Consider the following 72,089-nt stretch of genomic DNA (forward strand, 5'->3'; position numbering starts at 1 on the left):
TTTAATAGATGTATAAAATATTCGGGGGAGTCGGGGATTTCTTCAAACAAAAATAAAACAGCGTCCAGGCTAGCGCGTCGCGCTGCCTGGCGCATAGAAAATAGTCGAAAATTGCCCAGCCAACACTGAGCTAGTGCGACGGGCTGGGCTGGGTACCAGGTAATTTTTTATTTTTTTATTTTTTATTTTTTTCATTTTTACTACTTAATTGATTCTTTTACCCCCGACCCGGATACTCATTTTCACTCTTCTAATAAACCATACTCATTACCCAAAAAATTAAAATAACCCTAACCACTAATTCCCTCTCACCCGTTATTCTATTCCTCTCTCTCTCCCCGTGCATCTCTCTCCCTCTCTCAACTTTTCAAGTTTCTTTCTTGTTCTCCTCTCACTTACCGGGTATGTTCCCTCCTTTCTCCTCTTATTTTTCACTTTCTTTCTACTTATTTTGTATTATTACCCACATTCCCCCATTATTAGAACCACATCCCCACTTTCACCTTAGTTAGTTTGTTAGAACTTGAAGTATATGGTGGCTAGCTGGTTGTGCAAAAATACAAATTGGTTACTGAAAATTGGTTGTGAATGTGATACATGGAGTAGTAAACTATAATTCCCTCTACTTCATTCAAATTTTGGAGGGTAAACATGCTATACCATTGTTGAATTAAGTTTCACAAAATTGATGCCCACCACATGTTCGATAAAATGCTTGAATAAATATTTTATGCATCGGTGATGTCTGAGTAAATGAGTGTTCTTGTATTCTAATTTGGGCTAAGTGTGGGATGTCTTGGGGTGGGTTGACAATGGCCAAAGCTTGTATTCCATGATTGCCATGCCATAACCACCATACCCACGACCTTTTGTATGAATTATGTATGATGTATCATCTTGTTAGGATTGGTTAGTGTCGTGTATTAGTTGTAGTAATTGGGGGTCGTGTTTCTTGCTTGCCATACTACTAAGTCTAATTGTTATAGTCGCCCACTTGCTTTGTTATGGTATGACACTTGGAATATAATTGTGTGGCATGGGGAAGTCTTAAGTACCTATTGTCTTTGTGGTGTAATACTTGTGTGTTTGTTAGACAACTATTGTGAGTATATTGCATAGAGCCTTCGGTTCTAAGTGTGGAGTCATCTTAGACTTCCACTTTAACCTTAGGCGGATTTCTTGATTAGTTCTCATATTCAAGTTGATTGTTTTGTAAGTTGCAATGGCTCGTAATGGTGCTAGTAAAGGAAAAGGTGCAAGCAAGGTGAGGGGTCGTCTCGGCAAGCCAAAGAAAAGCAAGTTGCTGAAGGGTCTGGAACTGTACCCCCGGGACCATGACCCAAGTTCAAATTAGTTCGTGAGGATGCAATCCAATGGTATCACAACTTCGAGTTGTATAGGAGATATGTCTCTAAAGTGGGGATCAATGTGACCGCTTTGGACAGGAACTTCCCTGAGGTGCTGGCAAGATTGAAGAGTTTGAAGATGGATAAATTGCTCGAGTGTCCCGGACATGCTAATTTGAGCATGGTAAATGAGTTGTATGCAAATTGGAATGAGCACAAATGCATGTCATGGGTCAGAGGAAAGGAGGTGAAACAGAACAGGGAATCTTTGTGCAAGTTCTTAGGGGTTGACAGTCCAAACCCGAAGATTTTGTTGAAGTTTGTGAGGTGCCCGAGCTACACTTTTATTCGTCACACTCTTTGTGGCATAGATTCCAATTCCAAGTACACACGCCAAGGTTAATACCCACAATGAGCTTCTCCGAGTTGATTTCAACAAGACTGCCCAGTGGAATATAACACTGGATGCACTCGTGCTCGGGTGTGCTTAATTTATTTTCTGATGACTGGGTGGTCAGTCAATGTTGGTGAGATCATGTTGGGAGAGATGGCCTGCACACAGTTCGGGTGGAAGATCAAAAGGTATTTCTATGGTAATATTCTAATCCAGTATATGTTATTTCGGGATTTACCTGAGTACCCTGGGTATGATGAGGTGGTGGAAGCTCCTAGAGGATTAATGGACATCATGACATTGCTATATACCACTTCCAAGCTAACCCCGGTGGCTCGGAATGGCCATGAGGAAAATTTTAGCAGGTATATCTTCAGTTCCATGAATTTGATGATGAGCCGGATTGGAGTGATTGATGGGGAGCGGGCGCAACTGTGCACTGAGTTGTCTGGTGCTTCGAACGAGATGTTGGGGATCACATTTGGCAGTCCCATTCACCCATAAGAAGATGAGAACACAAACAAAGGATCAGATAATGAGGGTGATATTGAGGTCACGGGGACGATGCTTTAGTGTCGCTTGGTGCAGATGATGATGAGCTCGGAGCTTCGGCCGGTGGGCGTTCTGATGATAAAATATTTGAGTATTACCCGGATGGGTCAGAGTAGCAGAGAGTTTTTCTTCCCACATTACCTTTGCTTTGATATTTTATATGCATCGAGGACTATGCATGAAATAAATGTGGGGGTGGGGGAATTACTTTCTGTGTAGTATAATTGTATAAACTTTGTCAGTATTTTTCTTTTTATAACTCGTAGTTAGTAGTAGTCTAGAGTAGAGTAGTAGATAAATATTGAAAAAGAAAAGAAAAAAATGAAAAAATAAATCAGAAAAGCTCGATCTTTTCCCGACGATGGATCTCTTGGACAACTTTCTTGAGGGATTAAGGTCCGATTAAAAATACCAAAAATATTTTTTTTTATTTTTATTAGTATAGTTAGGTAGTAATTCCCTTGGTTTTTCTTTGGGTGTCGGTTCTTTTCCAAGGGTATAGCTTGTACCGGGTATTTTGGTTTTATCTTTTAGGAGTATGATAGGAAGAAAACTGAGTTGCTCTAGATACGCATTGACATATTTGGTGCTGGTACATTCAGGCTATGGCATGCGCTCTGTCTTCCTGTTGTATTTGATTTGAATTGTGATGCCTAAGTGAAATGAATAACCAATTTTGTGATGCATTTTCTCAATTTCTTGACTTGTATGTCATCTATTGCATTATTGCTTAAAATTCTCAACTGTATGTGCTTGCTTGACTTGAGAGTTAAACAGAACCGTCTTGATTGAGTCATGTACAACATGTGTGTAAGGATTCATTATATTTTGTGCTATATTGTGTAGTCTAGAACATTCCATGTGTGTTAATCAAAGCGAAATCATTAAGTTGTGCTAGTCTAGGAGATGACGTAGGCAGTTCTTTGCTTGATCATAAATGTTCTTGTCACTTACAAATAAAGTTTTTCCGTTGTTAGCCCCTTTGAGCCTGTAGAGCTTTTCTTTGGCACCCACATTATAAGTCGTGTCCCTATTTTTGTTCTTAACTTAAGCTTGTTGAACCCTTACCTCCGAAGGCACTTAGTCGCTAACGAAGTAAGGTGAGATATTGGGAAGTAATTTTTGAGTAAAACCATGGAAGGGCCCACAATGTGCCCTAAAGTTATAAAAAGGCCACTAGATGATGAACCTTAATATAAGGAGTGTGTGTAGAAAGAAAGAAAAAGAGAAGAAAAAGAAGAAAAAAAATAAGGAAAGAATTACAAATAATGTTGATATTCAAAAAGAGAAAAATAAATACACCTCCTAATCTTCCTAATTCGTGCTAGTGGGGATATATAGGTACTTACTTGAAAAAGGGGCTATATTGTGTATGGTTTGTGGCAAAGTGAATTGGTTGAGAAGAATATGTGCTCGATTGTCGAGTGTAGTGTATTAAAGTACTTAAGAGGGTTAGTCAATATTACTAAATTATCCTACCCGTTCCTTAGCCTACATTACAACCCGAAAAGCCTTAATTGATCCCAGACTTGGCTAGCTTAGATTAGTAAAGATATACACTACGGGCAAACCTATGGTACGACCACGGGATGCACATGAACTTCTTTGCGAGAGTGAGTGACTTTTGTTCAATTGTGTGATGTCTTTAAATTATGTTCAAATTTATACTTGAATGCGTGAACTACTTTTATATTCACTCTCTTGTTTGTTGGTGAGGGAACATGGTCTCATGATGGATCGGTAATGTTGTTAACTTCTCTTGTTGGGTGAGTGCGGGAGTTGAGGGTGCTTAGTAGTAACGAGTCGACTCTTGAGGCAAAGTGGTTATGGGTAGGCTGTTTGAATTGATTGAATTAAAACGCTTATACTTTGGCATGTTTAAAATGGTAACTGGTAACTGAGGTAAACCGATAACCATAAAACATGATAACTACTTTTGTACTTTCTGATAAGGTTATGCTCTAATCTGTACTACTGTCTATTAAATCCCACTTTCAACATCCTCTCAAGTCTCATTTGTACCAAACTGTACTCCATAATTATACCCAATGGGTAATCATCCTCTCTAGGACCTTGGATTTTTTTTCTACCCGTCACTTGAAATATCTTGCTATTGAATTTGGTGTTGAGTTGCAAAGGCCGTGGTTTTTATTGAGGCAAAGTGTAAGTTATAAAATATTATTTTATTGAGTTGTTATATTTTGGCATGTGTGTTATTGTTGAGAGGATTGTTTGATTGTTTGCACGAGGTTTCTATCGTGCTGTTGTTACTATTTGCACGAGGTTTCTGCCGTACCATTGTTACCATAGATACACATGCGGTGGTATAAGGTTTGAGGGTTGAAACGCATGCGGTAAGATAAGGTGGGATTGATACGCGTGGCTAGTAGGGGAACTACTAGAAGCTATGCAGTGTGATAAGGTGGGCTAAAACGCGGGGTGCTATTTCGGAAAAATGATTTACAAAACTAAATGTAAAGGCTCCTGCGGTGATATAAGAAAAGACTGTGAGTTGCTTTTATGATTTGGGACTACGAGGCGGTACCTCGGTAGGGCCCCCTGTTGATCTTTCTCTATTTGTTGTATTTGTTTTGGTTGTTGTTTCCTTAACATGTAAAATCCTTGTTCTCCTTTCATGTTGTATTAACTGCATTGCTTCCGTATTGTTAACTTTTCGTAGGATCTTTATTGTTTCATTTCCTTTGTCATTATCATTATATTGTTATGTCTTCTGTCTTGTTTTTCTTATTATCTCTAGTAGGGCCTTGACCTGACCTCGCCACTACTCTACCGAGGTTAGGCTTAGCACTTACTGGATACTGTTGTGGTGTACTCATACTACGCTTCTGCACATGTTTTGTGCAGATCCAGGTACATCTTATCAGTCTCAGTACTAGCGCGCTGAGCTTGCTTTTGGAGACTTCAAGATACACTTGCCCTCGCCCGCTGGCCTCGGAGTCCCCTTCTATCTTGTTCTTCCTTATTTCTTTATACTTTTATAGACAGTGATGTATAGGATTGCCCAACACTGTATCTAGAGCTTGTGACTTACATTTCACTAGGTTTTGGAGAGTTGTACGCATTGTGTTTATAGATTCTATTTATGAAATTATTGGAGTTTTGAGGTTCTAAGTTTTATTTTAATGTTTTCGCATATTGTTAGGCTTACCTAGTTTTAGAGACTAGGTGTCGTCACGACATTCTACGGGAAAAAATTGGGGTCGTGACACATACAATTTTAATATAATTATGACATATTTCTAAAATAATTGTGATACATTTATCATACAACTAGTTTTAGGATACGCTTTTGCGTGTGTACCTTATGTTTGAGTACATGATTTAAAGAAAATTACATGAATATTAATATTAAATAATATGATTGTGTGATGAAATAAAAATATTTTTTTTTAATAAATTCTTGAAAATGATAAATTATAATACGATTTAGAGGAAGAAACACTAAAAGGCCAAACAACGAATAAAATAAATAATGAAGTCCTAAAAATTAATTGTAATTATAGTTTTGTCGAACATCAAATTTACTTACAAAGAGTAAGAAAGTCAATTTATATTTTGTGTTGAAGTTTCTTGTTTGTGTAATTGTATAAATATTGATAGATAAATAAAGTATGAAAATAGAATTTTCTTTATTATACCAGAGAGTATTTATTACTTTTCTCATACCAATTTAGTTGTCCAATTTTAATTTTTTTGATTATTATGAGAAAATAAAAGAATACGAATTATTTATATTTTTCTTTGAAATAATTCTTTTTTATGACAATAAGGAATTCTAAAGAAGTCATGGACATCCGATTATAATTCCTTCTTCTATTGTATATTAAGAATATTATAGTTATGGAAAGATTTAAACTCCTAAATATTAATAGTTTTTACATAATTCAAATAAGAAAAGATTTAATAGTCAAAATTTTAGTTAATTTAAAACCTAAATATTAGGAAAGTAATAAGATGATAATGACTATTTTGTTTATGGGGAACTCTATTTTAAAATGATAAAAAAGATGAATAATATTTCGCTAAGGGACTTTGTACGCGCGTTGTGCGTGTATTCCGTGTCATGAGTAAAACCTTTTTAAATTTGCATAAATATTATTAAAAAAGTATCGTGAATTATAAATGCAAAGATTAAAAAGAAATAGTGTAAATTCCTTAAATTAAAGAATAGTGATTGTGTTTAGCTAATTTTATAGTAAAAAAAAACGTGTTAACATTGCTCACAACGGTATTTCAATCTGTCTATAACCTTTAAACCTTTTTTAGGAAACAAATGAAAAGGTTTACATGATTTTTAAATACCCTTTTTAACTTAACTTCAAATACTACTTTTTTTATATATCACAAATCTATGTCCAACTTCAATTTTCATACAAAGAATATGCTTTAATTTGACCTATTATTCATTATAAAATAGTTTTATTATTTTAGATGTATATTGTTTTGAAGAAATAGTACGTAATCGAAGAGTAGGAGGAAATGTCAATGTTACAATAATATGTTTGTTCATAAATAATTATTTGAGTTATAATATTCTTTGTTTTGAAAATAAATTCGCATTAAAACTAATTTTATAGAGATCTAAGGATAGTTCTTTTCTTACTTAAATTAGACAAACTTGGCACTTCCAAAAAATAAATTAAATTGTGTTAAAGTGGAAACATACATTTCTACAATCTAAAATGTAAATAAAAAGGGTAAAATTAAATGTTCCTAATTTTTTGTTTGACAAATAAGCAAAATTGCGGAAAAGTTTTCTCATAACAAAAGTTATAATTTCCTTTTTAATAAGGTATAATTTGAAAGTATTTGATTCTTATTGGAAAGATTTTTTTCTTTTATTTTACTTAGACTTAGATAATTAAATGATTATTCTTAAATAGTAGGGAATTAATTAATGACAATTATTTGTTTCTTGGAAAATTAGTTGAATGATTATTTCTAATATTAGTAGAATAATCAAATGACTATTTTGTCATGTGTGAATTCAATTTTAAAGGGATAAAAAAGGCGAACGACATTTCGCTAAGGGCATTCGTACTTTTAATATAGTATAGATATAGATATAGATATAGATAGATATAGATTATCATCCAATTCCTGCAACTTCATTTTCTTTGAGTTTCAATATAAAATTTTACCTAAAACCAACTCTAAACTTACAGCTTATTTAGATGGTTGTATTGTATTGTATTGTATTGTATTGTATTGTCTCTTTTCGTCTTCTTGAGCCGATGGCCTTTCGGAAACAGCCTCTCTACTTCCTCGAGGTAGGGGTAAGGTCTGCGTACACACTACCCTCCCCAGACCCCATTAGTGAGATTTCACTGGGTCGTTGTTGTTGTTGTTGTATTGTATTGTATTGTATTTTATTGTATTGTATTGTATCATATCGTATCGTATCGTATTGTATTGTATTGTATTGTATCGTATCGTATCGTTTTGACGTATACAATATTTGGATAGATTATATTGTTTGTTGTCATTTCATGATGTCATACACACAACAATATGAAGAATAAACTTGTAATATTATAAATAAAATTAAGGTACTAGGTAATATTATTATATAAAAAGATAGGGTAAAGGATAAAATAAAATACTTTAATAATAAAAAAGGGCAAGATGAGAGAAAAATAAGATAATAACGTGACCACACCAAATATGTCGTTCCATAAGGTGACACTTTTTGTGGTTATGTAACGACGAATTTAACAATATGATACAATAAAATTTAAGTAACAATCAAAACAAACATTATATTTAAAGTAACAATACGATACAATACAACCGGTAACAACCATCCAAACAAATTGTTAATCAATTTCACTCAAAATTGAGATATAAACTACAAGATATATTCTCTATCAGTTGCAAGAACACTCAATCTAAACAAATCACAAATTTATAAATTTCGAATATTAAATTCAAAGTTTTAAAACTTTTTAATGGATGTCAATAGAAAACCCGTTGCTCAATTTTAGAGGCAAATTTTTTGCCATTTTCATCTGCATTGTGAGAGAAGTACCAATTTTAGGTGATAAGTACGAGGGAGAGAATGGGACGTGAAATCTTTTGAAAAATAGATGAAATTCAAATTTTTAGGAGAGTTGCTGAAAGAGAGAGAATGTGATGCAAAATTAAATAAAAGTGATAAATAAATTTCTATTATAGTATAGCTAGGAATATTTCCCAAAGATAATGGTGAGGTTTCCGGAATAAGCTTTTTGGATTTTTGCGTCAAATCAAGTTGCACTTGCTTTACCGTTTCAAATTATGTTATTTAGTTAAAATTTTTGGTGCTATTTCACTAATGTTTGAATTTCACTAAAGATGATCTTAGTTTGGGCTTTATTTAAGTTCCTTAACATTTACAATAATGGGCTAAAATTGCAAGTTCAGACATGGTATTAAAATGTTAAAAAATAAAAAATATAATAAAGTGAAAGAAATACTTACATATTATATTATAATAAATATTTTTATATACAATATAACTTTAAAAATTATATACATATAGTGTCGGGTTTGGGTTTAATTGTTTAGTTAATATCAAACTAAATCAATAATTGTGGGGGTTCTCTTTTTCAATACTAAACCAAATCTAACCAAATCACTAATTGATTTTTTTAATTTGACTGGATTTAATCGGTGCGATACAGTTTGTCGGTTTTTTGTGTGCAGTTTGTTAATTTATCGGTTTTCTTTGTACACCATGGGTTAATACTACGATTAGGGCCGATTCAACCCCTTCCCTTTCTGGATCCGGCCCATATAGTCTAATTAAGAAATGGGCCCAAATGTGCAAAATCCAGTATATAAACTCCCTCCATCCTATTCTAACACGTTTCTTTGGTTGTTAGGGTTTTCCAGTCCTTGTTCGTAAAAAAGGTAATGTCCTCTCTTTACCCTGTGCTATACTTTAAATTATTGTATTATTGTATTTTAAGGCTTTTACTTACATAAAACTTCGGTAATTTATTTGATTTTCTGGTAAAAGATTATCGTAATGTAGGGTCTTTTGATTGTTAAAAACGTAGGATAAAATAACCGATTTTCTGCTTTATTTGCCCATTTCGTTGCAATAACTTGTCATTTGAAATTAGGGTTTAAGATAGGAAGAATATAAGCATATGAAGAACTAGGGTTTACTGTAAAAAAAAATCGCAAAATGGTGTTAGTATGTGTTGGTATTAACTGTTTGATCAGATTCTTGAAAAATTATTTGTTGAGTTCTTTTAGGTTGTACGGGTGGTGAAGATGAGGCCTATTTTCGTTGGGAACTTCGAGTATGATACCCGCCAATCAGAACTGGAACGGTTTTTCTCCAAGTATGGAAGAATAGAGCGCGTTGACATGAAATCTGGTATAGCTTATTTCCTCTCTTTTTTAATGTTCAGCCTTTAAGATATTTATACGTTTTAGAAAATATCTTAACTTCTAGTAGTACTTTTTTGTAATTGCATAGTATTGGTATGAGATTTGTTTAAATGGAATTTGTGGTCAGTGTACAACTTGTTTGGGACCGAGGCATATTAGTACTAGTTATTGTAGAGGGTTTGCTTACTTATTGTCCTTGTGTTATTTTTGGGATTGAGACTAAGATCGGTTGACTACTCAGTGGGCACTTGCTGAACCTCTCTTAGATTTTCTTTTGATCATTTTCTTAAAAGGCAAAGTTGTGACTCGCCTGAACTGGTCTTGAGGTGACCAGTTGGGGCTTAATTCTCATGGAGATAATGCTGTGTGTTTTCCCCTTGCATGCTTTATGTGTTGGGTAGGGGTCTTCTACGCGTGCCTTGGATTGCATATTCTAGACAGAATATAACTTCTTCATTTTATTTTATTTTAAGTATATGGCTGCAACTTGTGTGAAATGTTTTCTATGATTAGTAGGAGTATATTTTTATATGTTAGTTATTTTTGAAAATTTTGTAAGTTAGAAATTAATGGGGCTCAAGAGACCTAGGCTTATCCGATGATAGTTAAAACACCCTGCCATGTGCCTCCGCCTTTTTAAGCATTGCTTTTGAGATCATGATCCTCGCAATTCTTGGCACAGAAAGAATAGTAGAAATTTTTTAATGACTTCATTCTATGAAATTGTTAACGTGAGTTACATTTTCAACAATATGAACTTTAGTTTTTTTTTTATTTGTTGGAAAGTTTTTGTATACTAGTCTGATAGTGTTATCGTGTTATCTTTTTGGGATCTTATCTAATCCATATCTTGTTTAATCATTCCGCTTTGGAAAGTATTTTCTTATTTGAGGTGCATTATAAGTTATAGTCTTTTCCCTCTCGGGATAGTTGACTATAAGTATTTTTGGTTAAACAAAATTACCTAGCTATTTGACTATATTTGTGTAGCATGTACGCATGATACATGTGACTTGTCAAGACATAATGTGGAACCGAATATTTTATTTGGAGAAGATCTCCGCATTCAAGTGTTTATTTTGCCGCAGGCACATCTACTAAGGAAAAAGAGCTTCTATCATGGCTCAACACTCCTGTGCCAAAAAAACTTCTAATGCAAGGAAACCTATCTGCCTGCCTGCTCTCCCCCTTCTCACTGATGGAATTGTTCTGCATTTCTTGCATCGATCTTCTGTCATTCACTTACTCGATGCTCATGTTGGCTTATCACAAGAATGATCATGATGGGATCAGTCGGTTCATCATTCCATGCCTACCACTACTAATAAGAGGATCAATGAATTATATCATGCCATGTCTACCAATTTTCAAATCGTGCTGTGAAATTGGTGATGCATGCTTAGCAATGTCTACTCAGACTTGACTTTAAACCTTTAATAAGCCTTCATCTTGACCATCATCATCATCATCATCATCATCATGATCTAGTTCATGCAAGGCCTCTACCACCTTAATTTCCTCAAGTCCTCACATACTTGCAGGTGTTGTACGTTATTTAATTTCTGAAGGAGATGAGAACTTTGATTTAGCTGATGTATACTCTACCGAAAAGTCTTCAGAGAGACCATATCTTACTGTTCTTTCGGCCTTATAATGAACTCTGTTTACAACTACAGGGTTTGCTTTTGTCTACTTTGAGGATGAGAGAGATGCAGCAGATGCCATCCGTGGGACTGACAACATGCCATTTGGGTATGAAAGGCGCCGTCTATCAGTGGAATGGGCAAAAGTAATGTTTCTGTCTTCATCTTTCCCAAAATTTGAGAAATGCAATCCGTTAGACATTTCCTCCCCCGAAAGGAAGTACGATCTCTTGATAATTGGCATCTTATTAATTATGACGACTTTGATTGACAGGGTGAACGTGGTAGACACCGTGATGGCCCTAAGTCTGGTGGAAACCAGAGACCAACCAAAACATTGTTTGTCATAAACTTTGACCCTACTTGTACTAGAACCCGAGATATAGAAAGACACTTTGAACCGTACGGCAATGTCCTTCATGTTCGCATACGTCGCAATTTTGCCTTTGTGCAGTTTGACAATCAGGAGGATGCCACAAGAGCTTTGGAGTGTACACACATGAGGTTAGTAGGATATTTCATTCTATTTCTAATGGTTGCAATATCTTATCTGTTTGTTTCCTTATAAGAAGTGAGTTGTTAATACATTTTACAGTAAGATCTTGGACAGAGTGGTTTCTGTAGAGTATGCTTTGAAGGATGACGATGAGAGAGGGGACAGATATAACAGCCCTAGAAGAGATTATGGCAGGCAAAGGGATAGCCCTTATCGGAGGTCACCAAGCCCGATGTATCGCAGGGGCCGACCTAGTCCAGATTATGGCCGACCTCATAGTCCTGTTCGTAATGGTCCATCGTATGACAGATACAATAATAGTCCAGATTATGGAAGGTATCGCAGGTAAAAAAAAACTTTCCTTTTTTTTATTTGGTTTTTAACTGTCATTTCTTTCTTGATGCAAGTAGGAGACATTTGTTCACATTTTATCTTTTGTATTTTTCAGCAGGTCTCCTGTTCGAAGGTCGAGAACTTGAGTCAGTACTTTATCTGGGAGAGCTTCTGCTGTCATAATGTAAATGCTTGGGTGGCTGGTGCAGTCTGTTGTGTAGGGGAAGATCAGTCTTTCACCAATGTAGTGGATTGCATTTTGTTGCTTTTAACTTGGTGGATTGTGGCTTGTAATTTTAGCTGTCAGAAAACATTGCGTAGTAGAATCAATTGCATGTGCATGTTGAATCCATTAGCTCATGTTTTGCAGAATTGTGTGAAGTTTAGCGAATGAGTTTTAGCACACTTTTTACATTTCTAACAGGCTTCACATGATAATAGACAAATAAAATGAAAAGGTGCAGGGTCTGTGTTCTGTACTGGTATCTTTGTATTCCTGAAGAAAGTGTTCTAAGATTCAAGTCACTTCCATCTGTTTCTCAACACCTCAGACCGCTTTCTCTTCTATTTCTGTTCTCGTGCCAATGTTTTACCTATGCCTGTTAATCGGGCTGGGCTGACCTGTTTACGGCCCCGGTCCAGCCTGGTACTGTAGCGTGGGCGGGCTGGGACGGGTTGGGCGGGGAGCGGGTTTCAAACGAATAGTTTTTTGATACCGTTGCACTTGAACTCGCTAAGCCCGTTAAACCCTTTAACGGGTTGTAAACAGGCTACAACCCGGTTTAGCCCGTTAACCCGTTAGCGGGTTGTTAACGGTTCAGCCCGTTTATTAACGTTTTTTTTTTTAAAATTTTTTTTTTTAATGGACCAACTGCTTGTATTTCTGATCTACACAAACATTTAGAAATATTATATAATTATTATGCTAATATTTGTTGATGCTTTTGCTGTTGTAGATTTAAATATTCCTTCAAGTTCAGTTTCAACATCTAGGACCAGTGCTTTGGATGATAATGATGGGGTTGAAGATTATTTGATTTGGTCTACACTAGGGGAGCATCAACAAACCAGTAGCAGGAATATTGATGAACTTCAATTCTACTTGCAAAAGTCAGCACAGCCCCGCACAAAGGAATTTCTACCACTAGGTTCGTGGAGGAGCAACTCAAATAAATTTCCTGTTCTTTCGGCCATGGCTCGAGACGTGCTAAATGTGCCGATTTCAACAGTCGCATCAGAGCGCGCATTTAGCCAAGAAAGACAACAACTAGGAGATACCCATCATTCATTGGGTAACAACGCTTTGAAAATTCTAGTGTGCTTCATAGATTGGATAAGATCATAACGACGAAATCAAGGGCGTGACGAGGTAGATGAAGCGGAGGACCAAGAAATTGGAGATATAATGGTTTATGGTGCTGATTCAACCAATGTCGGAAACCAAGAACCTCATGTTGACATGTATGAATTTACAAAAATGATGCAAAACATGTAATGTACAATTTTTTTATTTTTTTATAATTGTTGTAAACTTTTAATTTGCAAGTTCAAAAATAACAAAATCAAAAAAGAACTTGCAACTTAATTTGAAGTATTATATATTATTCAATAAAAATATAAAATGAAAGTTTTCGGAGCTTGATCCTTACATATTGCCTATTGTTCTTATTAAATAATTTTTTGTAGCCGCTTACTTTCAAATTTTAATTTTAAAATTATAAAATTCAAATTTCAAATTTAAAACTTTAAACTTTAAAGTTTAATTCTAAGCCTTAAAAGTTTTCAAACACTTAAGTATCAATAACATTGAATAAGAAAAATAAAATTTACTTTTAAAAAAAAAAAAATTTCCACGGCCCGCTAACAGCCCACTAAGCTCGAACCCGTACGGAAAAAAAAAATCCAAAAAAGTATAGCCCGCTAACTCAGCCCACTAACATCCCGCAACGTTAAACGGACGGGCTGTTTTTTTTGTGTCCAGCCTGCCCGTTAAACACCCATAGTTTTACCTCAATAAAGATTCTACGTGTAGTCACAAAAGAAAATTCTTGCAGTTTAGGAAAATTTGGTATAGTTAGATAATAGTCTCAAATTGTGTTTTTCTTTTATCAAACTGTCATATTTTATCCATTCCTCTCTTGAAAATCAAGCTAGAATTAAAGAGATTAAAATTATATATTAAGGGGGTTGGGATGGGGGAGGGCAGGCCGGCAGGAGACAAGGAGAATACGAAATAGAAAGAGCATATAAGAATTTAAAACACCGAAAAAAGTACATATATTTTACGAAAGAAACGATCAATGAAGCAGACGGGAATCATAAGACTTATGTACATCTAAGTTACAACATTTGAAACTTGTAACTTCCAAATCTGAACCTGTATTAATTTTGGCGATTCACTCCTATTATCTGATCTCTCCTTGATATTGCATAATTGAATCAACTAGGACACAAATCTATGAACAAATTGACTTAAGATACAGTCCATCATATATACTAATAATGAAGGCTAGCTCTTCAGCATATTTTTTCATTTCATATTTTTGGATTGACAAATTAAGTGAGAATGAATGAGACAATAACAAACTCAACAAGAGGGTTGTGCCAACTCTCTTTGGAGTGCCTTATCAAGCCAGGCTTCAGCATCTTGCATCATTTCTGGACTAAGTCTAACCATGAGTATACAAAACTCAGTTTCATTCAATGCTCCATCTCCATCTAAGTCTCCTTCTCTTACCATAGCCTCTGCATCTTCTCTGCTCATGCCTTCCATTCCAAGAAGCCCCGAATTCTTCTGTAAACTCGCCGATGTGATCAAGCCATTTTTCGGGTCAGCTAGTAGCCTGAATCCTCCACATAGCTCCGCGACAAACGTCTCCACGTCCAATTTTTCTGCCATCACAGGTAACAGGTCTTGATATTCTGTTGCTGCTTCACCAACTTTACTTGCCATTGTTTTTTGGAAGAAAAGCAATGGTATGAATAAAAGGTATTGTTTGGCACAAGGAAAGTTGGAAACTCTATTTATAGTGCTATCTAACAGTAAGTATTTTCGTGAATATTGTGGAAGTATGAGTATTGTTACATTGTCAACTGGCAAGGATTTGATCATTGATTTTGGAAGTTAGGAAAGGGAAAAGAGAGTGGGGATGGACTATGTAGCCTATGGTCCATATTAAATCAAATGGTACCTTCTGAATGGATGGTTTGGGTATGGCCTCGAATTTGTAATCTACTGATGCTATTTTTATTTAATACTCCATCTGCTTTAATTTACGTGAACATATTTGATTGAGCACAAAATTTAAGAAAAAAGAAAAGATATTTGAACTTGTGGCATAAAATAAGACACATATATTTTGTGTAACTATAAATTATTGCATAAAAGTAAATTATTTTCAAATATGAAAAGTGATCATTCTTTTTAGCACAGACTAAAAAGAAAATAAAGGGATGAAATACTATTTAGGACTATTCTTTTTGGTTTTCGGTTGAGTTGAGAAGTACTCCATCACTTTGGGGTAAAATATTCCTTGTTAAAGGCGACTTCATTTTTAAGACGAGAAACCCAAATCTTTAGTTAAGGATTGAAAAGATATTTACAATCCCACACACCCTTTGGTGGTATACTATACTATCTTTCTTCTATATTTCAAATTCAAAGAGCGGTTTACACTACTCCTGTATGAAATTTTCCTGTTTCTGAAATTACATAAATGTACTTGCAAAAAGCAGCTTCTAGTCTTCTACCAAGCAAGAATAATGTTCATCCCGCAAAAAGAAAAGAAAAAAAAATCTCCAAATGCTTTTTAACAAAAATATATTCTTTGTACCGATTTTCCTATATAAGTAGCTAATTTAACAGAGATATTGGACTTTCTATAGATTATTGTAACTCAACAAAATGTAGACAAATTATCTTAATGATGATAACCTTTAGATTTTTTTTTAGTTTTCCATTACGGTCCACATTAAGTTTGCGACTAACTCAGATTCGCACGGCATAAGGTTCGATAAATGAAAAATGCTTCCCTACAAGAATTCTTTTCTTTTTCAGGACTCAATATGAAACATTTAGTTATTCATCTCACCCGAATTCTTGGGGTGACAAACTTTAAAATTAAAAGAACTTATTCTTCGGTTAGTTATTGAATGTAGTGGCCGGGCACATGTAACAGGTAGATATCGATCATACCTCTTTGTCGAAAAATTATATTATATAAATAGGTAAATTTTTTCTTTTTATGTATATATACTATATGTTGAATCTCTTTAACTTTTGCTTGTATTTAAATATTTATATTTTAACACTCATCATAAAAATTCTAGCTCCGTAACCGAATGAATAGGAAAGGATGAGGTACTTGAAGTTGTTTTGAAGTTGTCAACAGCATCATATACGTTTCTGATAAATAATTTATATCCACTGATTTATTGGAGAAGATCATTTTTAATTTATTCTAAAAAGAGGGTTTCGAGGAAAGTTCATAGGAATTGTGAATGGTGGAGGTGACTTGTGACTTTAGCACATCAACTGTCACGACGAAACTTTTGCTAATACTTCTCCTTCTTGGAAGCTTCCTCACATTTGTTCTCTTTCTATATCTATTATGTCTTGTTTTTCCTATGTATGGACTATACCCTATTTATTTATTAAGTTTAGCTTCTGTATATTCAAAACCAGCTACTGCTCCGTCTAGCCTATCTTCCTGTCCAGCTGTTTTTTATGTTGGGTTGCACAATTAATCTCATATTGACGGAGGCGGATCCAGGATTTCAAAAGGATGAGTGCACTATTGTGAAGATGTGGATCTAAAATTTATATTTGACGGCTTTAACTTTAGTCTCTTACCATGAACCCACTACACTTTTGAAATTATAGGTTGAAAATTATATTCTTTTTGAAATTCTTGTAATTTTTACATACATATCTATACTCTGTGCCAAAAATAAGACCGTTCAGAGTGGAATTTGAACTGCCAATTTCACTTGTAGAGGTGCACCCAATAATAATTGCACCATAAGAGTCTTTGAGCATGGGTTCACGCTAGGGGTGGATTTCGGTTGGTTCGGTTCGGTTGCGAATATTACCGGTTATCGGGTATCGGTTAGTCGTTTATCAATCTTTATTGGTTCGGTTATCGGTTTACCCAATAAGAATAAAAAATATCGAAAATTTTATATTTTTGTTATAGAAATCGTGATCATACCGTTAAGAGAAAGGAACTAAATTTTTGTTCTTGACAAAAAAAAAAAGGGATTAAATTCTAACTATAGAAAAGAAAACTTTCTTTGCATGTGAAAATCCCAACAAATGATCTCAATTTTCAAAGTTATAAGTTAGGAGTAAGTATTAAGACATTTAACAATTTAATCTTACAAACTCTTTCAGTACATGCGAGCATAATCCACAGGGAAAAAATAAAATTCTAATTTTGTAAATGCTAAAGAATCAGTGCAACAAAAGAAACAAATAGAAAAACAAAAAAAACTGAATAATTAATTTTTTAAAGTTTAAAACTTAAAATAAAGAATGAAGAAGAGAAAGTCAGAAAAGTTTAAAACTTATCTAAGGATTAACTGCATAGAGAATTAAGAGAATGAGAGAATGAAGTCATAAGGTAGCTTTATATACTTAGTGGGTAAAATTATAATTTTGATAAAGCTTGTTGGGTTACCGGTTAAACCGTTAATAAAATTAGCAAACCGAGACCCGAACCAATAACCCAATTATCAAATAATATTAAACCATTACCGAACCATTTATCCAATAACCTAATATTAATAACCCAATAGCATTTTATCAGTTCGGGCTATCGGTTATACCCGATATATGCCCATCCCTAGTTTACGCACATATATTTAAGTAATTTTAAAAAAATATAACATTGTTATACATAGTTTAGGGAGATAAGTATGGATTCACGTGAACCCATATCCCTCAACTTGGATACGTCTCTACATATTGGTGACCCGATGACACGGGAGCCGATGATCAAAGCCCCGATGAATGATAGATGTAATTATAATGGTCTTAAAGTAGCGAAATTCCTTGTGGGATAAGTTCAGACTATTTGAGGGATGACAAATTTTGTGCTCTTAACAATGTCAAAATTCTACACTGTCAAATTAAGATGACTTATAATAATAAATAATTGTCTATATATATTTTTTGTCTACGTTACCTGAATATAATACTCCATCCAATCCGTTTTTATTTATGAGTTTTATTTTCCTTTTTAGTCTTGTTCATAAAAGAATATATATATATATATATATATATATATATATATATATATATATATATATATATATATATATATATATATTTATATTTGGTATGCTTTTAATTTCAATAATATTTCTATTTTTACCCTTAATAATACTCCTTCATATAAAATCATAAAATTCATAGAATTTCTTGATGTGTTATGCGCACCATTAATTTAACATCATAGATTCACAAGTGTTTCTTTACATTTTTGAATATCATGTCTAGTCAAACATATATAAATACAAATTACAATGAGAACTTTCAAGTAAATACATGTGTGAAAATGATATCTTCGAATATATATATTCCTGCCAAAGTGGTGCTGTGTTATTCTCCCATTATTATTTGCTTTATGTCTGAGCATACGTTAGAAACTAAAATGAATAAATAAAACCCGTTGGTTTTATCATGTTGTATGGTATATTCTCTATGCATAGTTATCACATCACCTTGAGAAATAGTTAGCAGTTTGGACTCTTCTTCCTGGCTGCAATAAGAGAAAAATAATAGGAATTTCATGTAAATGGAACTTCTTCTCTCTTGTATCTTTTTGTAATTTTTAATCCTTTATTTAGGGTAGGTAGTATTAATTATGGAGGACTGAGGAATATTACGTCGAACTCCTTTACACAGTAAATATGAAATACTATTAGGGGGTTTGGTAAAGTATAGGAATAATACTGAATTGAATAGGATGTATTAGTAGTGTTGAAATTAGTATATTGAGATTATTTTTTATAGACTGTTTGATTTGGTGTAATAAATACTTTAAAAAAATAGTTCTTTCTTTATACATACTTATCCATGTATTATTGTTGAACTTATGCAGTCCCAACGAACTTCATTTCGACTAATGCTTTGTTCGCTTGTCACAAGAAAGAAAAAAGAAACATTTTGACTTTGTCCAAAAGTATAAGCTCCCGGTACCTTCATCCCGCACATTTTTGGGACATACATTCTAATATGTATTAAAGTGGCTCTGCATTTGAATTTCAAAGGAAAATATTACTGAACAAGCTAAGGTATTACCTATATTATTAGTCTCTAGATACACGTGTATTACATATAGAATAACCCATATTTTAAGTGTTACGTGTAAAATGTAAAGGATACGGTCATACGGATCCAAGAAGTTGCACTCTTTTTAGCTTTGTCAATAAAACTAATATCGATTACTGTAAATAAATTATTAAATACATCATTATCATTGAAGAAATATGTAAATATTAATACAAAATAAAAAAACTAATTTGCAGGTGTACTCATGACTAAATGTTGATCATGAAATAATGATATTAATTTAGGTTACAAACTGTTATTAAAGTGTTATATAATACAAAGCAAAGAGCAATTCAACATTTGGCAGAGATTACCTTCTTCCTTTAAAAGAAACACCTAAAAAAAAAAAAAAGTAAATACATGTCTCTCCTTTTGCATAAATGGTGTACTACCACAATATGCATTTTGACAAGTAAAAAATGATCATTCAAAAAGCAGGAATAATATAGATATTCATATTATCAATATTTTAAAAGCTTGATCAAACACTAATTGTTGCTCGAAAGTATTTTTCAAACTAATTAGCCAAACACAAACTGCTTATTACCAAAAATACTTTTAAAAAAATATTTTTCAAAATAAGTTAGATTTTTGAAGCTTGACCAAACAGTCTCTAAGACTATCGGGGGATACAATTTAAATAGTAGCCTCAAAATACGCCATTTGCACAAAGGCCCCAGAAACCAATAAGTGTGGATCCAACCAAAACCATATACAACCATTAGCAACGTACAGGTAAGCCTAATGAACCACGCTTACTTCTTTTACAACCAGCAACAGACTGCAGATTAGAAATTAAGGACCAATCATATATATTTACAAGTTAAATTGTCATGACATTTGCATCCTTGCAAAGAACGGGGGAAGCTGTGGCTAATTTATAAAAAGAAAAGAAAAGAAAAAGAGAAAACAAAGCCAAGATTGGAACAAACAAAACTATACAACTATCTAAAGTTATATAGGTTTATATGATCTTCACATACTCAAATATCCGCCTATAAAATGATTTCCATTATGTCTAAAACGTGACCAAGATCCTCCACGGATTCAAGTTATAAAGTTACGCATAGCAAGAAGGGCAGTCCGGTGCACTAAACTCCCGCTAAGCGCAAAGGGTTTAATATATGCAGCCGTACCCTGCATTTCTGCAATAGACTGTTTCCGCGGCTTGAACCCGTGACCTTCTGATTACGCGTAGTAAAAGAAGAAACGCTAATCGTTAATCTATGAGAAAAACTTGGATATATGAAGAAAGTTGTCAGCCACTCTCATTCAGTTACCTGCCAACTTTTTCTTAGTCGTCCATCGCTTCGTGCAAGTTTCTAGTTCCTCTTCCTTCATTCTTGAGAGTTCTTGAAACCACTCCTGATACTGCAATTCAATTGCTTTGAGCTCCAATTTTAGCTCTGTATCCTCATCTTTGTCAACCAAGGAGGAAAAAGAACTACTCGACAAGCTCATGCCTCTAGAAATTCTGTCGATATCTATATAAGTCAGCTCTGAATCCTTCCCATATTCATTTAATGTATCATCATCGTTTTCCTGCATTGTGCATTCGTCGTGGAACAAGTACCTGAAATCCATCTCCGAGATGCTTGTACTACAACTTTTAGAAACTCCATCATTAACATGATCGTCGAAGCATCCAAACGAATTCTCATTCCTAATATCAGCATTTGCAGTCGTAATCTTAGAAACAACTGATCCTTGAGACTTTTCATCATCAACGGGCACCAAATGCGTTGGCGAATCAAATGTAACATGATGAGAAGTGCCATCTGAATTCACATACATATCACCTTCATTAGTTCGAGCAATTACATGAGTTTCCACATTGAAGTCAGAAATAACATCTTGGTGACCTATGGACTTGTTCGAGCAACCGGTCAAGTCTGTTAGGCAACTTTCTCGCAGTTGTTTGCTTGGACTTCTCCCTCCGCTAGAATGGTCTCCAGAGGAAGGATTCCAAGCTGGAAATATCTTCATTATTAGGTAATCAATAAAGTCAGCAATAAAAGCTACGTCATGATCAGCTAGCTGCAGTTGTTCAACCATCTCTGCCGCAACTAAAGGTGCAGTGTCTGTATCAAGATAGAAAATGAAGTGTATATTTCTTATACTACCTGCAATAACCAAATGTTTGGAATAAGAAAGATGATATCTGATTCCACAATGCTGAAAAGTAAAATAAATGACTTCCTCCATCCTATGTGACGGTGTTTAACTGGTTACGAAGCTTATAACAACAACAACAACCACAGAAAATCATTATAATCCTACACAGATCTTACCCGTATCTTATAAAGGTAGAGCAACTGAGTACAAAGCTTAAGAAAGAATAAAGGCATTTGAAAATTGTGGTTTAAAACAAGCTATAGTCATTTCTGTGACATAAATCATCTCATTAAAAATAAAATGAAAAGTTTAAAGTTAGCTTGTTTCTAAATGTTAAAAGATGTAATTCTTTTTGGAACGGACTAAAAAGAAAAATTTGTCGTAGAAAACGGGATAGAGGGACAAATTGATAGTCATTTACTTACCAGCAGGATCTCTGATTCGAAAGGTCAATGAAATTGAGTTATCGTCATTCTTCTTCCCCATTAATTTAAATTCATTGTTCTGATGACATCTCTGGAATTCCAAAACCGGAACACGAGGACTTCCACAATTAGAGTCTGTACACATAGATTGGTTATACTCTGAATCCACATCCATGGAATGTGGCAAAGGTTTCGACAAACTCAAAGATTTAGGACATTGTTTAGGTAACTGAAATGGATTATGGACCGACTCCTTCAAGTTTTCACATTGAAGAAACGGGTCTTTCAGGAGTTCCTTGGCTGACAACCTCTCGGATGCTACAACCAAACATTTTTCGATGAATCCTTTGACTTCAGAATCAGTAACCTTGCCGAGGGAAGCAGGTTTAATGCCCTGATAATGCAAAGTTCTTTAGTTTGAAGAATGACACAATTTCAAGTAGAGAACACAATTTAAGAATCAAATTATTGAACTTACTGAGCTAACTTTCTTGTAAATTTGAGCAGGATTCTTGCACTCGCTGTAAGGGTACTCAAAAGTTACCATTTCCAGCATACACATTCCGAAGGAATATATATCCACTAGTTCATTATACTCTTCTTCGTAGAGCTCTGGGGCCATAAATTCGGGGGTCCCTTTATATAGCAATAGATAAAGTCAGTACTCCAGAAGAAATCTTGTCCAAAAACAAGAACAACAACAAACTCAGTGTAATTCCACAAATGGACGAAATCTTGTCTAAAATTAAACTACGGGAAATAACCATACCAATAACACTCTTGGCAGTACGCTGCTCCATAATCGTCGCCAGTCCAAGGTCCCCAATCTTGATTTCCCCATGATTTCCATTGACAAAAATATTGTCACATTTCAAGTCCCTGTGAATTATAGGCGGGTTCTGACTATGGAGATAGTCCAAACCTTGGAGAACCTGCCTTCCCCAATTCTTTATAGCCTTCATATCGACACTTTGATACTTCTTACGGTATCTATAGCCATGAAATAAATTAGTACTTTAAGAGAATATATAATAAGCAAATGAAGAAAATGAGAAATTAAACTATCAAGAAAACTCACCGTCTCAAGTTCCCGGATGTGAAGAGCTCGGTGATCATGTTAACTGTCCTCTTCTTGTCATCAATCCATGAATCATATAACTTCATTATATTTTCATGTTTCAACTGTCTCAGAAGATGAACCTCTGAATATAATTTTCCCAAACTTTCTGGTGACAGCAACACATCATCGATTTTCACTCGGCTCCATGCAACTTCAGTTCCCTCAAGTAAGTCAAATGCCTTATAGCTAAAACACAATTCCCTCACATATCAAAATCAACAACAACAACAAGACATCAACAGACCTTACCCCTATAATAGAGAGGCTGTTTCCGATAGACAATTTCAGAATCAAAATGAAAATAAAAAAATAAAACGAGACAAAGTTGAGGAACATACACAGTCTTGAATGCTCCCTTGCCCAATACTTCATTATACTGTAGGAGAAAACAAATGCATGTGCTATAAAGGATTGTCAATGAAATGATACTTTTAAAGCTTTGTCTGCTAAACAAAGGAAACAACAACAACAAATGCAGGTGCTTCTATAAAGAGACTCCCATATCCCCTTTCTTCTTTTCTTATAATTAATATCCATCCAACAACAACAACAACAAACCCAGTATAATTTCACAAATATGGGTCTGGGGAGGGTAGTGTGTACTCAACCTTACCCTTACCTTGTGCAGGTAGAGACACTGTTTTCGTTAGACCTTCGGCTCCAAGAAAACATGTAAATCACAACAGTATAGAGAAGAAATAAAGTAGTTTAAAAGTCAGGAAACAGTAAGTAGAACAACCAAATCACGAGCAATATCAGGTACTAATAGAATTTTAAGCATATGAAAATACTAAAAAACGCCATTCCTTAATAACAAGACAAATACCAGCTATGCCTTGTTTATTATTATATAGTATAACAATATAGGAATAGAAAATGCAGTTTGAACTTGATAAGAGCAGGATATTATTTCGAGCAATGGTCGTCCTGCCATATAGTATTGCAACAAAAATGAAAGATAAGTAGATCAGCATATATTTAACCATGCTCGTCAGATGATCATGGCTGTCAAATTCTATACATCATTACTACCAAAAATTTAATCAAATTTCTTTCCCTCCTTCTGGTGAGCAATGCCTCCTTTTCTTGAGTAATTTGAATTTTCTCTTAAGCTGCTCGGTTAGTTTCTATTGACCTACCACCATATATATCTTGAATTTTATTTTTCAAATACCTTGGGATCTTCAAGATGACCTTTCTTAACTCCCTTATCTTTTACATCCTTTTTTAAGTTTCCCATTTTTCAAACTCTTACCATTTGACAGTTAATGAAAAACATGTTTAACCAAACCATCTTAAAAATTTAGCAAAACTCACTGCAAATGTGTATAACTCATCAATGCCAATAATTTTTCCAATAAAGCAACATTGACATTGTTTTCTAATAAAATTGCCATGGCACTTGGTTTTGAACTACTAATCAAAACCAGCCAAGGAATTATTGAATTGCAGGTTCTTGATTTGCTCTGACCATTCGCTGTTTTGGAAAAATCTTTATTTGCATCTCAGCTAAGACCACCTCAAATTCTGCCTACATGGTGATAACCTTCTAATAAAATTTAAACTTTTGCATTTGACACAAGCCATCAAACTTAAATAACAGGAAATAACATCTAAACGGGAAAATTGCAATTTTGTTCCTCATGGAATTCAACTTAGAAAATTGAACCTTCAACAACTCAAATCATGTGCTTTTCAGTCAAGCACTATCAAATTTCCAAACTTAACTAAGTTTTAACTGTTAAACAACAACATCGCCTCAGCCTGAACAAGTTTGGGATCATGTTTTTTTATTTAAGATCAACTTATGTCATCATCAATACTAAATAAATATATATAAAAATAGTAATAATAACAATATTAGAAATTCTCTATAATTTTACTGACATATAAATCTATGATAAGGTCAAAATATTCCTAGAAAAACAATAGATTCAAAAACAGCGTGCTAACAAGCCAAAACCTATTTTCAACTAGTAGATATGAATCTTTTTCTTCCATTGTGCCCTATTATTAGCTAAGTCTGCACTAATTCCAAAAAATTATAGATCTTTCGAGACAACTTCATTTCCATGTGATTTAAATGTTAAACCATGTGACTTATTTTGTTGGTAACATCTTATTTTAAATCAACACTTAAATCACTAGAATAATACATGATCACACTACTAAAAGTCCCCCTTTAGTGAAGCGGATTATAACTTAGGGACGTCCCTCAATAGCAAGGCTTTACTGACAGGAAACCGTCGGTACATGGTCGGTCGGTAAATCGCTCCTTAGTAAAAAAAGCAACCAACAGAGTCCCTCAGTAACTATGGCATAACGACAGAAATAAATCTCTCGGTATATTATTAAATAATATAATATTAATAACAAATAACCAATAGGAATTAGAGATCAATTACCCGAACATATCGACCATTGGGGTCTTTCTCAACGTAGTCATTTTGCAAGTAGTGTGCTTCATTAGTCCATCCATTAGATCCGCCTTTGTTATTTGTACAACATCCTAAAGGGTCCCCATTCCCAATTCCAATTCCAGCCCCGGAAATCATTCTGTTCAACAACCAAAAAGCAACAAGAGAAGACAACGAAGAAGAAGAAGGAAAGGAAAAGGGAGAAAAAAAGACAAGAACAAAGACAAGCCAAACAGACAACCTAATAATATTCAAAGGCAGACAAGGATTTTTTCAAGAAAAGGTGACGTTTTTGCATGTCCCAAAAGGCCACGTAGGAAGAAACACACAAGGAAGATAATGTCGAACGTGTGTTGGTGGAACATTTTTTGTCGTCGGAATCGGCCTTGGGAATTGAGAATAGAAGCAATAAGGGCATTATTATGATCGACAAAATTATTAGAAGTCGATGACATGCAGATTGTATTAGATGTCGACATTAACGAGGACAACAATCTTGTATTCACGACCATAACACCACTCTCCATTATACCACGAATTTCTTGATGTGTTCTTCATTCAACACACACCTCTTTTCTCTTTCTCAAGTTCTTCTAACAAAAAACAATTAAAGGATTTTAAGCCAACACTAGTCTTTTTATGTTAAAGAATAAATATAGATGAGAAAAGATTAATGGGATAAAGGATGGAAAGGGCAAAACGAAAAAGTTGGAGAGAAGGAAGGAAAGGGTAGGTTATTAACAAGGGCAAGTGGAATTGATGAAGATATAATAAGAGACCAAACACTTGTGCGATCGGTCTCTGTGTTTAAATAGAAAAAAAATAAAAAAAGAGTTGGAAAAAATTAAAAGAATAATAATGCGGTGAACGTGGATCGAACACGTGACCTTCAGATCTTCAGTCTGACGCTCTCCCAACTGAGCTATCCCCGCTGACTGTTCTATTCTCAAATCATTAGTTTAATATTTGTTAGTTTCAAATTATCTAAATTTTGCAATTCTATGTGAATTTTTTGCAATATATAGAGCTTTCGTTTTGTTTATTAGATATTTTAATTTTAATGTAAAATAAAATTATTCTTGTTGCTTTGGGTTCTATATTTAATAAACTGATCATCAATATAAAGAATATGATTTCGATTTTAATGTAAAATAAAATTATTCTTGTTGCTTTGGGTTCTATATTTAATAAACTGATCATCAATATAAAGAATATGATTTCGATTAGAACGAGTGGAATAACTACTATAACAACCCAACGTACTTACTTTATACATGCCTCATTGTTAACTCTATAAAAATCATTCACTACCCAAAAAAAAAAATAATAATCTGGAATTAGCCTATCCAAATTGGTTCATATTTTTTAAAAATAAAATTTGGAGAATAATATCTTGTGTATAGAGGAAAAATGTGTAAATTGTTTTATTTGGAAGATTTGTGGGTGGAAGAAGATTTTTTCATAAATTAACACCCTATAGTACCTTTATCCAGAAAACTACTCATTGAACAAAACTTAAAGAATCGTTTTTTTAAAAGAGTTTATAAGAAATTCAGAAATTGTTTCACAGAGTCTAATGCCGCCTAACTGTTTGGATACAATAGAAAATGACCAGAATAGTAACTGAAAGAAAAAAGAAAGGAGAAAGATTAGGTATTAGTTGAAGCAGGTAGATTCATTTTCGTTTTAAAAACTACAATTTGCGTAGTGACTTTGTTAAATATTGTTGTTTTCAAGTTAAATTAAAACGCCTTACTTTATTGTATTATGAGATTTAGCCGCCTTCCAATAATATCTAAACAGACTAGTAAATATTATTGGTTAAAGTTCAACTGATATCCACCAATAGTGTAAAGTTTTTTTTTCTTCTTACTATGAGATGGACAGATGGAAAGCAAAATTCAAAAGAAAAAGAATATCTCTTTACAGTGAATGATCTTACAAAGACGTAGAAACCTCAAATCTTTATACGGTATTATCACTTTTATCCTGCGTCATAAACTATTTACATTTAATAGCCGAAAAAATTTATAAAATTTTATAATTTTTGTATATAACATTCAGAATGTATATACATACAAAAATATATATTTTTCGGCTATTATTTTGAGAGCGGCTATTATAGAATAATGAAAACTTCAAAGCCCATAATTCGTAAGCAAGAAAATATAGGGAATAATTATGTTGGAGCCCTTATGTTGGTAGAGACTATGTATACCGAAAAAAGTAATTACTCCCTATGGATATTGGCACAAAGCAAATGAATACAAGATATATTACTTTGCTTATAAAATTCTACTAACTAATAGATACTGGCGAAATATCGTCCAGGGCATTCCAACCAAAATTGGTCGGAAGCGAAAACTAACCGAAATCGGTCGAAAACAAAATTACTTGGTCACAAATGTCAAATAACAAATTTCAAATAAATATAGCGACCACCATTGGTCGGTAAATATGGTCCCACAATATCGAAACACTATTTTTGTAACGATCCAACCGGTCCTTTTGAGCATTTGCATTCCGTTTAGCTGTTTGAAGTTTTGAGTAGCTTCATACGATGTATTATGACTTGTGTGAATTATTGGTTTTGGTTTTCAGGTAATTCAGAATTGTTTTGGAAGAGTTGACCAAGTTTACTTTGGTGTATATGGCCTTGGATCGGAGTTTTTATGATTTCGTTAGGTCCGGATGGTGATTTTGGGCTTGAGCGTATGCCCGGTGGTCCGGATGGTGATCCGGATGGTGTTTCTAGGGTTTCGATACTATTTGGCGAAAGTTAAAAATTGAAAGGTTTGGAATGTTCATAAGTTTGATCGAGAGTTGACTTTGATGATACCATATTTGAATTATTGTTCCAGGAGTTGGAATAGGTTCGTTATGTCATTTGAAACTTGTGTACAAAATTTGAAGTCACTTCGGGTTTATTTGATATGAATCATTGTGAGTTTTGGAAATTGAAAGTTCAATAGTTCTTCAAGTTTGATTTGAGGTGCAATTCGTCGTTTCGATATTGTTATGTGTAATTTGAGGCCTCGAATATGTCCGTATTATATTTTGGAACTTTTTGGTATATTCGGACGAGGTTCCGAGGGGCTCGAGTGAGTTTCAGACGTGGTTCAGATCGTTTTGGATCATTTTGACTATGCTGGTTTGGGATGGACTTGGTGTGAGCGCTCCTGCAGAGCCTTGGGCACAGGTGAGGAGCCGCCGAAGCGGCACATGTAGCGAATAAGCGCAAATTGGAGCTGGAGGCAGGAGTTCGCATATGCGGAGATTTCATCGGATCTACGAAGGCACAGATGCGGTCGCCTTGGCGCAGATGTGGAGCATTTCCTCGCACCTGCGATGTCGCAGAAGCGGAGTATATTCCGCAAGTGAGAGAGGTCTGGGATCATCGATTTTCGCAGGAGCGACTTACTTGGGAAGACTCACTATATATCGAGGTTTTGGTTCTTTTTATCATTATTTATGATTTGGAGCTCGGTTTTGAGAGATTTTAGTGAGGATTTTCACCATATGGACTGTTTGACTTTTTGGTTGAGTTTAAGTAATTGATTAAAGATTAGACCTTTATCGATTGAGTTTGTCTCCGATGGTATTATTTGATGTTTTTGAGTTGCTTTTGGCTAGTTTTGAGCCATTCATAGGTTGATACGCGCGAGATGGCATTTCTAGAGTGTTGTTTGGCTTGCTCGGTATTTGTTTGGGCTTGCTTGAGGTAAGTATCCTATCTAAACTTGGTTGAGGCACTAGTTTTCTGAATAATTTGTGATAGCTACGTGCTATGGGTGCGCATATGTGTGGGGTTTGAGCCTATGTGCGAGTACCGAGGTATTCTTCCATGCCCGAGGTAGTGCTTAGGCTATGATATGCCTAGAATTGACTGTCAAGCTTTAAGCTATAATGTTTCTCGTAATTGTAACATTGTTGTGAACTATTTGAACTATGTTTGAGGTTACGAAGAAGCTAATTCCATGAATAAACTTGGTAATTGTTATTTCTGTGATGAAACTACCGATTTGAGCTATGATAGCACACTTTACACATGCATACACTTTAGCAAGTCACTTATTCCAGTCCAGGAGCATCAAATATGATATTCGTTGATCACATACATGTATTCTTGTATATTTGCTTATATGTGATATGATTTGGACTGGATGCCTGTGACCACGCCGGACATATTGTGTTGTTATGCCTGTGAGCATGCCGGGCGGAGTGTGTTGTTGTTCCTGTGACCACGCCCAGCGAATTGTTATATTGAGCTCGTGACTATGCCGGGTGAATTGTGATTATTAGCACGTGAGTTGTACTACCAGTCTTAGTGGCTCATGACTTGTACTACCAGTCCATGGGGAGTTGTATAAGTATTCAGTTATTTCACTTTTGACTATAAATTTTATTATTAAATTATGTTTACTGTTATTTGGCTTACCTAGCGAATTGGGTTAGGTGCCATCACGACTAGTTGAATTTTAGGTCATGACAAGTTGGTATAATAGCTCTAGGTTCATAGGTTCTACGAGTCATGAGCAAGTGTCTAATAAAGTCTTGCGGATCGGTATGATGATGTCCATACCTATTGTAATGACCCGGCCGGTCGTTTTGAGTATTACAACCCTATTTCCCAATTTACTGCTCAATTTGTACTTTACAGTTGTTATATGACTTGTCGGGGTAATTGGTTTGGGTCCGGTGAGGTCTTGGAATGAATTGGAACACTTAGTTTCAAAGTTTAAAACTTAAGTTGAAAAGGTTGGCTGGATATCGATCTATGTGTAAACGACCCCGGAATAAAGTTTTGATAATTTCAATAGCTCCGTATGGTGATTTTGGACTTAGGAGCGGGTACGAAAAATTATATGGAAGCCCGTAGCAACATTAGGCTTGAAATGGCGAAATTAAAAATTTAAGTTTGGAAGTTTGACCAGGGAGTTGACTTTCGATATCGAGGTCGGAATCCGATTCTAGAAATTTGAATAGGTACGTTGTGTCATTTATGGCTTGTGTGCAAAATTTGAGGTCAATCAGACTTGATTTGATAGGTTTCGGCATCGAATGTAGAAGTTGAAAGTTCTTAGTTTCAGTAAGCTTGAATTGGGGTATGATTCATGATTTTAGCGTTGTTTGATGTGATTTGAGGCCATGACTAAGTTCGTATGGTATTTTAGGACTTGTTGGTATATTTGGTTGAGGTCCCGAGGGCCTTAGATGAGTTTCAGATGGTTAACGGATCAAATTTGGACTTAGAACAATTGAAACTTGCTGCTTCCTACTAATGCAATCGCACCTGCGGAAATTGACTCACATGTGTAAGCTCGCAGAAGCGTGTGCTTCATCGCAGAAGCGACCAAGCATGGGTTAAGATTGAGGCCGCAGATGCGAGTAGATGGTCCGTAGAAGCGGCATCGCATCTGCGACTATGCGACCGCAGAAGCGCAAAGGCCGCAGAAGGGAGCCCGCAGAAGCAGGATGGCGACCGCAGAAGCGAAGGGAGGCCAGCCTTGGCAAACCGCAAAAGCGGTTGGTTTCTCACACCTGCGAGACCGCAGAAGCGGCTAAGTGAGTCGCATGTGAGGAACCCATGGACAATATACATTTCGAAGAGGTTCCGATTTTTGCCATTTTTGGACATTTCCAACACCGGTTTGGGGCGATTTACAGAGGGAATTCACGGAAAAATTTGAGTTAAGTCACTTGTGATCATTGTTAGTCAATAATATTAGATTATCATTGAGTATTTTGACTAGATTACGTGTTTTTGAGGTAAAATTAGAGGATTTGGGCCTAGGGATTTCAAAATAAGAATTTAAGATTTGGAGGTCGAGTTGATGTTAAAATTTGGTATGGTTGGACTCGTGGTTGAATGGGCGTTCATATTTTGTAACTTTTGTCGGGTTCCGAGACGTCCCCCACGGGCAATTTTTGAGTTAAATTTTGGATTTTGTTGGAAAATTAGTATTTTCATATGGAATTAATTCCAATAATTTGTATTGACTGAATTGAATTAATTATGACTAGATACGAGGCTTTTAGAGGCCAATTCACGAGGCAAAGGCATAGCGGAATAAAGAATTACGTGGTTTTGAGGTAAGTAACATTTCTAAGCTTGGTTCTGAGAATTACGTGGTTTTGAGGTAAGTAACATTACGTGGGGATAAATTTACCACTGGGCTGGATTTGGCCTTATAAGGTACTGAGTCACTCACTGTCAGTTGATGTATATATATACGGGATGGAACTTCCCTGGGCTGGATTGGCCATATATAGTACTAAGTGACCGAGTAATTTGTGATCGTGAGTATACGAGGTTTTCCCACTGAGATATCATATTCCTTATATCATTCAGTATTGATATATTTTACTTGTACTGAGTTTAACTATTGAACTTGAAAGAATGCCTACATTTCTGTACTGTTATTTCTATACTAGACTGTACCTGCTGAGCTCGTCACTACTTTCAGCCCAAAGGTTAGTCTTGTTACTTATTGAGTTGGTTGTACTCAAACTACACTCTACACCTCGTGTGCAGATCCAGGTGCTTTCGGACACGGCGACTGTTAGATCTCAGAGTATTATTAGTTGGAGACTATCAAGGTAGTTGCCTGGCGTTCGCTGACCTTGACTCTCTTCCTTTTAGTTATTGTACTGTTCTATATTTTCAGATAGTGTTTTTATCAGTCAGACTTTGTTATCATATAGATGCTCATGTACTCAGTGACACCGGGTTTTGGGAGTGTTTTATATCCGTATTTTTGAGGTTTTCTATTGCATTCAAACATTATGTTTTCAAACTTAACAGATATTGTGTTTTATTGAGGTTGTCGGCTTGCCTAGTATTGAGATATGTGCCATCACGATATGCGGATTTTGGGTCGTGACAAGTTGGTATTAGAGCCTAGGTTACATAGGTCTCACGAGTCATGAGCAGGTTTAGTAGAGACTTGCGGATCGGTACAGAGATGTCTGTACTTATCTTCGAGAGGCTGCCGAACCCTTAGGAATATTTCACTTTCTTGTATTCTATCGTGCGAATTTGTTGATTCCGAAAACTAAATTTTTGTTATTCTATTCTCTCACAGATGGTGAGGACACGTACTACCGGATCGGACAGTCAGCTGCCAGTGCCACCAGTTAGGGCCGCGTGAGGCCGGAGCCGTGGTAGAGGTCAGGGCCGAGATAGAGGTCGAGGTGTAGCTCGTACAACAGTTGGAGCAACACCTGTAGCACCACCAGTTGCTCCAGCTCAGGAGCAGATTCCAGATATAGCTGAGCCAACAAGACCAGCTCAGGCACCAGCTGTGCCTATTGTTATTTCAGTCCTTCAGGAGGCTCTAGCATAGATATTGACAGTTTGCACTGGCCTTGCTCAGTTGGTTTCGGCTCAGGCCGCACCAGCCACTTCTCAGGCCGGGGAGGTACTCATACCCCTGTTGCCCGTACTCTATAGCAGGTAGTGCAGGGACTTCAGATACCGGGGGCACCACCAGTCCAGCCGGTTGCAGCTGCTTAGGCCTAGGTGATCCCCGTTATGGCCGATGATGAGCAGATGAGACTTGAGAGATTTGGGAGGATTTGACCTCCATCATTTAGCGGTGCTGAGTCAGAGGATGCTCAAGGTTTCCTGGATAAATGCCAGCGGATGCTTCGGAAAACAGGTATTCTGGAGACCAGTGGGGTATCGTTCACTACTTTTCAGTTTTCTGGGACTGCCTTCAGATGGTGGGAGACTTATGAGAGGAGCAGACCAGTTGGTGCAGCACCACTTTCATGGAATGAGTTCTCCATATTATTTCTGGAGAAGTTTGTGCCACAGACCCGCAGAGAGGAACTGCGCAGGTAGTTTGAATATTTACGTTAGGAGGACTTGTCCGTGACTCAGTATGAGATGTGGTTTTTAGAGTTGGCTCGTCATGCAGTTTGGTTGGTTCCCACTGAAAGGGAAAAAATCATAAGGTTCATTAATGGGCTCAACCAGCAATTCCGTTTTGTTATGACTCTAGGGAATGTAGCAGGTGCTAGATTCGACGAGGTGGTTGATAGTGCTCGATGGCTAGAGATGGTTCGTACTCAGGAGCGTGAGGAGAGGAAAGCCAAGAGGCCTCGTGGTCCGGGTAATTCCAGCGGTGTTCCTTCTGGGGGGCAGCCCTATCATAGTAGGGGTCGACCTTATAGGCCCGCTCAGATTGCCCGTTCAGCTCATCATGGCGCATCAGCTAGCCATGGTTCATATAGTGCTCAACAGAGTCAGTCTTCTCTTGGTGCACTTCCATTTCAGAGTTCATCTCATGCACCATCAGTTCAGGATTTATCTGTACCAGGTTATTTTGGTAGTTATTCTGGTTCTTGAGGTCCACCTCAGAACTTGCCACCAATTTTTGAGAGGGATTGTTATGAGTGTAGAGAGCTGGGTCATGTGAGGAAATATTGTCCCCGCTTTTTGCGAGGTCCAGTTTAGCAGAGGAGTCAGGCTATGACTCCTGCACCAGTTGCTCCACCACTCGCCCAGCCAGCTCGGGGTGGGGCTCAGTCAGCTAGGGGTCGCCCAAGAGGGGGAGGCCGATCAGGTGGTGCTCAGGCCGGATTCTATGCTTTTCTTGCCAAGCCAGATGCCGTTGTTTCCAATGCAGTGATCACATGTATTATCTCAGTGTGCCATAAGGAAGCTTCTATATTATTTGACCTTGGTTCTACATATTCGTATGTTTCATCATATTTTGTACGTTATCTGGATATGCCCCGTGAGTCCTTAGTTTCACCTGTTCGTGTATCTACGCCAGTGGGCGATACTATTATTGTGGACCGTGTGTATCAGTCGTGTGTGATAATTATTTGGGGACTGGAGACTAAAATGGATCTCTTACTGCTTAGTATGGTTGATTTAGATGTAATCTTTGGTATGGATTGGCTGTCTCCATGTCATGCTATTCTGGACTGCCACGCAAAAATGGTGACGTTGGCGATACCGGAATTGCCAAAGGTCGAGCGGAGAGGTTTTCCAGATTATGTTCCCAGCAGGGTAATTTCTTACTTGAAGGCTCAACGTATGGTTGGGAATGGGTGTTTGTCATATTTGGCCTTTGTGAGGGATGTTGATGCAGACACTCCTACTATTGATTATGTACCGGTAGTGCGGGATTTTCTGGATGTATTTCTTGCAGACCAGTCGGGCATGCCACCCGACAAAGATATTGATTTCGGTATTGACTTGGTACCGGGCACTCAACCCATTTCTATTCCTCCGTTTCGTATGGTACCAGCTGAATTGAAAGAATTGAAAGAGCAACTTCAGGAACTTCTTAATAAGAGTTTTATTAGGCTTAGTGTGTCACCTTGGGGTGCACCAGTTCTATTTGTGAAAAATAAAGATGGTACTATGCGGATGTGTATCGACTACAGGCAGTTGAACAAAGTTACAATCAAGAACAAGTATCCTTCGCCGTGTATTGATGATTTATTTGACCAGCTTCAGGAGCGAAGGTATTCTCCAAATTTGATTTGAGATCCGGGTATCACCAGTTGAAAATTCGTGACTCGGATATTCTAAAGACGGCATTCAGGAACCGTTATGGTCACTATGAATTTCTCATGATGTCTTTTGGGCTGACCAACGCCCCAGCAACATTTATGCACTTGATGAATAGTGTATTCCAGCCATATCTTGATTTATTTGTCGTAGTATTTATTGATGATATCCTGGTGTACTCGCGTAGTGAGAAAGAGCATGCACAACACTTGGGGTATTGTATTACAGAGGCTGAGAGAGGAGAGACTTTATGCCAGATTCTCTAAGTGTGAGTTCTGGCATAGTTCAGTGGCATTCTTGGGACACATAGTGTCCAGTGAAGAGATTAAGGTGGATCCGAAGAAAATAGAGGCAGTTCTGAGTTGACTCAGGCCATCTTCAGCTACTGAGATTCACAGTTTTCTCGGCTTGGCCAGTTATTATCGTCGCTTCGTGGAGGGTTTCTCATCTATTGCATCTCCTTTGACTAAATTAACCTAGAAGGGTGATCCATTCAGGTGGTCGGACGTGTGTGAAGAGAGTTTTCAGAAGCTCAAGATTGCCTTGACCACAACTCCAGTTTTAGTTTTTCCTTCAGCTTCTGGTTCTTATACAGTGTATTGTGATGCTTCTCGGATTGGTATTGGGTGTGTTTTAATGCAGGAAGGTAGAGTGATTGCTTATGTTTCGCGCCAGTTGAAGCCACATGAAAAGAACTACCCTGTCTATGATTTAGAATTAGCAGCCATTGTTCATGCATTGAAGATTTGGAGGCACTATCTCTATGGTGTTTCTTGTGAGGTATTTACAGATTATCGGAGTCTTCAACACTTATTCAAACAGAAGGATCTAAATTTGAGGCAGCAGAGATGTTTGGAGCTGCTAAAGGATTATGATGTTACTATTTTGTATCATCCCGGGAAGGCCAATATGGTGGACAATGCCTTGAGTAGAAAAGTGGTGAGTATGTGTAGCCTTGCATTCATTTCGGTTGGTGAAAGGCATTTTGCAGTTGATGTTCAGACCTTGGCTAATCAGTTCGTAAGGTTAGATGTTTCAGAGCCCAGTCGGGTTCTAGTTTGTGTTCAGAGAGCTCCAGTATAATGCTCCCCATTTTCTTGTCCTTAAGGACATAGTTCAGCACGGTGACGCCAGAGATTTTACTATTGGGGATGATGGAGTATTGAGGATGTAGGGTCGGATTTGTGTGCCAAATGTAGATGGGCTGCGTGAATTGATTCTTGAAGAAGCCCATAGTTCGCGGTATTCCATTCATCCGGGTGCCACTAAGATGTAACAAGACTTGAGGCAACACTATTGGTAGAGAAAAATGAAGAAAGATATAGTTGGGTTTGTAGCTCGGTGTTTAAATTGTCAACAGGTAAAATACGAGCATCAGACACCGGGTGTATTACTTCAGAAACTTGAAATTCCGGAATGGAAGTGGGAGCGTATTACCATGGACTTCGTAGTTAGACTCCCATGGACTTTGAGGAAGTTTGATGTTGTTTGGGTGATTGTAGATTGGTTGACCAAGTCCGCACATTTTATTCCAGTCGGTACTACTTATTCTTCGGAGCGGTTGACTGAGATTTATATCCATGAGATTATTCGCCTTCATGGTGTGCCAGTGTCCATCATAGTTTTGGAGGGCAGTACAACGAGACTTAGGCACACAGGTACAGTTGAGTATAACATTTCACCCTTAGCTAAACGGACAGTCCGAGCGCACTATTCAGATATTGGAAGATATGCTACGCGCATGTGTTATAGATTTTGGAGGTTCTTGGGATCAGTTTCTGCCACATACACAATTTGCTTACAATAACAGCTACCAATCGAGCATTCAAATGGCTCTGTATGAGGCTTTATATGGGAGACGGTGGCGGTCTCCGGTGGGTTGGTTTGAGTCGGGTGAGGCTAGACTATTGGGTACTGATTTAGTTCAGGATGCTTTGGAAAGGGTTAAATTTATTCAGGAACGACTTCGCACAGCGCAGTCTAGATAGAAGAGTTATGCCGACCGGAAGGTTCGCGATGTTGCTTACATGGTATGAGAGAGGGTACTACTCCGAGTTTCGCCTATGAAGGGTGTTATGAGGTTTGGAAAGAAGGGCAAGTTGAGTCCTATGTATATTGGACCTTTTGAAATATTTAAGAAGATTGGAGGGGTGGCCTATGAACTTGCATTGCCACCTAATCTATCGGGTGTTCATCTAGTGTTTTATGTATCTATGCTCCGGAAGTATGTCGGGGATTCGTCTCATGTTTTGGATTTCAGCATAGTGCAGTTGGATGGTAATTTGACTTATGATGTGGAGCCGGTGGCCATTTTAAACCGTCAGGTTCGAAAGTTGAGATTAAAGAACATAGCTTCACTGAAAGTACAGTGGAGAGGCCAGCCAGTCGGAGAAGCTACTTGGGAGACTGAGTGGGAGATGCAGAGCAAATATCAACACCTATTTGAGGCTCCAGGTATGATTCTTAACCCGTTCGAGGACGAACGTTTGTTTAAGAGGGGGAGAATGTAACGACCCGACCGGTCATTTTAAGTATTACAACCCTGTTCCCCTATTTACTGCTCAATTTGTACTTTACAGCTGTTATATGACTTGCCGGGGTAATTGGTTTGGGTCCGGTGAGGTCTTGGAATGAATTGGAACACTTAGTTCCAAAGTTTAAAACTTAAGTTGAAAAGGTTGGCTGGATGTCGATCTATGTGTAAACGACCCCGGAATAAAGTTGTGATGATTCCAATAGCTTTGTATGGTAATTTTGGACTTAGGAGCGTATACGGAAAATTATATGGAATCCCGCAACAACATTAGGCTTGAGATGGTGAAATTAGAAATTTAAGTTTGAAAGTTTGACCAGGGAGTTGACTTTTTGATATCGAGGTCGAAATTCGATTCTGGAAATTTGAATAGGTCCGTTGTGTCATTTATGACTTGTGTGCAAAATTTGAGGTCAATCAGACTTGATTTGATAGGTTTTGGCATCGAATGTAGAAGTTGAAAGTTCTTAGTTTCATTAAGCTTGAATTGGGGTATGATTAATGGTTTTAGCGTTGTTTGATGTGATTTGAGGCCCCGACTAAGTTCGTATGATGTTTTAGGACTTGTTGGTTTATTTGGTTGAGGTTCCGAGGGTCTCAGATGAGTTTCAGATGGTTAACAGATTAAATTTGGACTTAGAACAATTGAAACTTGCTGCTGCCTACTGATGCAATCGCACCTGCGAAAATTGGCTCGCAGGTGCGAGCTCGCAGAAGTGTGTGCTTCATCGCAGAAGCGACCAGGCATGGGTTGAGGCAGAGGCCGCAGAAGAGAGCAGATGGTCCACAGAAGCGGTGTCACATCTGCGATTGTGCGACCGCATAAGTGCAAAGGCCGTAGAAGCGGCTTGCTCCTCGCAGAAGCGGGATGGAGACCACATAAGCGGTTGGATTCTCGCACCTGCGAGACCGCAGAGGCGGCTAAGAGAGTCGCAGGTGCGGAACCCCTGGACAATATACATTTCGAAGGGGTTTCGGGTTTTGCCAGTTTTGGACATTTCCAACACGGTTTTGGGGCAATTTTCAGAGGGGAATTCACGGGAAAACTTGAGGTAAGTCACTTGTAATCATTGTTAGTCAATAATATTGGATTATCATTGAGTATTTCGACTAGATTACGTATTTGGGTCTAGGGATTTCAAAATAAGAATTTACGATTTGGAGGTCGAGTCGATGTCGGAATTTGGTAAATTTGATATGGTTGGACTCGTGGTTGAATGGGCGTTCATATTTTATAACTTTTGTCGGGTTCCGAGACGTGGGCCCCACGAGCGATTTTTGAGTTAAATTTCGGATTTTGTTGGAAAACTAGTATTTTCATATGGAATTAGTTTCAATAATTTGTATTGACTGAATCAAATTAATTGTGACTAGATACAAGGCTTTCAGAGGCAAATTCGCGAGGCAAAGACATAGCGGAATAAAGAATTTCGCGGTTTTGAGGTAAGTAACATTTCTAAACTTGGTTCTGAGGGTATGAATCCCTGAATTTTGTGTTATATCAATTGTTGGAGGTGACGCACATGCTAGGTGACGAGCGTGTAGGCGTGCACCATAGAAATTGTGACTTAAATAAATTCTGTGGAGTTGTAAAAATTAAAGAATCATGTTATTATCCAAATATTCTCCACGTGTTAGAGAAATTGAGCTGAGACTCGTATTAAAGATCACGTTTAGGCTACATGTCTATATTTTGGGACCCATAGGGTCGTGTTGTTGTTGACTTTAATTATTTTAAAATGTACATTTCATACTCAGTCATGTTCATAAATTGTGAAAATATTTATGGGATCGGGGCTGCTCGCCTGCAGCAGGCCATATCAGCTATACCGCTGCAGCAGGTCTTATAGTCTTTAATATTATATGGATCGGGGCTGCCCGCCTGCAGCAGGCCATATCGGCTTTATATCACGCTTGGGCTGAATGAGCCCCTTCGGAGTCTGCACCCCCCACAGTGAGCGTAGATGATTTATATTCGGGATGGACTTCCGAGGGTATGGACTTGCCTTAATTATTTATATTTGTGATTAATTTCCCCGGACATGGATTTTGTCCGAATCATTATAATTTAGGGATAAATTTACACATGGGTTGGATTTGGCCTTATACGGTACTGAGTCACTCACTGTCAGTTGATGTATATATACGGGATGGAACTTCCCTGGGCTGGATTGGCCATATATAGTACCGAGTGACCGAGTAATTTGTGATCGTGAGTACACGAGGTTTTCCCATTGAGATGTCATATTCCTCATATCATTCAGTATTGATCTATTTTACTTGTACTGAGTTTAACTGTTAAACTTGAAAGCATGCCTATATTTCTGTACTGTTATTTCTATACTGGACTGTACCTGCTGAGCTCGTCACTACTTTTAACCCAAAGGTTAGTCTTGTTGCTTATTGAGTTGGTTGTACTCATACTACACTCTGCACCTCGTGTGCAGATCCAGGTGCTTCCGGACACGACGACTGTTAGATCTCAGAGTATTATCAGTTGGAGACTATCAAGGTAGCTGCCTGGAATCCGCTGACCTTGCTCTCTTCCTTTCCATTATTGTACTATCTATATTTTCAGATAGTGTTTTTATCTTTCAGACTTTGTTATCATTTAGATGCTTATGTACTCAGTGACACCGGGTTTTGGGAGTGTTTTATATCCGTATTTGTGAAGTTTTCTATTGCATTCAAACATTATGTTTTCAAACTTAAAAGATATTATGTTTTATTGAGGTTGTCGTCTTGCCTAGTATTGAGATAGATGCCATCACGACATGCGGATTTTGGGTCGTGACACCTATCTTCGAGAGGCTACAGGGCATCTAGGATAAACTTTCCATCATTCTTTCCTTATCGTGCGACATTGATTCAGCTTGAAGCGTTTGAATTCCTCCCACTCTCTCGGATGTAATGTTGAGCATTCGGTATCAGCTGTGCATCGACGACTTGTGGTTTCATGGATGATGTGTGAGATATGTCTTCTGTGTTATAGTGATAGGCCAGTCTGGTGGACTTGAGGCTGAGTTTTGACCGCCGCTCGGGTTCAGTGATTTTAATTGTGAGAGTATGTGCTTTTGGACTTCTATGTTTGTTAGTGTCCCTAGGAGTGGGACTTGCGGCTTAGTGAGTGGTTGGATTATTATATGGTGAGTATTATATGACTGTGGGATGTTTTTATATAGTTTGGATGTGATGAGAAGAATTTCAATTGGAATGTGAAAGGAATATGGATACTTGATTTCTGTCTTGATGTGTTGTACAGTCTCAAGTTATGAGTGTTTTGAGGGATTCTTTCGTATTGTTCATTTGTGGAATGAAGTATAATGTCTTGTTGACTAGTTTAGACTCGGGAAGATATAGTGATTGCATAGTGGTTGTGGGCAACCAAAGGCATAAAGAGATGCCTGGTTGAGGCCAAGTAAGTGGGTTATCTCCAGCGGGATGTTCTGAGTTTGTGTGATTCTTATGATGTCTTTGTGGGGAGTTTTTCTTCCGCCAGTGGGCTATATGTGTTGCATTTGAGTTTTGATCGGTTAAGAAATTTGATTTGACTGTCACGAGGATGGATGCGAGCTTAGCAGACGATTTGAGGTATTTTATGGGTTGTGTTGCATGAGCTTATGAAGGATTTAGTTGAATTTCAGTGCGAGATTATGGAAGTAATAGAGTATGGGTATTGTGAGTTATCGGATGTTTTATTCTATAACTTTGAGCCAAGTGGGGGGGTCTGCTATCGATGAGTTGATTGCATGGTTATGTGTTGTATTGATTTCATTTGAGGCATACTTATTAATCTGTTATGACTTGCGAAGGTTGAGATCGAGGATGACTCGAGAAAGGAAATTTCTGAATGCGGGTTATATTACACTTTATGGGTATATGGAAATCATGGAATGATTTGAGTTTGTTATTCTTGATGGATAATGTGTACATGGAGTAAGGATTTACTCGGTTATGTTAAGATGAGGCTACTTCTTTGGGTGTTGGTGTGATGATGGATCACATGTCGTTCGGCTTGGTTGGGCGGTGCATTTGAGATTAGAATAGGGTGGATGACTCTCGAGAAGGTTCTAATGGATTCAAGGTTCATATGTGGCATTTTACAAATTTTAGAAATTTGTAAAAGGGCTAAGATCTGAAATTACATTGGGCGGTGTTGGGACTAGCGGTATATCTGTATCATTAGAGGTTCTATGTTTCAGTATAAGAGAAGTTAAAGAAACAATTTCAGATTCACATGAGGACTCTTCGGAGTGGGTATCTCAGATGCAGTATTTTGAGTGTTTAAAAGGGAATACAATGGCTTATGTGCTTCAGGACGACGTGGTTTCATGCTAGGATCTCTTTTGGTGAGCTCTGGGTAAGTATCGTGGTGTTCTGGCAAGGAGAAATGTCAATTTGAGGGTAATTCGGAAGGAACTCGGGGAAATAGGACAACTTGGTGGTAGATCGGATCAACATGGTTATAAGTATAATCGATTCTTTTGGTTCTTATGATATGGTGAGCCTCTATAGGTGTTTTGTGGTAATACTCTTGGGTTTGGCGACCTGCGTGACTTGATTGATTTAGAGGGATTCTGTTCTGATGGCTTGGTTATCTGCATATGGGTTTGGTAGAGGTCTCGATGATTTCTACCACAGTTTGAGATGGATATTTTCTACCAGCATGAGGAGTATGTTGCGTGTTGTGATTTTTCTGGATGGGATCAAGTGGAAGGTTTCTGGCTAATTGAGTGTGTATTCTACTTATGATTCAGAGTTGATAATGGGATTCTCATGTTTTCATATGATCGCATGATAGATGTGGTGCGTCGTGTGAGGTTGAGATTTGCATGTGCAAGTATACAATTCAGTCTCAAAAGGAAGGTCATAAGTTCTAGACGACATTGACAGTTTCAGATATTTAGAATAATTCTGGCATTATCTGGTATCACCTGAGAAAACTGCGCATTTTAGAAGGCGCCTTGTGTTTTGACTTGCGGATGCTTCATTGGTATTTGCGGTACTCGCCTGTTGATCAACTGCTGATGTTCTGATTTTTCTATTTGGCATGAAAGAATTATGGAAGTATCTCTCGTGGAATGATTATGTATGAGGGATGTGCTAGTCATTCGAGTAGTGGAGTTGGGATCGGCTATGGTGATTCATGTGTTCTATGGATTTAGAGATCGGGAGTTCTCAAAAATAGATTGTTTCATGGTTGCGGACTGTGAAGATGTGGCCAAAGTTAGTCGGATGGTAGTATGTGTTATGGTTAGGTCATTGTGGACTTTTGGAGGGTTATTTATCCATTCGGGGATGACCGAAATTGATTTGGGGGCTCATTGGTAGGCCCAATGAGGATGTGTATTCTACACCGGGTTGAATTTGTTAACTCAACGCTGTTATCATTAAGGAGTGTGTCCTTCGGTTAGAGTTGAGCTTGTTCGTGTCCTGATATGTTATATGTTCTACTCTTCCATGCTACGATGAGTTGTGATCTATTGGTTATTTGCACACATGATGTGTTCTATTTGGGCCTTGTGGAGAAATTCGAGCGAGATGCTTCTCTGGGTGTAGAATGACTGCCCCTTGGTTATGGTCTTTCTCTTTGTGGTATGTGGTGTTACCAGTTTATCCATGGTTATAGTCATGCACTTGGTGTTCTTGATGTTGATTTGTATGTGGTTGTTGATTTTGATTATTAGGACTCGAGGTATTTCATGTGGACCAGTGTTTGGATTGGGTCACGTATCGCAACGGAGTTATGTTGGGTTATGATCTTTTGGGTTGATTTTGTGAGTCTTGGTTCTCCGTGTGTGATGGGTTTATAGCATTGTGCTCGTGGTGGTACCTGTTGAGCTTGCGGAACGGTTCTCTCATTTGAGTCATTTTCTATTTTTGGGTACATTTGAGTTATTACTTATGGGTGCACGGATTGCACGGGTTGTGGCTTGGGGTTGTATTGGTGTAGCATGTCAGTGGGAAGCCTGTATTTGATGAGATAAGGTCATTGGACCTAGAACGGATGCTATCAAATTTGATTACGGTAGGTTTGGAAGAATAATATCACTAATCAACTTAAAATTTGGCTATGGGTCTTGTTCGGTAAGAGAACTTCATGACTGTTGATCTGATGAGTGGTTATGAGTTTCTGCGTCTTTATTTCATCATCGGTAGTGTATGAAGGTCTTCAACAAGGTTTTATTTGATATAATGTTTATTATCGGCATCGGGTTTATTTTTGAGCAGCTACTATGATCAGAAATTATTGCTACGGGTATGCGAGTTATGTGGTATATCTGTGATTACATCTTGGGTTACGGTTATAGCTTGATACACCTTGTTCAGACTTATACAGTGTGTAGATATGAAATTTAGGTCTTGTAATGAATTTTGGATGTTGGAATTGGGTTCTAAGGTTTACTGACTAAAGTTGAAGTGCAGATCTTCAGTTATGTTGTGTTTTAGGCTTATATGGATTGGGGTGACGTGGGATTACCCTCGGGTTTGTCAATGGTGAGTTTACACAGTGATTTGATGGCTTTGGAACGACTCTTAGCATGTTTGAGGACGAATATACGTTTAAGTGGGGAGAATGTAACAACCCAATCGATCGTTTTGAGCATTTGCATTCCATTCGGCCGTTTGAAGTCTTGAATAACTTCATATGATGTATTATGACTTGTGTGAATTATCGATTTTGGTTTACAAAACATTCAGAATTGATTTGGAAGAATGGTTCTCATTTTAGAAGCTTTAAGTTTGAAGAGTTGACCAAGTTTGACTTTGGTGTATTTGGCCTCGAATCGGAGTTTTTATGATTTCGGTAGGTCCGGATGGTGATTTTGGGTTTGGGTGTATGCCCGAAATTGCATTTGGAGGTTTCTAGAAGGTTTCGACACTATTTGACGAAAGTTAAAAATTGAAAGGTTTGGAATGTTCATAAGTTTGACCCAGAGTTGACTTTGATGATACCGGGTTTGAATTGTTGTTCCCGGAGTTGGAATAGGTTTGTTATGTCATTTGGAACTTGTGTACAAAATTTAAAGTAATTCTGGGTTAATTTGATATGAATCGGTGCGAGTTTTGAAAATTGAAAGTTTAAAAGTTCTTCAAGTTTGATTTAAGGTGTGCTTCGTCGTTTCGATGTTGTTATGTGTAATTTGAGGTCTCAAGAAGGTCCGTGTTATGTTTTGGGACTTGTTGGTATATTTTGACGGGGTTCCAAGGGGCTCGGATGAGTTTTGGACGTGGCTCGGATCGTTTTGGATCATTTTGGCTATACTGGTATGGCAGGGACCTAGTGTGACCGCTCCTGCGGAGCCTTGGGCGCAGGTGCGGAGCCGCAGAAGTGGCACATGTAGCGCAGAAGCACAAATTGGAGCTGGGGGTAGTAGTCCGCAGATGCGGATATTTCATCGCATCTGCGAAGGCGCAAATGCGGTCGCCTTGGCGCAGAAGCGAGATGGGCGCATATGCGGAGCAATTCCTCGCACCTGTGTTGTCGTAGAAGCGGAGCATATTCCGCAGTGCGAGAGGTCTGGAATCAGCTATTTTTGAAGGAGCGAAGGTTGGGGCCTCACATGCATTTCCGCAGAAGCGGGAATTTTTTCATGGTGCGACTTACTTGGGCAGACTCACTATATATCGAGGTTTTGGTTCTTTTTATCACAATTTGAGATTTGGAGCTCAGTTTAGGGCGGTTTTGGAGAGGATTTTCATCATATGGATTGAGGTAAGTATTTTCTACTCGGTTTTGATTATATTTCATGATTCTATCGATGCTTTTGGAATTTTATTAATTAATTTGAAAGAGAAATTGGGGGTTTTTATCTAAACATTCCTTAAGTGAATTTTTGAGTTTTGAACATTGATTCGGAGTCGGAATTGAGTGAAATTAGTATGGTTGGACTCGTAATTAAATGGGTTACCAGATGTTTTGAGTTTTTTCGGTTTATGAGGTACGGGCCCGGGTTTGACTTTTTGGTTGGCTTTAAGTAATTGATTAAAGATTCGATCTTTATTGATTGGGTTTGTCTCCTATGACATTATTTGATATTTTTGAGTTGCTTTTGGCTAGTTTCGAGCTGTTCAGAGGTTGATATGTGCGGGATGGAATTTCTAGAGTGTTGTTTGGCCTTCTCAGTATTTGTTTTGGCTTGCTTGAGGTAAGTATCCTATCTAAACTTGGTTGAGACACTAGTTGCCTAAATTATTTGTGATAGCTACGTGCTATGGGTGCACATATGTGTGGGGTTTGAGCCCATGTGCGAGCACCAGGGTATTCTTCCATGCTTGAGGTAGTGCTTAGACTATGATATGCCTAGAATTGACTGTCAAGTGTTAAGCTATAATGTTTCTCGTATTTGTAACATTGTTGTGAACTATTTGAACCATGTTTGAGGTTACGAAGAAGCTAATTCCATGAATAAACTTGGTAATTGTTGTTTCTATGATGAAACTACATATTTGAGCTATGATCTCACACTTTGCACATGCATACACTTTAGCAAGTCACTTATACTAGCCTAAGAGCATGAAATATGATATTCGTTGATCACATACATGTGTTCTTGTATATTCGCTTATGTGTGGTTTCATTTGGACTCGATGATTGTGACCATGTCGGGCAGATTGTGTTATTATGCCTGTGACCATGGTAGGCGTAGTGTGTTGTTGTGCCTGCGACCACACCGGGCGAATTGTGATATTGAGCCTGTGACCACGCCGGGCGGATTTTGATTATTAGCACGTGAGTTGTCCGTGCGATTATTATACTATTAGCACGTGAGTTGTCCGTGCAATACATGAGTTATCCGTGCAGTGTGTGGATATGGATCCATCCCCTAGGGTCACCCTCTCATGTTTCTCTCTTGATGGTGTACATGTGGATTGTGAGAAACCGACGAGTTTCTGGTTGATGTGAGCTATGAGAGAGCTGGTTACTATATATTGGATCGGGTTGCGCACCGCAACGGACAGATATTTGGTTATTGCATTTCATCTTTACTTGCAATTTTTTCTATTTTCTCCCTACTTTACTTGAATATTTTCATTATATGCTGGATTGTTGACTGAGTAGAAAACTTTAAAAACAAATAATTGTGAGCATTCGAGTGATTTTACCTGAGATTTTCCTGATTTGATCATACATCTGTTCTATACATTGTTGAAATTTTGAACTGTACAGGTGTTGGTGAGTATGTTTTATAGTTTTTGTTTCTTTTACCTTGCCGAGGTTAGTTAGGATACTTATTGAGTACATGGGGTCGGTTGTACTCATACTACACTTCTGCACCTTGCGTGCAAATCTTAGAGTTGTTGCTGCTGTGTATGGCGGGAGCTGGCATTGAAGATGTAACTGCATTTCAGTTATGGCTATCACTTGTCCTTGGTAACTTTAGATTCGAATTCTGTTCATGTACATTCCAAACAGATCTCGTAATTATTTTAATTCATTTTTGTAAATCTAAGTTTTAGTAGCTCATGACTTGTACTACCAGTCTTTGGGGAGTTGTATAAGTATTCAATTATTTCACTTTTGACTCTAAATTTTATTATTAAATTGTGTTTACTGTTATTTGGCTTACCTAGTGGGTTGGATTAGGTGCAATCACGACTAGTTGGATTTTGGGTCTTGACAAATTTATTTGACACATTTGAAAATTTCGACCGATGTCGGTCGCAATATGGTCAATCTTTGACCAAAAACTGGTCAGGGTTGCATATTATGTTGCGTAAAAAGTTTAATTAAAAAAGTTCAAGAATACCGACCGATATCGGTTAGATTTCCTAATTTACTTTTTTTCGTCCAGTGTCAATTGTTTTTTTCCATAACAAAAATATTTTTTTTAAAAAAATGATGAAGTTACGAACCGATTTCGGTCGGTATTAGTGGTAAAAAATGGCCAACCATTTATAGATTATGGTTATTTATAATCTACATATATTTAATATCCTAAATATATATATATATATATATATATATATATATATATATATATATATATATATATATATATATATATATATAGGCGCACATACACACACACACACATTTTCAATCGTGTGATTTGACCGAGTATATATTGTTATGTTGTTACAACTTAAGTTTTAATATAACACTACATCTTATAGCACTAAACATTTTGTTTTTAAATATATTATAGCGTGTTGGATGCCGATACTTAGACTCGATCGCTCCCACATTAAAACTCAATATTTAATTTACTAAGGCCGTCAGTATGGCCGAGCGTCTTGCCAGTTAAAATCAAGAATGATGCATGTTCTAGGTTAAATAAAGTGATAAAAAACATATCCTAGGTTAATAGAATATAATTGAATTTCCAATTGATCCGCTGATCAAATATCCGAGCAAAGTACTAATAAGGTGTCGACAATAAAACATCCAAGGGCATCATCCGTGGCCCGTGAGGCTTGACTGAGACTGGGCCGGCCCGACCCGTAGGTCTAATAAATATATTTATTTAAAATATATAAAATATAAAAAGTATATAACACTAAAAATAACAAAAAGAGTATCTCAAGCTTAAAGTTTATTAAGCTCATGATGATATTAAAAGATCAAAATCTTAAAACGTTAATTAGTTAAGTTAATACAAATTATAAAATAAATAACTAATAAAATCTTAAATTGTCTAAACCCTAAACTTCAAAGGAAGTAACGCTACTTCTTCTGAAACTCTCTTTCGCTCTCGGAGTCGACGACGTACCGGTTAGTTTTCTTTCTTTTTCTCGTTTAACTTTGTTGTTCTATTCTTTTGTTTAATTCTTAATTTTATTGTTATGATTTTATTCATACAGTAATAATATTGATGATCTGATTTATAATATTTTTTTATTGAGTATCAAACTAGGTTTTAAGAACTTCTAAATGCTCTCTCTATTCTCTGTAACTAAAACAAGAATATGTTTTTCTTCAGCCACTCCCCAATAGTAATACTGTCAAAATTAGTTATATACGTATTATAAGATTGCATATATTACAATGAAAAACTTACATTAATTGTTAAGAAATTATTTATATTATCACACCATGCAACAATTTATAATACCTTTCTTTATTTGTTTTTTTCTATGTTAAACTACATGATCTTTTTAATCTATTTAGTTGATCTATTTTTTAAAGCTAAATTTATATGTTAAAAATGAAAACTGAACATGCCAATTTTCTATAATTAATATGTATTCTTCCTTATAAATAAAGTGTATGATAATATCTTTAGTTAATTTATTCTAACAATTTTATTGTTTCTATACTTTCATACGCACTTAAGTTATTTCACTTCATATAATCTTGTTATTTTGTGGCTTGAATTATTTCTTTGTATTTTTAGAAAACCCATAATCCCTATGGAGTCGTTTGGTAAGAGGACTAAGTTATCCCGGGATAATAATTCCAGTATTATAATCCCTGGACTATTTTATCCCACCTGGGAGGTGGGATAAAATAATCCCAAGTTTGATGGGATAAGGAGGGATAAGGTGGGATATCCAGTATTTAGTCTGGGATTAAATTTATACCATATTTGGTTGATGGTATAAATTTACCCTGGGATAAATTTATAAATTTATACCATCAACCAAATATGGTATAAATTTAATCCCTTACCTTATACACCTTATCCCGCGTACCAAACGATCCCTATAGGATTAGAAAAATCCACTGTCCTAATAGATTTGGGAAAAAAAAAGCTATTGTCCTTGTCAAATTGGAAAACCTTTCTCTTATAGGTTTGAGACTATTTGGGATATATATATATATATATATATATATATATATATATATATATATATATATATGGATTGTAGTTGGGGATTCTATAGATTGTATTGTTCTTTTCTTCTCATTCATAGTGAAAAACTCTCTCTGCTTCTACCCCGAGAATTAGGCTTAGCCGAACCTCGATACATCCTTGTATTGATTTTTCTTCTCTATTTGCTTTCTGTGTGATTGTGTGCTAGTTAACCCACGATCTTCCATAAAAATTGGTATCAGAGCAAGGTTCGGGTTTCTACATATAATCTAGGGTTAAGATGTCTTCATCATCTTCAACAAAGTACGAAGTAGAGAAATTTGATGGGGGTTCTAGATTCAGTCTATGGAAGATTAGGATGAAATCATCATTGGTGTTATAAGGGTTATGGAAGGCAATTGATGAGGATTTTCCTGAAGGGATGACAGAGACAAAGAAGACAGACCTAAAGGAGAGGACTTTGAGTGTAATTTTCATGAGCGTTACAGATAGCGTTCTTCAGGAAATTGCTGAAGAAACTTTTGCAGCAACAACGTGGAAGAAACTGGAATATCTGTATTCTAAGAAATCAGTCACAAACTGCCTCTACTTGAAAATGAGGTTATAAAATCTCCATATGAACGAAGGCACACTTGTTAAAACTCACCTTGATGAGTTTAATTCAATTATAATGGACCTGAAGAACGTGGATATCAAAATTGAGAGTGAGGATCAGGCCTTGATTATGTTATGTTCTTTACCACGATCTTATGATACTTTTACCGATACACTACTATATGGGAAAGACAATATTTCACTGAAAGATGTTAGTAATGCACTAAAATCTAAAGAGTTGAAAAAGAGCTTTCCAGACAGCAGAATTGAGGGCGAGGGTCTTGTGATTAGAGGAAGAACACAACAAAAGGACTTTAACAGAAAAAGGTCAACTGCGAGATTAAAGTCTAGAGCAAGGAAGCAATATTGTTATGAGTGCGGGGAGCAAGGTCACTACAAGAGAGATTGTCCTAAGCTGAAGGAGAAAAGAGGGAAGCAGAAAATAAATAATTCGGCAAATATTGTTGACACTAGAAATAATGATAATGATAGTGACTATGTAGGGGAAGTCTGTGCTGTGAGTTCTAGTCATGGGCAGAATTCTTAAGTTCTTGATTTTGATGCTACTTTCCACATGTGTCTATACAAGACTTGATTTGCATTTTACAAGCAAATGAGTGAGACTGTCTACATGGGAGATGATAATCCATTACCAGTAGAGGGGATTGGTAACATCAAATTGAGAATGTTCGATGGAATTATCAGAAACATTTAGTATTCGCATGTTCTTCGGATTAATAGAAATTTAATTTCTCTTTCGACTTTGGATGATCAAGGGTATAAATTTCACTCCGAGAATGGAATACTTAAAGTGTGTAAAGGCTCCATGGTAATCATGAAGGGTAAACTGCATTCTAAATTGTATCATCTTCAGGCCAGTGTAGTTGAAGGTGAAGCTGTTGTATCTTCTGGGAAAAGTGATCTGAATCAGTCTCAGTTATGGCACTTGCGACCTGGTCATATAAGTGATAGGGATTGTCTTTGTTGAGTAAGAAAAATTTGCTGAATGGGTGCAAAAATCAAGTTTTGAATTTTTATGAGCATTGTGTGTTTGGTAAACAGACAAGGGTAAAGTTCAGCAAGAAGGCCGATCACAAGACTAGAGACAAGTTAGATTATATACATTCAGATTTTTGGGGTCCAATCATAGTTCCCTCCAAGAGCGGTGCCAGATATTTTATGACTTTGATTGATGATTACTCAAGGATGGTGTGGGTGTATTTTCTAAAAACAAAAGATGAGGCATTTCCGACATTTGTTAAATGGAAGACGATGGTTGAGAGGCAGACAAAAAGAAAATTTAAGCGTCTTCGAACTGACAATGGGTTGGAATTTCGCAATTCTGAGTTCGATAATTTCTGCAGTAGAGAGGGCATAATGGGACACCGCACTTGTGTTGGAACATCACAACAAAATGGTATTGCAAAATGTATGAACATAATGCTTTGTGATAGGGCACATAGCATGCTTTCACACTCATGTGTTAGCAAGGATTTTTGGGCAGAAGCAATCAATACAACTTGTTATTTGGTCAATAGATCTTTATCTACAACTATTGAGTTCAAAACTCTTTTTGAGGTATGGTCTGGTTTGCCTGCTGATTATTCAAATTTAATGATATTTGGTTGTCCTGCTTATACTTATATGAGGGATGGAAAACATGAGCTGAGGGCAAAGAAGTTCTTATTTCTAGGGTATGCAACTGGAGTGAAAGGTTATAGGTTGTGGTGCACAGATCAAAAGACTCCAGGGCTAATTATCAGTAGGGATGTAACATTCAATGAATTTGACTCACTGGACTGTTAGAGGAAGAAGGCAATAGTAGAAATAGATCGTGGTGTCAGTGACCGCATAGAACTAGAAATTGAATCTTCACTAGTTCAGCCCAGTAGTTCTAAAGGAGAGAAAGTGGAGGAGGTGCAAAATATTGATCAAGATGGTAATATTAATGCACTTGCGCAACAACAACCATATAACATTGCAACAGGCATAGAGAAGAGAGTGATCAACCGACCGCAAAGATTTGCAAACGTAGTTGATGGGAATCTTCTTGGATATACGAATCCTTTGGGATTTGCCTTGGTAGTTGCAAAGACCGTTGATGTGTTTGAGTGTTATAGGTATCCATAAGCTATTCCAGGTACAGAGCCAAATCGACAAATTAATGCTATGGCTGAAGAGATGGAGTCCCTTAACAAGTTTAGGCTTTGCCTAGACTTGGTTGATGTGTATGGAAATGGGTAGAGCCCCCGTGAGAGCTGAGGGCAAGGTAGAGAGACGTTGTTCCTGTTGATGAAGAGAATTCAAGCCAAGGGGAAGATTTTTTATTTTGTGACTTGAATTATTTTCTTGTATTTTTAGGAAACCCATAATCCCTATAGGTTTAGGAAAACTCATTCTCCTAATAGATTTGGGAAATAAAAAGCTATTATCCTTGTCAAATTAGAAAACCTTTCTCTTATAGGTTTGGGACTATTTGGGAACTATATATAGGAGTTGTAGTTGGGAATTCTATAAATTGTATTGTGTTTTTCTTCTCATTCATAATGGAAAACTCTCTCTTTTTCTGCCCCGAGGATTAGGCTTAGCCGAACCTCATTAAATCTTTGTGTTGATTGTTCTTCTCTATTTGCTTTATCTGTGATTGTGTGCTAGTTAATCCATGATCTTCCACAACAGATCTGTTATTGGATTAATTCTATTCGTAAATCATGTGTCATGTAGTTTTGGAACTCTAATATTTTTTGGTTATTTTCTTGTTTATTTCACTACAGGAAGTTAAGAAAATTAATGGATGACGCAAATAGAAAACTTGATGATAGTGTGGAGGCAATTAGTTCGGTAAAACCAAAATAGAAAAAAACTAAGACAACATCAGAAGTGCGAAATTACTTCACAAAAATTGGCAAAGCTGAAAATGGAATTGAAAGGGCACAATGTAATGGCTGTAAGGGAGTTTTTAAGGCTGGTACAACTCCAAAAGGTAAAATTTATGGTACATCATATTTACATCATCATAAAGAGGTATGTCTAATTCTTAATTTATAATGATGTGGGTCTTATGTTCATTAATCAAGAAGGTAAACTACAGTCTAGAAAGATAGATCAACGAACACAACGTGAAAAGCTTGCTCAAGCTATCATTAAGCATAATTTGCCATATTCTTTTGTTGAATATGATAGAATTAGGGATTGGGTGAATTATATAAGACTGGATGTTGTGATACCTTCTAGGACCACAAAAGTTGCATATGTAAGAAAAGTGTATATTAGAGAGAAAGACAAATTGAAAGAAAACTTGTCTAAAACTCCTAATAGAGTATGTTTGACTTCTGATTGTTGGACATCATCTACTTCTGAGGGATATATTTGTTTAACAGCTCAATCCGTTGATGAAAATTAGAGGATGAATTATAAAATTCTAATTTTTTGTCGTATGTATCCTCCTCACACCGGAGTTGAAATGGCTGCTGTTATATACGACTGCTTGAAAGAATGGAGCTTAGATAAGAAGGTATTTTCAATCACTTTGGATAATGCCACGGCCAATGATAACTTGCTATTTTAAAAGGCCCTCTTAGTTTGCAAAACAATTTGGTATGTGATGACGAGTTCTTTCATGTGCGTTTTTCTACTCATATTTTGAATTTGATTGTTCAAGAGGGTTTAAAAGCAGCTAGGGATTCCTCGTTTGCAATTAGAGAAAGTGTTAAACATGTTAGAGGATCTGATGAAAGAATGCAAAAGTTTGAGCAATGTGTTAAGCAATTTGGGATTGATACTAATCTTGGTCTACCTTTAGATGTATCAACTAGGTGGAATTCAACATATTTGATGCTTGAAAGTGCTCTCCCATATGAAAAGGTTTTTGCTAGTCTACATTTGTATGATAAAAATTATGCTTATAGTCCTACATCTGATCAATGGAGAGGGGCAAAAAAAATATGTGAAGTATTAGAGCCTTTTATGAGATAACTAACTTGATTTCTGGTTCAAGTTACTCAGCCTCTAACTTGTATTTTATGCAAGTTTGGAGACTTGAATGCATGCTCAAGGAGAAGTTGAATAATGAAGAAAAAGTTGTTAAGGACATGGTTTCAAAATTGCATGAAAACTTTGAAAAATACTGTAAAGAATATAGTGTAATACTTGAATATTTTTCTTCTTCTTATGCATATTTCTTCTTTTATGTATTGCTGTATTTTTAATTTCATAGGAATTCAAAGCATTTGAGGATGATACTGCCTCTATGTAATGATTCGGCTGGTCGTTTTGACTATTATAGCCCCGTTTCCCCATTTATTGCTTATTTTGTGCTCATTTATTGTTATGTGACTTGCCGAGGATGTTTCGAAATGAGTTGGGACACTTAGTCCCAAGGTTGGAAGCGTAAGTTGTAAAAGCTGACCGGATGTTGAATGATATGTAAATGACTCCGGCACAGAGTTTTGATGGTTTTGATAGCTCTGTAGGGTGATTTTGGACCTAGGAGTGTGCTCGGATGTTGATTTGGAGGTCCGTAAATGATTTTGGCTTGAATTGGCAAAAGTTGGAATAGTTGAAGTTTGGAGAGTTTCACCGAGAGTTGACTTTGTTGTTACCGGGCTCAAATTTTGGTTCCAAAAGTTGGATTGTGGTCTGTTGTATCATTTATGGCTTGTGTGCAAAATTTGGGGTCAATCAGCGTTGGTTTGATAGGTTTCGACATCGATTGTAGGAGTTGGAAATGCATTAGTTTCATTACGGTTGAATTGGGGTGCGATTCGTGTTTTTGATATTGTTTGATGTGATTTGAGGTCTCAACAAAGTTTGTATCGTATTTTAGGACTTGTTCGTACGTGTTATTGAGGTCCTGGGGGCCTCGGGTGGATTTCGGATGGTTAACGGATAAAAAATGGGACTTGAAGCATTGCTGAAGTTGTGGACCTTCTGGTGTGATCGCATCTGCGAGAGGGTTGGTCGCAGGTGCGACGCTGTAGGTGTGGCTGGAGTGGTGCAGAAGCGAGGTTGGTCTGGCTAAGGGAGTATCGCATGTGCGGAGGAAGGAGCGCATCTGCGAGTCCGCAGAAGCAGAAAATTGGTTGCAGGTGCGGAGATTTGAAAATGGCTCTGGGAGCGCAGATGCAGACGTGGGGGCGCAGGTACGGGCTCGCAAGTGCGAGCCTTTGGCCGCAGAAGCGGCTGGTTGGGGGTTGAGTGTAATTCCGCAGGTGTGGATTTTTAACCACAAAAGTGGTACTGTAGAAGCGGCTAAATGGGTTGCAGAAGCGAAATGCCTGGCCAGTGTATTAATTCGAAGGGTTTTGAGATTTCTTCATTTTTGGACTTTGCAAGCTCGGTTGAAGGCGATATTTGAGAGGGGTTTTGCTAGTTTTCAAGATGTATGCAACTTTTGGTCATTTTTATCTATTAATATTGATTACCCATTGAATTTTCGACCTAGATTATGTATTTTTAAGGTGGAATTTAGGGAATTTCGGACTAGGGATTGGAGAGTAAGATTTAGGGATTTGAGTGGCGATTTGATGTCGGAATTGAGTAATTTTGGTAAGGTTGGACTCGTTATTGAATGGGTGTTCCGATTTTGTCAATTTTACTATATTCCGAGATGTGGGCATGGGGTTAACCTTTTGGTTGACTTTTGTTAAAGAATCTACTTTTATCATATGGAATTGATTCCTATAGCTTGTGTTGATTGTATCGAGTTGTTTATGGCTAGTCGTTCGGAGGCCGATTCGCGAGGCAATGGCTCACTTGAGTAGAGATTTTCATGGTTTGAGGTAAGTGACACTTCTAAACTTAGTTCTAAGGGTATGAATCCCTGAATTATGTATTATGTGGTTGGTGTTGAGGTGACAGACATGCTATGTGACGGGCGTGTGAGCGTGCACCGTGAAAATTGTGACTCGGTCGATTCTGTGGAACTGTGTAGTCATCTGATCTTGTTATTAATCAAGTATCCTTCATGTGTTAGAGAAATTGAGTAGTGATTCATATTAGAAATCATGCTTAGGCTATACGCTGGTACTGTTGGGGACCCATATAGGTCGTTTTGCTGTTGAATTACTAGCTTAATTTGCAATTATGTACTCAGTCACATCTATCATTTGCATATCATGTCTCAATCTCTGTTGCCATTTATTTCTCTGTTTCCATTTATTGATACCTCATATTATCATTGTTTGGGCTGATTGTAATGAGATTTGTGAGCCCGAGAGACTGGATAGATTGATGACTGAGTGAGGCCGATGGCATGATTTTGAGTAATGTTTATGGGATCGGGCTGTACACCACAACATGCTTTATTGATTGATGCCATGATTGGCTTATATTAGCGTTTGGGCAAGATTCTCCCCTACGGAGTCTGATATACCAGTAGTGAGTGCATGTACCTACTGAGTGGGAGTGCCGAGTGATTGACCGTACAGAGTGACTGGGAGGACCGAGTGACTGGGAGGACTGAGTGATTAGGAGGACTGAGTGATTGAGCGTGCTAAGTGAGATTAAATACTCCAAGAGTATGCATATGACTTTATCACTGTGTGCATTACAGATGGCATGCATAATTGACAAGTAGATATAGAGATGTAACATTCCTCATTTAAGTCACATTTGGCATATTTTTATTCGTGTTGAACTTAAACTGTTAAACTTAGAAGTATGTCTACATTTTTGTACTCTTAAATTATATATTTGAACTGTACCTGTCTGAGCTCGTCATTGCTTTAAGCCCAAGGTTAGTTTTGTTACTTATTGAGTACATTGGGTCGGTTGTACTCATACTACACTTTGTACTTCATGTGCAGATCTAGGTACTTCTAGGCACGGTGGTTGCTAGCTTTGGAGCTTTATCTGTTGGAGACTATTGAGGTAGCTGCCTTGGCGTCTGCAGATTTTGACTCTCCTTCTTTTTAGTTTATTAGTATTGTTCTATCTTTCTAGATAGTGTTTTTAGCAGTCTTACTATGTTGTTATTTAGATGCTCATGTACTCAGTGCGACCCGAATTTTGAGGGATTTTTATTGAATTTCTGCATTTTCTTATCATTTATTGTGAGAATTTCACTATTAAGCTTATTTTATTATGTTTTAAATTTAAAGATGCTTGGTTACTTGTGGATGTCAGCTTTCCTAGTACTATGATAGGTGCCATCATGACATATTGAGTTTTGGGTCGTGACAAGTTGGTATTAAAGCCTAGGTTATATAGGTCTCACGAGTCATAAGTAGGTTTAGTAGAGTCTTGCGGATTGGTACAGAGACGTTTGTACTTATCTTCGAGAGGCTGCCAAATCATTAGGAAAAACTTTAGTTTCTTGTATTCTTATCATGCGAATTTGTTGATTCCAAAAACTAAACTTCTGTTATTCTATTATCTCCCAGATGGTGAGGACACGTACTGCCGGATCGGGCGGACAGCCACCAGTACCACCAGCTAGGGCCACGAAAGGCCAGAGCCACGACAGAGGCCGGTGTGTAGCTCGTATCGTAGCTAGAGTAGCTCTTGTAGATCCACTAGTTGCTCTAGCTTAGAAGCAGATTCCAGATGTAGTTTAGCCGATGGTACCGGCTTAGGCACCATCTTTGCCCATTGTGATTCTAGGCCTTTAGGAGGCTCTGGCCTAGATATTGACTGTATGCACTAGCCTTGCTCAGGCGGTTTCAGTTCAGGCCGCACCAGCCACTTCTCAGGCTAGGGGAGGTACTCAAACTCCCGCCACCCGTACTCTAGAGCAGGTGGTGTAGGGACTTTAGACACTAGGGGTACTACCAGCCCATCCGGTTATAGTTGCTCAAGCCCAGGTGGGTCCCCCTATGAGTGACGAGGAGCAGAAGAGACTAGAGAGGTTTGAGAGTCTCAATCCTCCATCATTCAGTGAGGCTAAGTTAGAGGATGCTCAGGATGTCTTATATAGGTGCCAGTGGATTCTTTGCACGACGGAAATTCTGGAGACTAGTGTGGTCTCATTTACTACTTTTTAGCTATCGGGGGTAGCCTTCAGATTGTGGGAGGCCTATAAGCAGAGCAGGCCAGCCGATGCTGCACCACTTACATGGCATGAGTTCTCCGTTCTCTTTTTGGAGAAGTTTGTTCCACCGACTCGCAGGGAGGAGTTGTGTAGGCAGTTTGAGCAGCTATGCCAAGAGTGTATGTCCGTGACCCAATACAAGATGAGATTTTCAGAGTTGGCTCGTCACACGATCTAGTTGGTTCCAACAGAGAGGGAGAGGATTAGGAGGTTCATTGATCGCATCAACTATGGGTTGCACTTTGTTATGGCTCGAGAGATTGTATGAGGTGTTGGGTTCGACGAGGTGGTCGATATTGCCAGACGGCTAGAGTAGGTCTATAGTCAGGAGCGTGATAAGAGGGAAGCCAAGAGGCCTCGTGGTTTGGGTGGTTTCAGCTGTGTTTCTTCTGGAGGGCAGTCCTACCATAACATGTGTCATCTTTATAGGCCCACTCAGATGGCTCATCCAGTTCATCATGGTGCATCAGCTAGCCATGGTTCATATAGTTCCTTGTTGGGGTCACTCATCTCTTAGTGCCCTCTCAGCTCAAAGTTCATCCCATGCTCCATCTGTTTAATGTTCATCTGTGCCAGGTTCTTCTAGCAGTTATTCTGGTTCTCGGGGTCTGATTTAGTTCCCCACCACCATATGGGAGTTGTGAGTCCATGGATTTTGGATATGTGTGGAGGCAGTGTCCCCGTCGCTTTGGAGGTCCAGTTCAGGAAATGAGATCATGCTATGACTTCTGCACCAGTTACTTCACCACTCGCCCAACCAGCTCGGGGTGGGGCTCAGGCAGCTAGAGATCACCCTAGAGGGGGAGGCCGATCAGGGGCGGTCAGGCTTGGTTCTATGCTTTCCATGCCAGGCCAGAGGCCATTGCTTCAGACACAGTGATCACATTTATTGTCTCAGTATGCCACAAGGATGCTTCTATATTATTTGACCATGCATCCACTTATTCGTATGTATCGTCATATTTTTCTTGTTATCTGGATATGCCCCATGAGTACTTAGTTTCATTTTTTCATGTATCTACACTGGTGGGCGATTCTATTACTGTGGATCATCTGTATCAGTCGTGTATGGTGACTATTGGGGGATTTGAGACTAGATTTGATCTCTTATTGCTTAGTATGGTTGATTTCGACGTGATTATGGGTATGGATTGGTTGTCCCCATGTCATGCTATTCTGGATTGTCACGCTAAGACCGTGACGTTGGCAATGCCGGGGTTACCTAGGATCGAGTAGAGAGGTTCTCTGGACTATGTTCCCAGTAGGGCGATTTCATATCTGAAGGCCCAACAGATGGTTGGGAAGGGGTGTTTGTCATATTTGGCTTTTGTGAGGGATGTTGGTGCTGATACTCCTACCATTGATTCTGTTCCGATAGTGTGATACTTTCCAGATATGTTTCCTACTGACCTACCGGGCATACCACCCAATATGGATATTGATTTTGGTATTGACTTGGTGCTGGGCACTCAACCCATTTCCATTCCTCCGTATCGTATGACACCAACAGAGTTGAAGGAATTGAAAGAGCAGCTTCGGGAACTTCTTGATAATGGGTATTAGGCCTAGTGTGTCGCTTTGGGGTGCACCGGTTCTGTTTGTGAAGAAGAAAGATTGTACTATGCGGATGTGCATCGACTATAGGCAGTTGAACAAAGTTATAATTAAGAACACCTATCCTTTATCGCGCATTGATGACTTATTTGACTAGCTTCAAGGAGCTAGGGTGTTCTCTAAGATTGATTTGAGGTCTAAGTATCACTAGTTGAAGATTCAGGTCTCGGATATTCTAAAGACGACATTCAGGACCCGTTATGGTCACTATGAGTTCCTTGTGGTGTCGTTTTGGCTGACCAATGCCCCAACAGCTTTCATGCATCTGATGAATAGTGTATTCTAGCCATATCTTGATTTATTTGTCATAGTATTTATTGACGATATCTTGGTGTACTCGCGTAGCCAGGAGGAGCATGCACAACATCTGAAGATTGTACTACAGAGTTTGAGGGAGGAAAATCTTTATTCCAAGTTCTCTAAGTGTGAGTTTTTGCTCAGTTTGGTGGAATTCTTGGGGCACGTGGTGTTTAGTGAGGGGATTAAGGTGGATCCAAAGAAGATAGAGGCGGTTCAGATCTGGTCCAGACCATCGTCACCTATTGAGATTCAGATTTTTCTCGGCTTGGTCGGATATTATCGTCACTTCATGGAGGGTTTCTCGTCCATTGTAGTGCCTTTGACTAGGTTAACCCAGAAGGGTGCTCCATTCAGGTGGTCGTATGAGTGCGAGGAGAGCTTTCTGAAGCTCAAGACTGCCTTGACCACAACTCCAGTTCTAGTTTTGCCTTCGACATCGAGTTCTCATACATTGTATTGTGATGCTTCTCAGATTGGTATTGGGTGTGTATTGATGTAGGAGGGGAGGGCGATTTCTTATGCTTCGCGCTAGCTGGAGCCTCATGCGAAGAAGTACCCTGTTCATGATTTGGAGTTGGCAGCCATCGTTCATGCATTAAAGATTTGGAGGCATTATCTCTACGGTGTGTCTTGTGAGGTATTTATGGATCATCGGAGTCTCCAACACTTGTTCAATCAAAAGGATCTAAATTTGAGGCAGCGGATATGGTTAGAGCTGCTAAAGGACTATGATATTACCATTTTGTATCATCCCGGGAAGGCAAATATGGTGGCTAATGCCTTGAGTAGAAAGGCGGTGAGTATGGGTAGCCTTGCATTTATTCTGATTGGTGAGAGATCGTTTGCATCATATATTCATGCCTTGGACAATCAGTTCATGAGGTTAGATGTTTCAAAGCCTAGTCGGGTTATAGCTTGTGTGGTTTCTCGGTCTTTCTTATTTGATTGCATCAGAGAGCGTCAGTATGCTGACCCCCATTTACTTGTCCTTAAGGACACGGTTCAACATGATAGTGCCAAGGAGGTTTCTATTGGGGATGGTGGGGTGTTGTTGATGTAGGGTCGTATTTGTGTGCCCAATGTATATGTGTTACGTGAGCTGATTCTTGAGGAGGCTCACAGTTTGCGGTATTCCATTTACCAGGTGCCGTAAACATGTACCAGGACTTGAGGCATCACTATTAGTGGAGGAGGATGAAGAAAGGCAAAGTGGAGTTTCTAGCTTGGTGCTTAAATTGTTAGTAAGTGAAGTACGAGCATCAGAGGCTAGGCAGTTTGCTTCAGAGGCTTGAGATTCCGGAGTGGAAATGGAAGCGTATTACCATGGACTTCGTAGTTTCGCTCCTACGGACTTCGAGGAAGTTTTATGCTATTTGGGTGATTATGGATCGGTCGACTTAGTCCGCGCATTTCATTCCAGTTGGGACTACCTATTCTTCAGAGCGGTTGGCTGAGATCTATATTCGAGAGATTGTTCGCCTTCACAGTGTGCCAGTGTCCATCATTTTAGATTAGGGCACGCAGTTCAACCGTAGTTTTGGAGAGCAGTGCAGCGAGAGTTAGGCACACAGGTTGAGTTGAGTATAACGTTCCACCCTACGGATGGTTCAAGTGCACTGTTTAGATATTGAAGGATATGCTATGCGCTTGCGTCTTGGATTTCGAGGGTTCTTGGGATCCGTTTCTGCCGCTTGCAGAGTTTGCTTACAACAACAGCTACCAATCGAGCATTCAGATGGCTCCGTATGAGGCTTTTTATGGGAGACGGTGCCGGTCTCCAGTGGGTTTGTTTGAGTCTGGCGATGCTAGGCTATTGGGTACTCACTTTTTTCAGGATGCTTTGGACAAGGTTAAGTTTATTCAGGATCGACTTCGCACGGCACAGTCTAGACAGAAGAGTTACGCCGATCGAAAGGTTCGTGATGTTGCTTACATGGTGGGGGAGAAGGTATTGCTTAGAGTTTTGCCTATGAAGGGTGTTATGAGGTTCGGGAAGAAGGGCAAATTGAGCCCTCAGTATATTGGCCCGTTTGAGGTGCTTGAGAGGATTGGGGATGTGGCTTACAAGCTTGCATTGCCTCCTAGTCTATCGAGTGTTCATCTAGTGTTTGATATTTCCATGCTCCAGAAGTTTTTTGGCAATCCGTCTCATGTTTTGGACTTCAACATGGTTCAGTTAGATGGTGATTTGACTTATGATGTGGAGCCGGTGGCCATTTTGGATCGGTAGGTTCGAAAATTGAGGTCAAAGAATATAGGTTCAGTAAAGGTGTAGTGAAGAAGGTAGCCACTCGAGGAGGCTACATGGGAGACTGAGCGGGAGATGCAGAGCAGATATCCATGCCTAATTGAGACTCCAAGTATGATTCTAGACCCGTTCGAGGATGAATGTTTGTTTAAGAGGGGGAGAATGTAATGATCCGGATGGTCGTTATGAGTATTATAGCCCCATTCCCTTATTTATTGCTTATTCTGTGCTCATTTGTTCTTATGTGACTTGCTGGGGATGTTTTGGAATGACTTGGGACACTTAGTCCCAAGGTTGGAAGCCGAAGTTGTAAAAGTTGACCAGATGTTGACTGATGTGTAAATGACTCCGGAACGAAGTTTTGATGGTTTCTATAGATCCGTAGGGTGATTTTGGACCTAGAAGTGTGTTCGGATGTTGATTTGGAGGTCCGTGGATAATTTTGGCTTGAATTGGCGAAAGTTGAAAAAATTAAAGTTTGGAGAGTTGAGGAGTTTGACCGAGAGTTGACTTTGTGGCTACTGGGCTCGGATTTTGGTTCTGGAAGTTGGAATAGGTCCGTTGTATCATTTATGACTTGTGTGCAAAAGTTGGGGTCAATCGGAATTGGTTTGATATGTTTCGGCATCAATTGTAGAAGTTAGAAATCCATTAGTTTCATTAGGCTTGAATTGGGGTGCGATTCGTGTTTTTGATGTTGTTTGATGTGATTTGAGGTCTTGACTAAGTTCGTATTATGTTTTAGGACTTGTTGGTATGTTTGGTTGAGTTCTCGGGGGCCTCAGGTGGATTTCAGATGGTTAACGAATCAGAAATGGGACTTGAAGCATTATTGAAGTTGTGGACCTTGTGGTGTGATCGCACCTGCAAGGGGGTTGGTTCTGAGGGTATGAATCCCTAAATTATGTGTTATGTGGTTGGTGTTGAGGTGACACACATGTTAGGTGACGAGCGTGTGGGCGTGCACCGTGGAAATTGTGACTCGGTCGATTCCGTGGAACTGTGCAATCATCTAATCTTGTTATTATTCACGTATCCTCCATGTTTTAGAGAAATAGAGCTGTGATTCGTGTTAGAAATCATGCTTAGGATATATGCTGGTACTGTTGGGACCAACATATGTCATTTTGCTGTTGAATTACTTGCATAATTTGCAATTATATATTCAGCCACATCTATCATTTTCATATCATGTCTCAGTCTCTGTTGCCATTTATTGATACCTCATATTATCATTGTTTGGGCTGATTGTCATGAGATTTGTGAGCCTGAGAGACTGGAGAGATTGATGACTGAGTAAGGCCGAGGGCCTGATGAGTAGTGAGGCTGAGGGTCTGATGTGTGATGTTTATGGGATCGGGCTGCACGCCGCAACAGGCTTTATTTATTCATGCCATGATTGGCTTATATTAGCGCTTGGGCAGGATCCGCCCCCTGAGCCTGACATACCAGCAGTAAGCGCAGGTACCTACTAAGTGCGAGTGTGGAGTGCGGAGTGCGGAATGCTGAGTGCGGAGTGCCAAGTGCCGAGTTCCAAGTGCCGAGTGATTGAGAGTACTAAGTGACTGAGAGGACTGAGTGTCTGGGAGGACTGAGTGATTGAGCATGCTGAGTGAGATTAAATACTCCTAGAGTATGCATATGACTTTATCACTGTGTGCATTACAAATGGCATGCATAATTGACATGTAGATATAGAGATGTAACATTCCTTATATGAGTCACACTTGGAATATTTTTATCTGTGTTGAACTTAAACTGTTAAACTTGGAAGTATGTCTACATTTCTGTACTCTTAAATTATGTATTTGAATTGTACCTGTCTGAGCACGTCACTGCTTTCAGCCCAAGGTTAGTCTTGTTACTTATTGAGTACATTGGGTCGGTTGTACTCATACTACACTTTGTACTTCGTGTGCAGATCTAAGTACTTCTAGGCACGATGGTTGCTAGCTTTGGAGCTTTATCTGTTGAAGACTATTGAGGTAGCTTCCTTGGCGTCTGCAGACCTCGACTCTCCTTATTTTCAGTTTATTGTTATTGTTCTATCTTTCTAGATAGTGTTTTTAGCAGTCTTACTATGTTGTTATTTAGATACTCATGTACTCAGTGACACTAGGATTTTTGGGGGATTTTGTATTGAGTTGCGACATTTTTTTATCATTTATTGTGAGAATTTCAATATTAAGCTTATTTCATTATTTTTAAATTTAAAACATAATGCTTGGTTACTTGTGGATGTCGGCTTGCCTAGTACTATGATAGGCGCCATCACGACATGTTGAGTTTTGGGTCATGACACTCTAGCGATGGAAAGTCAGAATTGGATCTTTACTTAGAGGAATCAAAGCTTGATCTTGAGAAGTTTGAAGAGATGGATGTTGTCATGTATTAGAAGGACCATTCTAGAAAAATATTCCGATCTTTCAGTGATGGCACATGATGTACTTAGTATTCCTATTAGTACTGTAGCATCGGAATCATCATTTAGCATTGGTGGGCGTATTCTTACCAAGTACAGAAGTTGCATCCATCATGAAAATGTCCAAACACTTGTTACTACTCGAAAGTTACACGGCTTTTCCCAAACTAAAGCTGGTAAAATTTTTTATGTGAATTTCAATATTATTAGTTTACAAAATTTATTTACTCTTAATATTTAAATAATTAATATTGCATTTGAATTGTAGATGTAGATGAAAGTGAAGATGTTAAAACAACCTTGTCACAAACGGATTCAAATGTGTTTGATGAAGATGATGTGTTGGATATCTCACAAGCGTCCTGGACGTTCTCTTGAGTAGTTTATTTTGATTTTGACCTTTAGTGATTGAAATAAACTCTTGTCTTTTACCTTTTTAGTATTTATTGTGATATATTGGAACAATATAAAAAGTTAGGAACCAAAAAGTTATTAAGTTTTGCAAAACTTTTCCAATAAGATATTTTTTAACTTTTAAATATTTATCTTTTTTTAGGTTAGAACTTAAAGAAAAATATAAAATTATATTTTAAAAAATGATGGGCAGACCTGTGGGGGCCCGCAGCCCACATAGGTCTGGGATGGGTTGACCATTATAAGGCCCATCAAAATAATGGGCTAGCCCATCCCAACCTGTCAATTGCTAAAGCCCACGTGGGCTGGGTTGGGCTAACCCGACCGACCAATATTGACAACTCTAATATATATATATATATATATATATATATATATATATATATATATATCAGTGTTTTAAAAGGCGTGGGCGTCAGGCGAGACGTTTTACATATGCCTCAGTGAGGCGTAAGCCCTGAGGCACGGAGCGTAAGCCCCATAGGTATTTAATTTTTAATATTTTATAAAATAATATAATTATAGTAAATATTTATAAACAGGTAAAATTGCATAAAAAATAAAAAAACTATAAATATATGATATATATATATATATATATATATATATATATATATATATGCTTCATCCCCATAAAAAATTAGTCAAAACAATCTATTATACACTACTTAGAAGCTCAAGTAATTTGAGTCGAAAAGAATAAAGTTTTCTACATCGAGGAACAAAAAGGATGACTAACCTGCAATTTGAACTTTGGACTTGCTTCTATGAAGGAGAATAAAGTTCTCTTTGTATTTGTAAAAACAAATTGAATATTCGTTACTTTCGAGAGATATTAGCAGACTAGCAGACAAGATAAAGAATTGAAAAAGATCATGAATTGGGGCTTCAATCAATAAAAAAGGTCTTCACTTTTAAATTTAATATATTTCGGTTCCTTTTTAAAACTTTTGAGTAATTACGAAGCTGAATTTTGAGGATTCGTGTATTATATGAAGGACTTATTCAACAAATTTTATTTTAATTTGAAAAAAATTCCTGGGGCTTACGCCTTACTAAAAATACGTGCTTCGAACGCTGGGCGTACGCCTCGTGAGACTTTCGCCCCAGGGCATTTTTGGTGCGCCTCGCCCCAGGGCTCGCCCCGAAAACGTCTTTTAAAACACTGATATATATATATATATATATATATATATATATATATATAATTTTTACGTAAAATTAATTTTTACTATTTCGCTAAAAATCGATCGACTTCGATCAGTTATGTTAATTAATAATTTTTTAAAAAAATGTAAAATCAGATTACTAACCGATTTCGGTCGGTTAGTTTATGGTCAAATAGTCAAATAGTCACTTAAATGTACCGACCGCTTTTTCCGATCGCTTTTTTCGGCCGAAGTCGGACGGCAATTTATAATCTCCAGCGACGGGCTTTCTTCCCAGTTTCTCTATTTTCTCTATCTCTCATTATCTTTTCCATTCAAGGCGATTTCACCCCAAATCCCACCCAAAATCGATTTCTACCTACTTTCTCACCCAAAATCAAAGCCCCCTGTCACGACTTAGAAATTCCGCCTCCGGGACCGTGATGACGCCTAACATTTCACTTGCTAGGCAAGACAACATTAGAATAATTTATCCATTTTTAACAACTCAAATTAAATGATGATAAGGAAGCTGAAATAACTTCAATAAATCTAAGGTAAAGTGCGGAAAACCATACCAACTGAAATATCTAGTACCACACTAGACCTGGTGTCACAAGTGCACGAGCTTCTAGAATAGTACAAGTAAAGATCTGAATAAAAATATAATAATGTATGAAAGAAAGTACACAACATAAAAATAACAAAAGGGAACTTTAGGGGGTGCGGACACCGAGCAGCTGTACCTTAAGTCTCCACTCAATCGCCGACCCGAGCAATCTATGAACTGCCGCTGGGACCGACTCCAAAATCTACATAAGAAGTGCACAGTGTAGTATGAGTACAACTGACCCCATTTACTCTGTAAGTGCCGAGTCTAACCTCGACAAAGTAGTAACGAGGCTAAGGCGAGTCACTTACACCATTACCTGTACGCAGTATAAAATAATGGCGGAAAAGAAAATACAGGAACAAATTAAAAGAGTTAATACATGAAAAAAACTCAACCTCCGAAAGAAAACCAGTAAACAACAGAAATACCAATCCTTAGAGTCTCGTATGTAAATACCGAAGCCAATACAACACGATAAGGAAACAGAAGCACATAGACTATTGTGGTGCGTAACCTGATCCCACCGTACAATACAATCCTCCTTTATTCCACTGCAATAATATCAACAATAGTAAATAAATATATATTGTGGTGCACTAACCGATCCCACCATATAATCAGAATCAATTTCATAATTCACCCTTATTTCACAATATCATTCCACCCTTATTTCACCTATTGCGGTGTGCAACCTGATCCCACCGTATCAATATAAATTCTTCCTTATTTCTCCATATCAATCCATCCTTATTTCACCTCTTGCTGCACCCAACCTTATCCCACCATATCAATATAAATAAATCAACGAGTACAATCAATTTAATAACTCGAATCATAAGAACCTTTACAATTTAACGAATATGGAGCTGAACCAGAAAGGAAATCTCGCACCAAATTGAGGATTGACCATAATTAATATTAAAGAGTAAGAGAAGTCCAGGAAACTACAATTAAAGGATGCGAGTAAGTCAATTAAAGCAAGTAGCAGTGAATCAAGGAATCATGGGAGAATCTAACATTTTTAACACTAGAATAATTAATGGCAAGTGTAATGATAAGACCGGTTGTTTTGAGCTCTAGCACGTCATTCGGCGGTTTGAGGCTTTGAGTAGCTTCACTTCAGGTATATTGACTTGTACATGTGGCCGAAATTGAATTTCGGGAAGTTCAGGATGGATTTGGAAAGAAAATTCTAATTTCGGAAACTTTAGGTTGGAAGAATTGGCCAAGATTTGACTTTTGAATAAATAACCTCGGAATTGGGATTTGAAGGTTTTAATAGGTTCATATGATGATTTCGGACTTGGGCGTATGTTCGGGTTGAGTATTGGATCACCTGAGAGTATTTTAGCGCTTATTATAGAAGGTTGGCATTTTAAAGGTTTAAGAATTTCATAAGTTTGGTTTGAAGTGAATTTTGATGTTACCGATGTCCATTTGAGGTTCCGAGCCTTGGAATAGCTTTGCTATGTCATTTGTGACTCATGTGCGAAATTTGATGTGATTCTGGATTGATTTGATACATTTCGGCACAGGATATAGAATTTGAAAATTTAAAAATTTATAAGTTTGATTCGAGGCACGATTCATGATTTTGGTGTTGTTTAACGTAGTTTAAGTCTTCGACTAAGTTCGTATTGCATTTTGGGATGTGTTGGTATATTTGGTTAAGGTACCGAGGGCCTCGGGTGGATTCCGGATGGTTAACAGATTTATTTTGGACTTAAGAAATGCTGAAGCTGGGCAGTAGATGGTATAATTGCTTCTACGATGCCTTGGTCGCAGAAGCAATGTCGCAGAAGAAAGGAAGAGCTTGCAGAAGATAAATGGGAAGGGACTGGCAGTGGCCGCAGGGGCAAAGATTTTCCTGCATCTGCGTGACTGCAGATGCGGCCCAGTGGTCGCAGAAGCGGTAGGGAGTGAGGCAGGTTGGAGGCGCAGGTGCGAGGTTTGTGCCACACCTATGGGACCGCAGAAGCGGATCCTTGGTCGCAGGTATGCCAAGGTAGGGGGCTGAAGGATGGCCGCAGAAGTGGTAGTTTGGCCGCACCTGCGGAACCGCAGAAGCGGCCAAGTGGCCGCAGGTGCGAGAGGTCGCTGGGCAGTGTGCTCTTTTAAGAACGGGATTTGGCCCATTTTCTTTCATAACTTGTAATAGGTGGGAATCGCTTACCATGTGTTGCTTGATGAAAATCTCCCCTTGAAGCTCTCCAAAATCGCCCCAACCAAGTGAAAAAATATATGGTTTGTATTTTGATATAAATATGAAAATTAGTAGAAATTTGGGATTTTGGGTCATGACAGCTTTGTATTAGAGCCTTAGGTTTGGTACGGAGACGTCTGTACTTATCTTCGAGAGGCTACAGGACTGTTAGGAGCACTTCCCTTCTTAATTCCTCATCGTGCGATTTGATTTCCATTGAGGCTTGTGCCTTTACTCTATTCATACTCAATCTTATGCGACGTGAAGCGCTTGTTGTCAATTGGACACCGAGTAGTGGTATTGACACTGCAGAAGTAGTGTAGGATATTTGTTTCTTACGTGTTTGGTCAGGCTATTATCGTCGCCTTGCGGAAGGGTGTTTTGTCGTTTTAGTTCACTATCGGTACTTCATATGGTTTTGAGGCTATGCACAAATTGCTATGATATTCATGCGTTGTTATCGCACAGTGTTGGTGTAATGGTAGGGTACTTGTTTATGAATCGATGCAGTGAATGATTTGAAAGGAGGATTTCTCAGTGCACAATTTAGAGGTTCAGCATTTAATTTTACTAGAGGAAAGGCAATCAGACTATGGATGTTTAGGCTTTGGTTGATGGAGTAACGAGACTTGATATTTTCGAGCGTGGTGGAATTTTTGTTGTGATGCGGTATCGTCGTCCTTGTTTGAACGCATTACAGTTCGACAACATTATGGTCTTCTTTGATTTTGCCATCGGGGCAGGGTGTTGTGAAATGGTACCTGGGAATCGATTGTTAGAGATAGCAGGGTGTAGCGGCTTCAGAATCGAAGGAGTGTTTCTAGTGTTGATGGCTCAAGAAAGATGATCTTTTAGGAGGTTTAGAGTTGGTAGCAATTTATTAGATCCGGTGCTATAGGTATGGATTTGATTTGAGGAACATTTGGGCAGAAAAGTATGAGGAAGGACATCGCGGGAGGTGTCTAGCAACGGAAGAGTTACTAGCATGTCAAGTATGAGAAGCGGAGGTCGAGAAGTTGCTTAAAGGATATGGTTTGACCGAGGTGGGAGTGGCAGAGTAGCATATGGATTCTGTGGTAGAATAGCCACATACCTTGAGGAAGATTTGAGCGATTTGGAAGGCATGGTGGGAGTGACTAGGTCCACGGATTATAACTGTCGGTGGTTACTGTACGGAGAAAGATTGAACATGGAAGAGAGGAGTTCGCTGGAAATAAAGAGGGGCGTGAAGATTTGATTATCATTTCAGATGCAATATGTCTTGAGTTCGGAAGGTATTGTTGAACTTTCAGTGATGTCAATAAGGAAGGAGTAGACTTATACAGCTGGTGGGGGAGCATGGGCTCAGGAGAATTTACTGATTACATGGTGGTTGTACCCAGTGCAGTGTCGTTGGAAGATGTCGGTGAGAAATTCCACATGTGGGTTATCTCCTGTGAGCAGGTTAGCAGTTGCGTGATGTTGATGAAGCTTCTGCGAAGAATACTACTTGCTACCCGGTAAGAGGCTGAATATGTGATTATGACTGATGATTCAGAATGTTCATGAACAGCTTAACAAAAGCCTTCGAGAAATTTGGCGGGTTAACAGTGCGTGATCATGGTAAATGAGAAGGAGGAATTGTTGTGGGCTCTACATTATGTGATGGTAGCTTAAAGCTAAGTGAGGGAGTCCCACACGTCTACGATTGGATCGTGTGGTTGTCGGCTTGTGCAACTTCTGGTTATCGATGCATTAATGGATTATTTGTGACTAAGAAAGGGAAACATCAATGGTAATTCGAGTAGAGAAATTGATAAATGTGTGCTATATTCCGCCTTGTCAATTCAAGTGCAGGTTTTGGGAAGACTCAGAGTTTATGCTTTATGGATGTGATGTACAAGGAAAAGAATTCGGCCGGTTGCTTCTTCGAGAGGGTGTTCATGCGCTAACATACCGTGGGAGTTTGGTTATGTTAGAGATCGGGTCAGAGTGGGTGAATCTCAGCAACGGTCCTAGTGGGTTAAAGAATTAAAGTGCAGTGCCTAAGGATTTCGGGTCTGTTGTGTGGTTAAGGACCGAGTCTTCGTAGTGGATTGTGAATGGAACTTGGAATGTTCCATGTCATCGTTGGGAATACGGTGCAGTATTGGAGTAAAGGAAGAAATATCTTCGGAATCATGGAAGGTCAGGCAAAATGGGTGTACCAGTTGGAGGTGCTATTGTGCGCTTGAGAAAGGGTATGAGATGGTTCATGGGCATTGAGACATTGTGGTTTCGCGATTCGGGTCACTCGGGAAGAGTGCGGATTGGGTTCGTAAGCTTTGAATGGAGCTATTATTATTTCTGAGGCAAGTCCAGAGTAAATTGAAAAATGTTGGGTCGGTTAGTAATGGTTAAATCGGCATGGTTGTGGCAATGATCAGTTCCTTTGTTGTGTAAAGTTATACATGTGGTTTATGGTTGTACGTGCGGGCTTGACAACCACCATAACTTGATTGTTTTAGGAGGTATTTGATTCAAATGGCCTTGTTGTGTAAATTGATTCCGGAAGAGTCATGGCGGTTCAGATCACGACTTGAGGTTGCATTTTCTGCGGTTCGGGAATTTATTGAGTGTTGTATTGGTTGGTCTGAAATGAGCTAAGTGAAAGGTTTCTAGCCAATGCGGTGGTTATTCTACTAGTAGTTCAAGGGTTATGGTGAATGCGTGTATTATCGCGTAGCGGCATGATAGGTGCAATGAGCGACACGGGAATTTGAAAGTGGAGGATTAAGGTTGTAGTTCGGTGATGACATGAATGTCACAAGCTCGGATGAGCCGGGAAGAATTTGATGTTCAGAGTAAGCTGACATTATCCTAGTATCGCCTGGGAATGGTTTTTTGTGGAAGGAACATTGTGTATTGATTTGCTGATTCTTTATATGCTTTATAAAATTTGTACAGTTGGTGGTACGGATTCACAAACTTGGCTACGTGGGCGTAAGGTCGTGGAAGCGTACCCCACGGGGAAATTGTATGAATATGACATGCTAGTCACTTGATAGTTAAAGATCGAAACCAAATACAGATATTTTTGGTACTATCGTTAATGTGAGAGTTTATGTGTGGAAGGCGTTCTATTCCTTT

The 72,089-nt window shown here is 37.9% G+C and overlaps 4 protein-coding genes and 1 non-coding gene across 6 annotated transcripts; 2 read left to right on the forward strand and 3 right to left on the reverse strand.

Moving 5' to 3' along the window:
* The first annotated feature begins 9,072 nt into the window (after positions 1–9,072).
* On the forward strand, positions 9,073–12,537 carry LOC104101677 (serine/arginine-rich splicing factor RS31). Of its 2 annotated transcripts, none has more exons than XM_009609167.4 (6): positions 9,073–9,204; positions 9,556–9,679; positions 11,370–11,482; positions 11,611–11,840; positions 11,932–12,177; positions 12,281–12,537. In XM_009609167.4, exons 2-6 carry the CDS (start codon positions 9,574–9,576, stop codon positions 12,309–12,311), a joined length of 726 nt encoding a protein of 241 aa, XP_009607462.1. In that variant the 5' UTR covers positions 9,073–9,204; positions 9,556–9,573; the 3' UTR covers positions 12,312–12,537. The 2 variants fall into 2 exon arrangements, with proteins under 2 accessions (XP_009607462.1, XP_009607463.1); XM_009609168.4 differs by having other exon boundaries at positions 12,284–12,537.
* Positions 12,538–14,418: 1,881 nt separating this feature from the next.
* On the reverse strand, positions 14,419–15,346 carry LOC104101676 (calcium-binding protein KIC). The gene has a single exon (XM_070182163.1). The coding sequence runs from the start codon at positions 15,275–15,277 to the stop codon at positions 14,753–14,755; it is 525 nt and encodes a 174-aa protein (XP_070038264.1). The 5' UTR covers positions 15,278–15,346; the 3' UTR covers positions 14,419–14,752.
* A 4,833-nt stretch (positions 15,347–20,179) lies between these two features.
* LOC104101675 (serine/threonine-protein kinase WNK8-like) lies at positions 20,180–26,293 on the reverse strand. Its single transcript, XM_009609164.4, has 8 exons — positions 25,564–26,293; positions 23,497–23,534; positions 23,117–23,344; positions 22,808–23,028; positions 22,517–22,674; positions 22,039–22,432; positions 20,779–21,621; positions 20,180–20,682 (listed from the first exon to the last, which is right to left on the reverse strand). The coding sequence occupies exons 1-8, from the start codon at positions 25,711–25,713 to the stop codon at positions 20,546–20,548; spliced, it is 2,169 nt and encodes a 722-aa protein (XP_009607459.1). The 5' UTR covers positions 25,714–26,293; the 3' UTR covers positions 20,180–20,545.
* Positions 26,294–26,434: 141 nt separating this feature from the next.
* Positions 26,435–26,507, reverse strand: TRNAF-GAA (transfer RNA phenylalanine (anticodon GAA)). Its single transcript has one exon. It is a non-coding gene; the product is annotated as a tRNA-Phe (tRNA).
* A 34,192-nt stretch (positions 26,508–60,699) lies between these two features.
* LOC138897160 (uncharacterized) lies at positions 60,700–61,225 on the forward strand. The gene is made up of 2 exons (XM_070183118.1): positions 60,700–60,989; positions 61,078–61,225. The coding sequence occupies exons 1-2, from the start codon at positions 60,700–60,702 to the stop codon at positions 61,223–61,225; spliced, it is 438 nt and encodes a 145-aa protein (XP_070039219.1).
* Positions 61,226–72,089: the final 10,864 nt, after the last annotated feature.

Source organism: Nicotiana tomentosiformis, chromosome 8, assembly GCF_000390325.3.
Source record: "Nicotiana tomentosiformis chromosome 8, ASM39032v3, whole genome shotgun sequence".
Lineage (NCBI taxonomy): Eukaryota > Viridiplantae > Streptophyta > Magnoliopsida > Solanales > Solanaceae > Nicotiana > Nicotiana tomentosiformis.

What these genes read in the sequence shown, in the direction of transcription:
- LOC104101677 (XM_009609167.4), top strand. Translation starts at nt 9,574, where the DNA reads ATGAGGCCTATTTTCGTTGGGAACTTCGAGTATGATACCCGCCAATCA. An exon ending in TTGGAGTGTACACACATGAG is followed by an intron (nt 11,841 to 11,931) that starts GTTAGTAGGATA and finishes TACATTTTACAG; the next exon opens with TAAGATCTTGGACAGAGTGG. An exon ending in GATTATGGAAGGTATCGCAG is followed by an intron (nt 12,178 to 12,280) that starts GTAAAAAAAAAC and finishes TGTATTTTTCAG; the next exon opens with CAGGTCTCCTGTTCGAAGGT.
- LOC104101676 (XM_070182163.1), bottom strand. Translation starts at nt 15,277, where the DNA reads ATGATCAAATCCTTGCCAGTTGACAATGTAACAATACTCATACTTCCA.
- LOC104101675 (XM_009609164.4), bottom strand. Translation starts at nt 25,713, where the DNA reads ATGATTTCCGGGGCTGGAATTGGAATTGGGAATGGGGACCCTTTAGGA. An exon ending in AAGGGAGCATTCAAGACTGT is followed by an intron (nt 23,345 to 23,496) that starts GTATGTTCCTCA and finishes ATTGTGTTTTAG; the next exon opens with CTATAAGGCATTTGACTTAC. An exon ending in ACATCCGGGAACTTGAGACG is followed by an intron (nt 23,029 to 23,116) that starts GTGAGTTTTCTT and finishes TCATGGCTATAG; the next exon opens with ATACCGTAAGAAGTATCAAA.
- LOC138897160 (XM_070183118.1), top strand. Translation starts at nt 60,700, where the DNA reads ATGGTGGCTAATGCCTTGAGTAGAAAGGCGGTGAGTATGGGTAGCCTT. An exon ending in GATGGTGGGGTGTTGTTGAT is followed by an intron (nt 60,990 to 61,077) that starts GTAGGGTCGTAT and finishes TCCATTTACCAG; the next exon opens with GTGCCGTAAACATGTACCAG.